A 72,089-nucleotide genomic window follows, 5' to 3' on the forward strand; every position below is an offset into this window, starting at 1 on the left:
AAATAATTAATATATTGAAAAAGAATCCTAACAAATTAGGTGAAAAGCCACTGCCAAGATCAGTATATATGATATATAATAATTAACCAAGAAGTTGGGGGTATTTGCTAAGCGATTGTCTCTTATGAATACTATATATATAATGCTTATATATATAAGGCCAAAGAAGACCAGGTTCCAATGGTACTCTTGTGGCAGCAATAGTTGATCATGACTACAACTTCTTCACCAGAAATGAAGGAGAATTCTTTGGTTTTTGTCTTCCTCTTATGAAAGAAAACTCCTGATTTTGTGTTAACCAAAAAACAATCCCTTCCTTTTAGTAAGAGCGCAGGCAACAAGAAAGGAATTAGAAAGAACCAAAGGAGTATTACTAGATGTTGGCTCAGTGTATATTACTAGGATTGATCATATATATCCTCAGATTTGATGTATTAAAATTCTTATTCATTAAATTGTGAAATATTAAATTGGTTGGTACTTCCAGTTTTACCTTGCTAAGCTGTATCTATGCCTATTGCTACTGCTATATCCTTAGTGGTTAAGTCATTGACAAGTGTTTTTTTCAGGACCCTGAATTCTATGAGTTTTTGAGAAGAGCATGACAAGGAACTTCTACAATTTAATGATGAGGATATTGACTAGAGTTCAATAAATATCTTGGAACTTGTAATACTCTAAGTGGGTTATCTTAATAAAATGGCTCGGTAAAACCTATTCCAATTTCGTGCAGGCTGCCGATACTGACGTGGAAGATGTAGACATACAAATCGATGGTTTTTGGCAAGCATGATATTTCAAAAAAAGATGAGAAACCTTCAGAACATGTGATAACTAGTTCAATGGTTTAAATAATGATCAGTTTAAAAAATTCCTAGTTTTTAAACAATTTTATATGCACATTCAAACAAAGCAACAGAATTCACAGAAATCAGTTAAGTACATATTAGAAGGTACCAAAATTTGCCAAAAACGCTACAAGCAATAAGACTCTATTTCAGAATTTCTGTATCACCCACAAATTTTGCCAACTGCTACTTATTACACAGCCTAGACCACCACAAACAGACAATGCGCAGATATACAAAAATTAGTTGTATATGGAAGAACATGGGAATTAGATTGACAGTGTAAAAAAAATATTGTACAAGCAAAAATAAAACCTCAAGGAAGAACATGGGAATGAAGCCCAAAAATATATGCATTCGCTGGAATGTAATAGACAAATTAGACAAGAAAATATACCTGAAAGGGAATATATTCCCTGAAAAGTAGACTCAATCCACTGGAGAATGAATCCCAAAAACTTAGCTCCAAGCCGAATATGGAGGCACTGTGCGGCGACTTTCTGGGGGCAGGAAATGACTCGAACTAGGGGGAGAAGGGTGTGGGAAGAAGGGACTCCGAAGCTGAACGGTGTAGTTACCGAAGTAAAGCCTTAAAGTCACCTTCCGTCCGTCCAAAAATGCGGTGACCGTCGGCAATGGCTAGTGGGGAAATGGATTTTTTGGTTTTGGTCTGGGTTTCGTCGAAGAGGAGAAGCAAGGTGGGGGAAAAAAGATTGGGGGGAAATTTTGATTCCGTTTTGTGTTTTGGCACCCGCACATAGTGTTACGACGCAAATTACATCGTTGCAACAGAATAAAAAATATACCGGCGAAAAATATTGACGTTATTACATACATAATCGCTGCAAAAAACGGAATAAATAAGTCAGCTTGTAGAATTCGGCACAGGTGTTAAAAACTTGCGGCGATTCCAAACTTGCTGCGAAAAAGTAACATTAGCGGCGATTTTTTTTGTAGCGATTATAAAATCGCCGGTAAAAAGGACTTTTCTTGTTTCCAATATTCACTTGGAGAGATGTGTGGTCTAGATGATGCCACATTATGTGTACAAAATGAATGCTCCTAATAATGACTTCTATTTATATTTATTCTAAATTAAAACTTACCACACTTGCCACATAGAATTTGTTGTCCTTTTTGCAGGATTTATTGGGTTTAGAAAACATGGGTTTGGGAGAACAAAAAGTCAAATGCTTCATAACCTAGTGTTATTCAATCTAAATTATTTTCTCTCGAAATTCTTTTTCTCACTTTGTTTCAATCCGATGAATCAAGTCAAGCTTTCGAAATGGATTTGGCATTTTTCAAACTTTTGGTTCTAGTCTGATGAACCAAGTCACACAGTCCATTCTTCTTTCTGGCTTTCAGTCCTTTCTTCATTCATTTTGAGTTTCAGTCCGATGTACAATATCACACAATCTTTCTTTCTTCTTTTTGGATTTCAGTTCTTCTTCCTTCCTTCTGAATTCCAGTCCGATGGTCTTCTCGGTTTCTCGATTTTCATTTCATTCTATCGATATTCTCGCCAATTTGTGCTTTTAATTTTATATGATTTTAAAAGAAATCAAACCTACTTTCGGTATGTATTCTAGGTAAAGACTAGGATTTTCATGATAAAATGGGGAATGTTACACAAGATATTTTGAATTTTACCTTTTATTCGAACGACTTCCCTTCTTACCGCCGTACGTTGATCATGAGTTGGGTTTACAGTTTAGACGCATTAAAAGTGGATTTCTTGCCACTCTCCGGCATGTTTTTCAGAAAGAAATCCAACTCCTTGACGAATATTTCCATTGCTGGGGCGGGCAAGCAAACTCCCACGGCTACCCCTTCCTCTCCCTTACTGTTCTTACAAGGAATATAGAAGCTTCCCGTTCTAGGAATACTTCTTACAAAACATTCGGCTGGTCCACCATAAGCTGCTTTGCCCCACCCAAAGTCTACCTTTCCAAACCCGGCACGTGTCACATCCGACACAAGGAATGATCCCACCACCGTTAGGACTGGCCTGCCTCTGATCACCATTAGATCTGCCACCGACCGCATATACTCCTCGTTCACTTCTTTTTTTGCCTTCCTCACCAAATCCAAAGCATAACCCAAATTAGTGTTCTCGCAGAGCTTTCCGGCAGTCGTGACTGCTGCTGGGTACGCAAAAACGTTGCCGTAGTAACCGCTCGGTAACGGAGGATTGAACTTGCCACGCGCGTTGACGAGGGACATCATGCGCACCTCGTTGTTGCGGTCGAACTGGAGTGCGATGGTGCGGCATCGCCAAAGGCATGCCATGATCACCTCAAAGGTGGTGGACTGGCTCAGGTGATGCGGCACAAACCTACGGATGGCAGATACCTCGGTACGGCCGAAAAAGAAGGAGCGGCAAGCCATGTCCTCGAGCGGGGTGATGGTGCCAGTACCCTTGGTGTCGATCACCTCGTCGTACTCGCGGTGCGTGCATGTCAAGCATGTTGGGTCCCTCGCATTTAAGAGATGTCTCTGCCATACGGGTAAGACGGAAGGGGCGCGCTGTCCTCGCGCCACCTCGCCCACGGCTGTCATGAACTGGACCAGACCAGCGGCATCGCTCATCGTGTGGTTGAGGCGTAGTGCGAAGATGAACCCGCCGCATTTGAGCCGCGTCACCTGCTAGCAAGTCATGAAGATGCCAAGACATGATCAACTTTAGGGGGGGAAAACTAAAAAAATTCACGAGTTCCTTAGCAGAATCCCTACCTGAATAAGCAGTAATGGGCAATGAAGAACCCCTCCAGAGCCTGGAAGGTCAAAAAGAAGCTCCTCCAAGCACGGGAATGGAGGTCGAAGAGCATCACCAAACTGCTCAAGTGTAAAATCGGCATCTGCCTCGATGAATACGACACCCTCACTAGTGCATTCTACTACAAGTTTCCTTCCAGGCCATTCTCTAAGCCTACCTGCAAATGGGTAGTAAAACACAAGTGCTTGAGCAAGTGCCTCTCTGATGACTTTCACAGGGTCTCTCCCTTGCATCGAGGGATCGTGTCTATAAAATTGTATCACCGGGACATGAAATCGTAAAGACTCTTGATCGTCGATATCAGAAAGTTGTTTGAACTCGTGGGGTGTGGGCTTAGCTGGAGCAATTAACTCGGGCTTGCTTCTACGTACTGTGAATACCAGAGACTGAGTTGGTGCGGCCATGGCAAGAAAATGGTTCTTAGAGAGTTAGGGAAAGTTTGGTTTTTTAAGACATGACTGTAATATGTGCACTGATCCGTGCCATAAATCGTTCTTCGAAGTTGCTATTTATTTAGAAGAGGTGAAAGCTTGGCCGTGCAACTTGTCGGCAATTGTGTATCACGTGTTTCGTCTCAAAGATAATCCGCGTGACGTTCATGAACTGCCAACCATTTTTAACCACGAAAAAACAAACGTGCATGATATTGTCATGAAAACATAATACTCACCGACTTAACATCAGTACGTACTATATATAATTATTTTTATTTTATTTTATTTTTATCTTACCAAATATGTAATATATAAATAATAAGTAAAAGAATTTAATTAATTTTAAAAAAATAAAACCAAAAAAATTACAAAAATTAAAAAAAAAATTACAAAAATTAAAAATAACTGTGACGTGTGTTGTGTGAGGATGATGAGTATCAATACTCATATTTCATCTGAACGATAATTTACTCCGACTTTGTCAGAGGTCGAATCTGACCTCCTAATCTAACTTATCGGAGCAGAGTCGTTGTATTTTAGACTTTTTTTTAGGTTTTATTTTAATTTCATATTTAGCTCACTTTTTAAAAAAGAATTTTTGTGTTGACTTTCAAATTTTATTTTTTTTCAAAAATTACAATAAAATAAATAATTCAATAATTAGTAATTCATATATAATATATACTGCCGCTATAAAAAAAATTACAATCTAAAAATAAATAATATCCATCATCTATACCCAAAATCATCCACATCCAAATCGTCCATCATTAACGCCCAAAATCAACCATATCCAAAAACATCCACACCCATCCTAATAATATTTCTTTTCAAGTACAATTACAATAGACATTTTCTAAATTTCAATTCGACAGAAAAAAAAATCACAACATCAACAAAACAAATTTTTTTGCCAACCAAATTAAAAGTTTCAAACAACAACAAATGTTTCCAACAAATAAACGAAAATAAATTAAATATTTCTTCCAACAATCAAGTTGTACCTAAAAGGAAAGAACACAAGATTACCAATTAAAAATAATAATAAATTTTAATAAATCTAATTAAATGATTGAAATATGAGTAGTACTAACTTGAAGAGAAAAGATCAGAAATATAGGCATATGAGTAAATGATAGAAAGTATAATAATCATCTGTGGGACCAAACTCTCGATCAATTACTTTCAAGAAGCAGCACCTTGAAAACGTGGAAATTAAAGCTGGGCCTTGGAGGTCCTAGCTAGAGATCTATCTAAACCATGCATGATGCACCAGCACAAATTATTAACGTCCTTTTATACTGCACGTGTCATAGTTCTTGCCACTATCACGTTGATCATAATTTAAAAGTGGTAAATATGAAGAAAATTAGGAGAATATATCATGATAAGCGTCAATTAATGACCACATACATTACATGACGTGATCTTTATACTCATTCATATTAATACATGCCAAAAGCTCAAATAATAAATATTAGCTCAAATAGAAGCTGGACCTACATGCCAAATCCGAAAATGTAGTGAAATCTACTAAGATTAATTTTAACTAAAATAGCTAGGCAGCTTATAATTAATACGCAAAACATCTCTACTAATAATCCATATGATTTTCCAGATCATACTTTCTTAGTATAACATATCACAACCATATCACAAAAAATATATCACAACTAAACACACAAAAACCACGATAAGAATCTACCCATTTTCAATATTGACAAAGCATCTAGCCCAGTCTACACAGATTCACAAAGCATCTGCCCATCTACACAAATTCACAATATTTCAAAAAATTCACCCTGGTACCGTGATGGCACACCACGAAATTATCAACACAAGACTTAGTTCTTATAGCTTCGTTGAATAGTTAGCATCAAGACTCTGTAAAAGTTTATGTGCAAATCAAAAATCAAAAGAAAAAAGAGATAGAGAGATACAACACGACGGGATCACGGGAGAAGACATATAGACAACGAAGGCAGAAGAGAGAGATAGGGCCATAGGGGCTTTCCAAAAGAGAGAGAGAGAGGTTGTGCGGTGGGACTCTGAGAGAGAGACCGTACGGTCGCTGGTGGGATTTTGAGAGAGAGGCCGTGTGCAAAGGGGTGGGAAGCCGTGCTTATGGTTAGAATTGAAAAGTGAAGAAGAAGTGATGAAAGGTTTCGGGGAAGGGGTGAATACAAAAGCCTTAGGGCTTTAAGTTAGATGTAAAATGACACCGTTTTTTTTCCTAAACCCTAAGGGCTTGATCTAAACCCTAAATCAATTTTAATCTATGTTTTAACCCTAAATGTTTTATTTATAGCTTTTATAATTCTTTTATCACTTAATTTTAATTGTTAGTATTTATTATTAAAAATTATTATTTAACTAGTGTCAAATTACAATATTATTATACTATAGTACTACATGTGATTAACTCAATGTAATATTTTATACTAATTTCTTACGTATAAGTTATTCTTATTGTATTTAATATGCAATTAGTATTATATGCTCATATTATAGTATTTAATTACATGTTGTTCTACTAAAGTATTACATATTATTGTATTAGTTTCTAACTTAATTATATACTAGACTTAGTATTCTATGTTTAATGTTATTATGCTAGTGATTATGCATTAGTATACATGTTATTATACACTAGTTATTATATATTAGTATTACATGTTATTATATATTGGATCATTAGTTATTATACGTTATTATTACATGTTATTATACATTAGTATTACATGTTATCATATTTATACATTAGTAATTTAGTGTTACATAGTAGTAATATTGTAATAGTATGATGTTTACATACACTAAACTATTATTAGTCAATTTAGTATATATATTATACTATAAATATATTATTTTATAATAATTAGTTCATGCTAGTATATTTTTTATTTTAACTAACTATATAAGATATAGTTATATAAAATTTATATGATTAATATAAAGAGAAACAAATATATTTTTATAAAATATGTACAATATCGAAGGTGGAGTCGGAGGAAGTCGGATTGGAGCGGAGTCGGTCCACCTACACCTACACCGTCGACTCCGACTTCCTAGGGGAAAAAAATTCGATTTCGACTCCGACTTGTCGGAGTCAGATTTTCAAATTTTTGCTCAGCTCTATACACATGTATGTTTTTTCCTTAATTTAAATAGATCCTCATGTGGTTGCTATAGCCTCTACGTAGCATGCAGTAGTGAACTGTGAACAAGCCGGCTTGAGGGTAGGGGTAACAAACTAATATTATAGAGGTTGCAATGTAGAACATAACCTATTAATCCAATACAAACACGACACGAAATTATTGAGCTTGAGTTTAATGAAATGGGTTCGTGTAAAAACGAGCTTAGCTATTAATACACGATTTATAAACGGGTTACTAACGGGCCAACCCACTTAACCCGTTAAGATTTTTACTAAAATTTACATTAAATCCTCTTTAAAACCTAAAAACCAAAATACCCTAACCCTAACTGTAATATTGGATTTTAATTTGAATTTGTGTTTTTATTGTTTGGATTGTAATATTGATTTTATTATATTTTAAAACGTGAAAAATATTGTTATTTTTCATTATTACTTAGTTTTTTATTGTGGGAGATATTGTGATTTTACTTTTTATGTAAAATTATTTTATTCATGTCAAATGGATTATTCGGGTCATTCAACCCATTTACATAAAACGACTTGAAATGGGTCGAGTCGGGTCGACCTAGTTCTAAGTAATTAATAATGAGTCAAAACCGACTATGTCATGTCAATTCGTTATTTTAATGGGTCGTGTTGGGGTTTAAAAGAAAATGTTTTATCTTTGAAGATTTTGAGTGTCTTGTTAGGAACAAATCGACCATAAGAATCATGGATAACTTAAGGGGATAAAATTTCCCAAGCCTAGATAACAAGCCTAGCCCATCAAAAGGTCCCCACTAGAAGACAAGAGAAGGAGAGATGAATGAGAGGCAAGGAGGGGACAAAGGAAGAGAATGTGTCAGTAGGAAAGTAAGGAAGAGACAGAAAGGAAAAAGGAAAAAATGGAAAAAAGAGAGGATGTCAGATACACAAGGGAAAATGCGGTCGTTTCTCACCACTACTGAGGGGCAAGCAGAAAGAGGGGTCAGATAAAAGGAAATAGGCAGACGACTCTAGGAGGACTTCAACTTCTTCTTCGGCTTCTTCAACATGAGGAGAAGAATAACAATGACGACATTTTTTACACCAGAAGACAGAGCTTCGATCTCCATTATACAGTGAGGATGAGAGACTATGAGTGATTGTAAAACAAGTATATTATAGTAGACCTCCCTTCACCAAATGCCCATGAACATAGGGAATATACCGAACCATGTAAATATGAGTGCCTCCCTCTCTTTTTCTTCATTTTCATTTATCTTCCATCCACAACCATGGATGTACACCGTATAGCCACACCGGACCACTATCAAGGGCTCCACACCACACAAATTGAAATTCGAGTCGTTCTAGCAGGTCGGGAATGACTCTTTCTCCCCTTCCGATCTATTGTGCAATTTTTTATATATTAACAAAGTCATTGTTGTAATACCTAAATCCTACTATGTAGGTCTTTACGTCATTCATTAATACTTTAAGTTAAATATTTTGAAACAAAGAATTTCATTATGTTATTATTTATTTTAAGATGGGTGTGTCTTTATTTTTTAAAGTGGGTTGTTTTAAGACCTTATAATATTCTCTTTAAGTCATCTACTTTTTATCCAATTAAAAAGTGACCCAAACCTTCTCAACCATAGGATGGGTAGGTGAGAAAATATCCTTCTATGCTTGAATCCCACCGTCCATCCTTTGGCTTGTAAGACAAGCTTTGACTAATCAATTAACTTTTCCCTAAGTGAAACCGTCGGCTTCTTCAACAGGTCACTTGACTCTCATTTCCTCCTATTAGACGTCGGTCCCCAAAGCAATTAAAGGAAATAATTTCCGTAAGCCTTCTTCCTGCGTACGAAAGGTTCTCGGTTTCCACTCACCCGTGCGATCCCTCTCATTCCTTCAAGCTGATCCCTTTCAGTTTGTGAACCCAAGCTTTCCATCAAAGATGCTCAAGGAAATCCACCTCGGAAGTGGATTTTATGCCTTTAAATTCTGGATTTGAAATCTTGGATTTTGGGTTTAACCTAGGGTTCTTTTCTTCGGAAATTTTTGTTGTGTTCCAGCCCCAAATATTTTGGATTCTCTTTCTCTACTCGTTGCCGTGCGTTTCCGTGGCTTCTAAAAGGACCCCAACAGGTATTATAATCCTTCCATGAGTTTCTTGCAAATTGGGAGTTTTCGGATTTTGTGTTAGCCGAGTACTATGTGGTAGTTTCTAGAGACATTCCTCATTTGTTTTCTCATTTGGCTGCTCAACTTGGTAGTAAACAAAAACCTAAATTTTCTGGTTTAAAACCGAGCACCTTGAGTTTGTCTTGCCGTGGGTCATGCCCTGTTTTGGTGAATTCGAGTTGTGTGTATGTCTATGCTCTGTTTTATGGACCCAGCCATGAGTGTGTTCTGTTTCATGGGTCTAGTTGTGCGTGTGTGTGTGTTCTGTTTCTTGGATCTAGCTGTGATTGTGCGTGTATTATGTTTTATGGTCCTAAGCCGTGTGTGTGTATGCCCTGTCGTGGTATGTATTACAACTGAGTGTTCCAAGGCAAATATTGTACCCCTTTTCTTATGTTTTCCTGAGTCCAAGTCATGCTTTACTTTTGTTAAACTCATGTCTTTAATTGTTAATTAATAGAGTTAAAGTTTATGATTTTCAAACATTTTTTTCTCAAGTTATGGCCTAAGTAAGCCATTAAGAGTTTTAAACCTAAACTAGTAAGCTTATTTAGAAACTTTTAAGCTGCCAAGAGTTGTATCTTTTATTAGTATTGGGTTTAGAAATATGTGAGGTTCTTAAATATTAGAAGGAGGATACTAAGGATTGACTTATGCCATGTAAGTAGTTAACGAGTAAGGAAGACGCCTTAATTCCATTTTTGGAATTTAAGGGAGCACGTATGGGTATTGGGTAGCAAAGTTTTTAGTGAAATGAATTTTAATATGTTATTTCCTTTCATTGAATAGGAGTGTAATTTCAAGATTTAAGGACTCTACTTATAAAGCCTCGAGGTAAATAGCTATGACCATGCTCCTTACACACAAAGCTCTCTTATGAAAGAATATCTCTCTCTTTGTACATGTTCTCTTATAAAAGAATAAATGTATATATATATTATGTACAAGCCTTTCTTAGTAGGCCCTGTTAAGTATCCTATTGATTACAATTGTGTGTATGTAAGGTAATGCACCATGAAACTTTTATGCATGCTCTCCCTTAAATAGCTATGCCTTACCTATACGTAACATGACATGAAACACTTTTTAAATAAAAAGCATTCGCATTTGGACTAAAGGAAGATAATGAAAATGTTTAACTAAAAAGAAAGAAAAGAAAAGAACTAAAAGCATGAACGTACGTAATGGCCATATGAATGAAAGGTTACCAAAGAATGGGCAGATGGCAATGCCAGGTAAGTGGTATTGGTAGTGCACACAGTGCTACCCCCCATAAAAGGGGTTCCAACCTGTGGCCGCGGGTAGAATCCGGGTCCAAAAGACCGCTAACCCCAACACACGGGGCGTAATAGTGTGTATTGGCCCAAGAAAGTGAAATATAAAGTAAAGTCATTTCTTAGGAATGTTTAAGCATGAAAAGTACAGTTTATGCATGAAAAGTACTGTTAAGCATGAAACGTACAGTTAAGCATGAAAAGTACAGTTTATGCATGAAAAGTACTGTTAAGTATGAAAGGTACAGTTAAGCATGAAAGTAAAGTTCTACATGAACGGTACGGCTAAGCATGAAGTACAATGATGCATGAAAGTGTAGTTATTCTTTAATTGTTTATGCATGAAAGCATTGTCAAGAATTAGCAAACGTTTATGTATGCATGTTTTCAAAAAGAAAGGATTATGTGATTATTAAGTTAACGGCATGGTGTACTGCTTACTGAGTATTAGACTCAGTTTGTGTTTATATTTTAAACGTCCAGGTATGAACGATAAGGCTGTGGAGCCGGGTACTGCTGAGGAGGGAGGGGCTGATGTTTAGGGTTCCTGGTTGGTTTGACTTTTGAGGACAATTGTTATGTTTTCTGTATGTTTTTATGTGGGGTCCCATGTTGGGACGTTTTGTTCGTTTGACTTTGAAACAATATGCCTTTGGGCAACAGTGTAAATACTATGGTGGGGTGATGGTAACGGCGTAATTTCTATGGTGGGGTGATGGTAACCCCACATAGGAAGGTTAAATGCATTTTTGTATGTGTTATGGGGACTGAGTCCCCTCTTAATTAGAACTAGTATGTTTTGATGATTGGATGATGGACTCTGAGAGTCCTTTACTTAGAATCTTGAACAAATCGTTTATCAAGTGCTTACTCTTAAACTGGAAACGCAGTGTACATGTATGACATGTTCACGTCCATCCCTTTTACCCTAGTAGAAAAAAAATGCATAGTAAAATAGTACTATTAATGATAAGGAAAGAACAGGGAAATTGTCGTGACCACGTCCCGGTCATAGGATTGGGGCGGGGTTATGACATGGAGAGACCACGTGAATTGAGGCAACACACACATTGAATGACGTGGGAAGGTTGCCTCGAGAAGCCCAATCAGTGCAAGACTGCACAGACATGGGTGATCATGCTGGCTACGTAAAGAGCACTGGTCAATGAACGGCTCGAGATGTGGGGAGATGCGCCCCACCCAATCCAACCGTTGGAGATGTGGGAACAACAAAAATTGAGGTGACGCCCCCATTGAATGATGTGCGTATGTGACCTCGAGAAGATCTCGGTGAAGGGCTGCGCAAGCATGGGAAGCCACATCAGGCACGTGTGGAATGTGGGCCAGTGCACGGCCCGAGACGAGGAAGACACCTCCCGAATTCAATAGAAGCCTAAGTGCCCTCACGCATTCATGATGCGAAAAGACAAGGATGTTTTAAATACCCACCACACAAGTGTACTAGGAACTCGCGGGATACTGTGAGGGGAGTATTTCCCAGGGTCAAGCCTTAGAGTAGGACCGACCCACAAGGTCTGAGGTTAAGGCCTGGGCTGGGCCAAATCAGCCCAAAAGGCCTAAGAAGAGGAGCGATTGAGCAAAGCATGCTGACAAAAGGACGGGAGGCAGGACAGTCTGACACCACTACTGGCCAACATTCAAGGACATCCCCTGTCCCTAAACCTTGGCATCCGGATAGGATAGGGGGATGGATAATATGAACCCCAAGGAATGGAATCTCTTGAACCTACAATCAATTTGAAAACTCACCCAAGAAAGCTAAAATCAAGCCAATGGAAAATTTAGATCCGTTGAAGAACTTGTCTCAAGAACCTAAATTATAAGGAAGAACGCCACAAAGGTTGTGATTTCCCTTTTATAAGTTCAAAAGTTTATTCAAGAACAAGAGGAGATGAGGGAAGGAAAGCATTTGGAACTAATAGATCCTCCTCTTTCGTGGAAAGGTGGAGTTTTCTCTCTACTGTTCTCTGAACGTAGAGGCCCCCTCTTGGACTTTGTCTGAAGAGAGTTTCGGTCGTGGGATCCCTTGAAGTAAAGCATAGTGTTACGGTATGGCTGAAGATTTGTCTAACCTTTACAAAGGTTTGAGACTTACTGAAGAAGAGAAGGAGGAAGTCATCATTCCAAATGAGGAAGTTCTTAACTCTATAGCAAAAAGTAGGAATTATCTGGCTGCTCTCATTGTTGCAGAGAAGGAAATGAATAGAGGAGCGTTTCGAAATACCATGAGTAAAGCTTGGAAAGTAGAAGGTCAGGTTTCCTTCAAACATCTTGGAACCAACAGGTTTTTGATCGAGCTCCAGAATCACATGGAAAAGGAACGTATACTTTCGGGAAGACCTTGGTCGTTTGACAGGGCCTTGGTTTGCTTGTTTGATTGTGAAGGCTGTGTGGCTCCAAAGGACATAGAGTTTAAGGAGGAACCATTCTGGATTCAGCTTCACGACCTGCCTTTTGCAGGAATGAACAAAACCATGGGTGAAAAGGTTGGTACAGCGGTTGGAACTGTTTTATCAGTTGATGTGGATGCTAGTGGTATGGCCTGGGGCCATTTTCTTAGAGTTAGAGTCTTACTCGATATTTGTAAGCCTCTCACTCGGGGCAAGTTCATTAACATGGGAGGAAAACGATTTTGGATTCCATTTAAGTATGAGAGACTCCCATTATTCTGCTTTCAGTGTGGTGCCATTAAACATACGGGTTTGTCTTGTCCTAATCCTTCTCGGGGGGATATTGCTAGTGAAGGCTCAATACCTCAGTTTGGCTCTTGGTTGCGAGCTAGCACACAGCTGAGGAACTCTCCAATACTCAGTAAGAGAGATGGTGAATGTGAAAACACAGGGAGTTGGCGCCAAAACAAGAGTGAAGGCAGCAGATATGAAGATGATGGGATGGGTCAAAACGTCACTAGCAGTCCCAAAGTAGGCACTGACCAAGCTGACCTTGGGAGCTCTAACAACCACCAACCTTTGGGACCTCTACACGAAAAGGGCAACTGGGACAATACAAAAGTCCATTTTGTCCCTTCTATCCAGGTAAACTCTGATAGCTTTGAGAACTCCCACTTGGCTAGTATGCTTCCTAAGGACACTTTGGCCTTAAAAGGTGTCATACCCATCCTGGATCCCTCCCTATATCACACTGATCTAGATACATCGTTCCCTACTAGAGACTTGACTCAGGGTAGCTCACATTCTCAGAACTCTACTGTTAAAACTGCTACTGCTATTGGTATTAAAAGAAAGTGGAAAAGGAGGAGAGAGATGAGACCTAGAGGTAACCAAAGCCTAATTGATACGGTTATGGGTGAATCTAGTGACCCTATAGTAAGGAAAAGGCTTGATGCAGGAACTCAGGGGATTATCATGACAAGAAAGAGAGCTAAACAAGCTCAGTTGGCAGTGGCTGGCTTCTAGCCCTGCCAAGCCCCATGAAACACTTAGCATGGAACTGCCGAGGGCATGGAAACCCTCGGACAGTTCGTGAGCTCCACCTCATGGTGAAGGAAAAGTGCCCGGATGTTGTATTCCTATGTGAAACAAAATGTAGAAGAAAAAAAATAGAACTTATCCGAGACAGACTTAGATTCGACCATTGCTTTTCTGTTGACAGTATTGGAAGGAGTGGGGGTATTGCCATTTTTTGGAGAGGAGATATTGAAGCTGAACTATATACATATTCTCATCATCATATCTCCATCTCTTCATCTTCTAACATCCCAAGCAAGAAGTGGACTGTAACAGGCTTTTATGGACATCCTTCTGTTGCTAAAAGAAGTTTTAGTTGGGATCTTCTTAGGCTGATCCATTCCAGAATTCATAACCCCTGGTTATGTATGGGGGACTTTAACGAGGTTATGTTCCAAGAGGAGTACTTTGGCTCCAACATACACCCCTTTAAGCAAATGCAAGATTTTAGACTGGCCTTATCAGACTGTGGACTTATGGATATTGGTTTTGAAGGATCAAAATTTACTTGGTGCAATAAAAGGGAGGGGATTGAATTCACTAAATGTCGATTGGATAGAGCCCTAGCCAATGTTGAATGGCTTAACCTCTTTTACTCTAATCAGGTCCTAGTTCTTCCAGTACAATGCTCTGACCACAACCCCTTGTTTATTCATTGCTTAAACTTTGCTCAAGATGAATCCTCTAATCACAGAATATTTAGATATGAAGTGGCATGGGGTAAAAGAGAATGGTGCACTGAACTTATTAAAGCTACCTGGATACAGAAACCACATCAGGCTTCCAAGCTTGATGTTACTCGAGGTGGATTGAAGGCATGCAGGGATAAGCTCAAGATTTGGAGCAAGGAGGCATTTAGACAGCAGAAGAGGCTTCTAAACTACAAGAGAGAACAGTTGAGAATTTTACAAGAGTCCAATTCTGGCCAGTTTAATAGCCAAATCAATGTTCTTCAGAATGAGATAGATGGGTACCTCGAAGAAGAAGATCTGAAATGGAGGCAAAGAGCTAAACAAAGGTGGCTTAAGGATGGAGACAGGAACACTAAATACTTCCATAAGTGTGCATCTCAAAGGAAACAGGTGAACAGAATCAAACATATCAAAAATGGTAATGGAAGTGTGACCTTCAATAAGGAAGAGATTGCAAGGACCTTTCAAGAATATTACCAAAGCCTTTTCTCTTCCTCTAAACCAAGCAACATCGAGGCAGCCTTGAATAATTTCCCTCCCTCAGTCACTACAAAAATGAATTGCTCCCTTGCTAGCCCTTTCTCTGAACAGGAAGTGGAATTTGCAATTAAGAACATGAATCCCCTCGGATCACCTGGTCCAGATGGATTTTCAGCTGCTTTTTACCATCAACACTGGTCCTCAATAGGCAAGGAAGTGACAGCTGCATTCTTAGAAGTGCTACAAACCAGACAGGGCTTTAAAGATATTAATCAAACCTTTATATCCTTGATCCCCAAGAAGAAGTGCCTACAATCTGCTTTAGATTACAGACCAATCAGTCTCTGCAATGTCTTCTACAAAATCATCTCTAAAGTAATAGCAAACAGACTCAAACTTATTTTACCTAATCTCATTTCACTCACCCAAAGTGCATTTGTGTCAGAAAGATTGATCTCAGATAATGTAATTGTTGCATATGAGCTGCTGCATTCCATGCAATCAAGGCTAAAAGGGAAGCATAATGGCTATATGGCCCTTAAGCTCGATATGAGCAAAGCATATGATCGAGTGGAATGAGACTTTTTGAGTAAAATTATGAGGAAAATGGGCTTTGAGAGTGAATAGGTAGACTTGGTGATGCAGTGTGTTAACACTGTCAACTACTCTATCCTTGTTAATGGTGTACCCCAAGCAAAATTTACTCCTTCCAGAGGCATTAGGTAGGGAGATCCTCTATCTCCCTACCTATTCATCATCTGTTCTGAGTTCCTCAACCATAGCTTAAATCAAGCTGAGATGCAGGGAATTATCTCTGGGATTCCAGCTGCTCGAGGATCCTTTCATGTGAACCACCTTTTCTTTGCAGATAACAGCATGGTATTTTGCAGATCTAATCCAGATGAATGGTGTAGACTACAACAGGTATTAAGCAGCTATGAAAAAGTTTCGGGTCAGAGACTTAACCTTGAAAAAACCTCCATCTTTTTCAGCAGGAACACCAAAGTTGAGGTCCAACAAGCCATTCTTCAACAGTCAAGAATCAAAGCTTCAGGATCCTTTGATAAATATTTGGGGTTACCATCATATGTGGGAAGGAACAGAACAAAGGCCTTTCATTCAATACTTGACAGGGTCAAAGCCAAGATGACTAATTGGAAGAGCAACCTGCTGTCCCAAGCTGGGAAGGAGACCCTCCTTAAATCTGTGCTGCAATCAATCCCAACATATAGTATGGGGATCTTCAAACTTCCTAAAACAATTCTTAGAAGACTCAATCAGCTCCTACAATCCTTCTGGTGGGGTCAAAGCAACCATAGGTCCAAAATACATTGGTTGAGCTGACAGAAACTAGGGAAATCCAAGCAGAAGGGGGGTTTGGGATTTAGGGACTTTGAACATTTTAATTTAGCTTTACTGGCAAAACAAGGTTGGAGGATCATTCAGAACCCTCAATCCCTTGCAGCTCAGGTTCTCAAAGCTAAATACTTCCCTACCTCGGATTTTCTATTGGCCAAATCAAGACCTCAAGATTCCTATGTGTGGAAGAGCTTCCTTCTAGCCAGACCAGTAATTAAGGCAGGTTTGATTTGGAAAGTTGGTGATGGAAGAAAAAATCAAAATTTGGCAGGATCAATGGCTGCCATGCCCATCTAGTTTTAAAGTGCAATCTCTTGTCCATATTCTAGAGGCTGAAGCCCAAGTTGCTGAGCTCATTAACCCAGTTACCATGCAATGGGATCTATCTCTCATTTATAACATATTCTCTGTCTCTGAAGCAAAACTAATTAGCCAGATCCCTATTAGCCCTTGCAGGAGTCAAGATATGCTGACATGGAGGTGCTCGAGCAATGGGAAATTTTCTGTAAGGAGTGCTTATCACCTTCAAGGCTCTTTGATAGAAGACAAAGTGGGGCAATCTTCAACTCAAAGTTCAAGCTCGAGATTTTGGAACAAAGTTTGGGGTATCCAAGCACCTCAAGCAATAAAATCCTTCCTCCGGAGAGCTGCTTGTGAGTCCCTTCCCACTAAGCTGAATTTGCATAAAAGAAAGATAGTAGATTCACCTCTCTGTCCAATCTGCTCTTTGAACCCAGAATCAGTCTCTCATGCTATTTGGTCTTGCAGTGCTTCAATGGATGTATGGTCTATGAGCTCAAAAAGAATTCAGAAATCAAGCCTGCATGAAGGATCCTTTAAAGATATTCTAACATTTTTAATGGATCACTTTTCTCCATTGAAAATCATAGAATTTGCTATTACTGCAAAAACCATTTGGAGTAGGAGGAATAATTGGCTCTTTGAACAGCAATTCCAATCCCCTTATCAGGTGTCAAAACTTATTCAAACAGAACTGAGTTCTATTAAATTGTGGATTGAGAATGGTACTAAACAGAAAGTAACCCAAGCTGCTAGAGTTAACAGATGGATTGCTCCCCCATTAGATATGTTCAAAGCCAACTGGGATGCTGCCATTGATAAAATCAATTCCAGGGTGGGGATTGGTGTAATTGTTAGGAACTCAGAAGGAGCTGTTATGGCATCCTTATGTTCTTCGATGGACCTGATCCCGGATCCACTTCTTGGTGAGGCCATAGCAGCTCGAAGAGCCTCTTCCTTCTGTGCAGATCTGGGTTTTCAGCATGTAATACTCGAAGGTGACTCCTTGTTGGTGGTGAAGGCAATCCAAAACAAAGAAGATAGTTGGAGTGATTCTGGCCTTGTTATTAGAGATATTAAGATTTTGCTTTCTAAGTTCCTCTCTTGGTCTGTCTTACATGTCCATAGGAAAGTTAATGTAATTGCACATCACTTGGCAAAATTTGCTCTTAGCTACCAAGAGGATTGCATAATGATTGAGAACTGTCCCCCCTATATCAAGCAACTACTATGATGAATGAAATAGTTTACTTTCAAAAAAAAAAAAGAACAAGAGGAGATAAACTCAACTCACAATGAATAAATTTATCAAATTTCATAAACTCCTAAAAATGAGGCTACCAAGAGTATGTAAACCAAAACCTAATTGAAACCCTAGCCAAAATAAATCTCTATCTTCCAAAAATTGAGTGAATAGTACCACAACTATAATACTCGGCTATAGTAACTTACATATCTCAATCCTCCAAAAACCCTAAGTTAACATAAAATCTTTTCACAAAATACCCTTTGGCGAAATATAGGGCCTTCCCAAAAGAAACCCTAGCTGAAATTAAAACAACCCCTAAACTACCCTTAAAAACTTCTCTTGAAACCTTAGTTCATAAAACATAAAACATATGTGAGCCAAACATCCTCAAGCCCCATTATTCTAGACTAATTCCTATAACTAATAAAATAAGCCGTTTTAATAAATTAAATAAGGTCCAAATAATAACTCTAGCTCATGTCTTCCGTAGCTTGTATTCGGTAAATCAAAACTGGATCTTCTTCTCCGAAGCCTAGCTTAAGTGTTGGAGTCTTGCTAGCTTCATCCCAAATGGATTGCACCAATTCTTGCATTGCCTCCTTAATCTTCTTGGCTCTTGACCTTGTAATTGGCTCATCTAGAACTTACAAAGGATATTTAAGACTAGGTCCATCTTGGTGCTCATCAATGGATGTACTTGCCCTACACCATGCCGCATTAATGAAACGGAGGCGAGCACGCCATGACAGGTAGCCACGCTGCATTTAATGCATCTTAGGGCTCGGCATGCCACGACATGCCTCCTTGGGTGTCAGTGATAGTTGTAATCAAGTCTGACAAGTCTGTAGCATAACAGGAAAGTGGCAGGGACACCCAACTCCCATAGTAGACTGCACAACCACAACCTCCACCTTGGGGACCAATCCAGCAAAGTATAAATACCCGTTCCCTCTGCCAGGGAAGGGGTTCACACTCTTTAATACTTCAACTCTTATTCTCCTTGACTGAATATTTCTCTCCTTTCCAACCACTAACTTAAGCATCAGAGGTATAATGGCCCCCGAGCCCCTCATTCCCTATCTCAACAGGAACCAAGTCCCGATCTCAATAGCGCGGAGTTACCGAGGCCGCGAAACACGACATCAACAACATGTTTGCCTAGTTGAGTGAAACAGATCATTATACAAAGATAATTTGGGTTTTTTTTACAAAAAAATTGTTCAACGAATAAGTTCATGCCTAGAAACAAAAAAAAAAATGGCAAATATATTTGGATAATGATAGGTTACTGAAGTATAATATTTACATGTTTGGATACATTAGAAAATAAAAATATTAGTTCAAAATACACTATAGTTTAATACAAGTTGTGGAGTAGAGTAACATAGACAAATTAAAGTCCTGGTTTTTTTTTTTTTCAAAAGTAGAATACATAATGCAAATGTTTTTTAGTACATGAAAATACTGGTTGGCTGGTTTGTGGGATAATTGATCATTTTGTGTCATCTTGTTTGGGATCAATTGAGAGGACATTGAAATTTTTGTGCCGCTATTGCTTGAGTCAATCAGGGCCTACACCAAGTTAAATCATCTATTGTTTTTGTGAAGTCTGTGCTGCAATGTTCTCCAAATATGGTAAATGTTCCTGCATGATAGGAATTTGACAGTTCTGTATGATTAATAGAAAAGTAAAGAATCTATATGGAAAAAATTCAAAGTATTGTAAATTAATACAAATTTTGTAATGCAATGCTTGTAGTTTGATTATTATGCATGTTGTATATGAAAATAGCATTTCTTCAAGAGAAAGTGATCAAGAAGAGAGTGATTAAATAGACTGTTTTTGCTAAAAAAAATTCTTATAAAAGGAAGAGATTGTATGATTCGAATGAGATTGAAATTCTTATCTCAATCCTGCGATCAATATTAAAAAAATACAACTGAAGTGGTGATTCAATACATATACTAAAATGCCACAACAAACAAAAGGTCCAACGTCAGTTTTGAAACATTGACTCTACGTCGTGAGCAATGATCTGTAGCGGATTCGATCTTTTACCTCTTGAAAATATTAATGTCTAAAGGGAAAAAAATATAACAAAAAAAATTAAAGAATCACCTGAATTAGGTCATTTAGAGCCAAAAATAGGGCAACAAATAATGGTTTCTTGTAAGATTTTCGTTATGAAATTAAGAATATCATTAGTTACACACACACATGTATTATCTCCAAGTTTATAATTTTTTTAAATTTTCACACAAAATAAAATAAATAATTCAACTTTTTTAAATTTCAAAACAAAAATAATATTAAATAAATATTCTTACAATATTTTATTCAACTTTTAACTTTAATCTCAACTCATCTCATCTCATCTGCATCTGCAAAAACAAACAAGGGTTCACTGCAGAGTTCTTGTATATTTTTTGTGGGTTTTAAGACCAATTCCTTGTACTGAATCTTTTTCAATTTTTATTATAAGAAGGGTTCACTGCAGAGCAACAATCGACGTTCATGGATGTGATACGGAAACATTTCAAGCAACATAAGAGGGTTTTATGTCTCTAGTTAACAAAAAATGGCCATTGAAGCCACAAATTGCGCAACAAAATATAAAGCATAGCAGCAAGCATAATAGAATCCACAAACTTGAGAAGCCGAATGTCTTCAAAATCCACCAATCCAACAACGTGAAAAAACTCAGAGAAATTAATCAGCACACTTTCGGATGTAAATATAACTTCAAAGAAAAATTCTAAAAGTAACGCTCAGATCCACAACCAACAAATTGCAACAAAATATAAAGCATACCACCAAGAAGATGAAAACCCAGAAACGCGAGACGCCGAATGTGATCTTCAACTAGCAAAACCTAAAAGCAACAACCCGAAAAATTCAGAAAAAATAATCACTTAACAAAAGGATGAAATACACGATAAACACTTAACAAAAGGATAAAAGCGGCATAACAAAAAAACGTATGAACAAAAATTACTGTTCATCATTGTTGATAAGCGATAGACGCTTTTTATCATAGAATAGATATATATATATATATATACACACACACATATAAGAAATAGAGAGTCATTGCTTTTGGATTGTATACTATAAACATAGGAGTACGACTATGCAACAACCCTACACTGCACTCTTATCAATTTTTCTTTTCTTCGGTCATTTTCCCATTTCTCAAGAATTCCGTTTCTCCATCCACGTCTATTTCTCCTAGAAAGGTCCCCACTCTCTTAGCCTCTCTCCTTGAGATTCAGGTTGGGAGAAGTTTTTTTTCCATAGACAAAGGAGAATGGCAAGAAGAAAGTTGGGAGCTGCAAATCGTGTTGTGACGCCCAAACCGGATTCACCACGTCATAGTGTACGGTGTAGAAACGTTAGACCAACTGATGAATATAATTTTTCATTAACACAAACAATGAACAATAATTATGTTTTGTAGTTTTTTCTCTTGTACTATTCTCGCGAGTTTAGCATTACCTCTTTTGATTGAAGTTCATTAGTATCCAATTTCAAAAGAAAAATTATATTGATAAGTTTATGTTTATAACATATTTAGTAAGAGAAAAGATATTTGCAGTGGTATGTAAGTCCGGCGGACTTTTAACGAAAAAGCAAGTAAATTTGAGACCTATATAAAAAAAGTTAGTTTTTACTAATAGATTGTACTCTTTTTTTCAAAAAGAGTACGCGAAACTGTCACACTCTAAAACTATATCTAACATTATTCCCATAAATACTTATATGCATAATTTAATTTTTGAAAAATAAAAAATAAAATTTTAAAAATCAATTGTTATCTGAATTTGAGTTCACATGATAGAAAATAGAATGACTGATACAAAAAATAAGAGAAATTATATTTGCAATTAGAGAATACATATGTGTCGCGTAATCTTTTGAGAAAATATAAATAAAGATAAAATTTACATTAAAAATAATTTTTTAACTATAGATGTTACTTTTTTCTCGAAAGATACACGTTTCACAACTCATAACTATATTAGTGTTACTAAAAGAAATAGGAAAATTCTATTTATTATTCATATATCATATACTATACATAATTTTTATTTTTATTTTTTAATAATTATGTGGTGTAGGAATGATGAATAGAAATATGTATTAACTTAATAAAAATAAAATAAAATAAAAATAAGTATAATATATAATGCGTGGATGATGAACAAGAAAGTAATAATGAAATGCAAATGCGTAGGCTGATTCATAACCACTACACCATGATTGATGGAACATCAGAAAAGTAGGTGTGTGGCTTACAACAAGGGACAAAATACTAAAGGACCACCTACATGATGACTTCACAAATGATTCGACAATTTGGGATAGAAAAAAGCAAACCACCAAGAAGATGAAAACCCAGAAACACGAGACGTTGAATGTCTTCAACCAGCAAAACCTAAAAGCAACGACCCAAAAAATTCAAAAAAAACAAAACGATAAAATACAAGATAGATAGTTAACAAAAGGATAAAAGTTTCATAACAAAAAAAAAGAAGAAGAAAAAATGGATGAACAAAAATTATTGTTCATAATTGTTGATACGCGATAGACGCTTTTTATCATAGAATATATATATATAAATATATTTATAAGAAATAAAGAGTTATTGTTTATGCATTGTATACTATAAACACATGAGTACGGCTATGCATGAGCCCTTCACCGCACTCCTTTCAGTTTTTCTTTTCTTAGGTCATTTTGCCATTTCTCCATCCACATCCACATTTATTCTTAATCTCTCTCTCTCTCTCTCTCTCTCTCTCTCTCTCTCTCTCCCCTTGAGATTCAAGTTGGGTGAAGTGTGAGTCCGGTCTAGTCCAGACCGAAACTTCTTCACTTCGAAGTGTGAGTTCTACTTTTTTTTTTTTCATAGAACTAAATATTTAAAAACAAAATCTCCATTAATTCTAAGGGTGCAATACTCATTGGTAAAGCATTTTTTTGTAAGTGCACCTCAAGGAATTTAACAGAAATTTCTCTTATCTGATGACTCCTATAAATTATTTGCAATTAAAATAATTCAAATCATATACCTAAAATGAGCATACTATCAAGATAAAAAAATTCCTACTAGTTAAGCCAACTCCTAAGGATTAAAAAGTGTGAGTAGTACTTTACAATAATATATTTTTGCTGCATAGTTTATATATTTTGAAAAATAGTTGAATCAATTTATTTATTGGCTTTTTTCAACAGTTTATTTGGACTCACCATGTAAAGAGCCGTGAATTAAACATATAATAGTGCACAAAACGAAACAAAAAGAAATAGAGAGTTATATAATTCTGCATATACATATGTCCATAAACAATAAAAAGCTCAAATTACCTAGAAACACAGAATGCATGCATTGTAATCTTGAGAGAGGGATAAATTTAATCTTGCGTTGTCCAGAGACTCTAAACAGCATATTGAAAGACTCTAAAGCTTTTCTGATGGACATTCAGCCTTAGAAGATGGGCACAGAAAGCTAATGACACAACACACTGTTAATACTAAATACTAAATAGCAAGCATAAATTACTTCAACAACTTTAGTGGTAGGGAAAATGTTGCAAAAGTTCACTATTAAAAAACCTCATGTACAACTTTGCACTTTCTTCAATCTCATAAAGATTTTTTTGATGATATGAAACCTCACCAAGGCAGAGCCTTCGGACTCACTCTTAGGTAGTGAAGCTCGAATACACGGCCCCGCCCTAAAAAATCATATATCAATTGCTTCATAACCCCTACAGGAAGAACGAAGAGAGAAGACCAGTAAACTTGAATATTAAATAGGATAGAGTTTACTAGTTGAAGCCTGCCATAATAGGAATTAAGGGCTTTACAAGTCCAACTCTCGACTCTTCCAATAATCTTATCAACTAAGATAGCGTAACTCAATTTAAGAGTAGCTCAATTTGAATCAAAGAATAATGTGCAAATTCCATCAAAGTCCTTTAGATGTTTAAAGGCTCAATAAGCATCGACCAATATTGGAGCACATTAATTTCTTTTAATTAACAATAAGTTTGGAGATTAGAAGATGATACCCTTGTTTTAAACAGGACGTAAGCAATACCCTTTCCCAAACTCAAATGAGAATGTTTAATGATCCTAACTGCTTCAATGTTGGATCCCAGATTGTCAATGCCAAAAAACCAATTGATAAAATTGTTCATCTCGCAAAATGAGAAAAAAGGGGAAATAAATCCAAATTCAGTGACAGTACATTTAGAATTTGCAGTGCATGAACACAAAAATCAATGTGAAGAAGTTACCTTTACATAATATGGAGGGTTGCCCATGAAAACAATTCTTCTGATATAAAAAAATTATTAATTTTTGTAAAATAATAGGTAGAAGTGTTTGGTTGTTTAGGTAGTCAGGAGAATCGCCGTACATGGGATGATGGAGCAAATGCTTCTAGAGAATAACTTCACAATGGAGTCTCTGTTGTTTTTCAAATAACAGAAACCAATCATAGTGGGCCACATGGGATACATATATTCTCATTAGTAAGATGCGCTGCAGAGGAAAAAAAAAAGGTCATTGCTCTGTCGAAATCCACCCCATTCTCCATCCTCTCTCTCTCTCTCTTGATTCTATCGAACCCCACTACTCTCTTTGTCTCTTTAATTTACTTCTTCAATTCATTTTTTTTATGGGTTTACTTCTTCAATTCACTAACTAAAAACTTGTTTGATTTGTATTTCAAGGAAGCAAATGTGAGCTGAACAAAGGCATCGCTTCCCACCCAAAAATTTCCAAATTCTGTCTCTCTCTCTCTCTCTCTCTCCCCTTCCCAGCAAAACATTTATAGAATTCTCTCTCTCTCTCTCTCTCTCTCTCTCCTTTCCACTAAAAAATTCCCATAATTTTTTTTTTATTTGAAAACAAACATGACGACAATTGTACTGCATATGCATAACCCACTATCAAGAGTTGCTGTTTCGGGGAATGAAAAACTTTGGTCGCAAGGACTTTTTTTCTTGCAAGCGATACTTGTATCATTAACTTCCATATGCACCGATGAAAAAACTGAAATCTATAAGTTTCTGTGACAATGCTTCAAATTTATATAAGATTGTGTGGTTGATTAAAATTTTTGCTTTTGTCCAAATCATGCGGCTGGGTTTATGTAAAGGGGAAGAGATGAATTTGTGAGGGTAAAGTACTGTTGTGAGGATAACGTTGCAAGTCTTGAGGTCCTCAAAGGGTAAAGTTGCATGAAAAGCAATGAGAGAGACAAGAAAAACCAAAATTTTCGCTTAAGGGGTGGTTGAGCTGAAATCAGTGGCTGGTGGTGGTAGTTCTCAGCATTGGGGTTGTTCTGGTGGTGAGGCTCACGATGGCGTTGCCATGAGAACTGCGACAGGGTTGGGTGTGAGTTTTGATGAAGGAACTGAAGGACTGTTTTCGGCTTGGTGGTGCAAGTCACCGTGCGACAATCATGCTTTGGTCGGCGTGACAAAGGCAAGGGTCTTGCGCCACCAAGGTGGTGATGAGGGGTTGCGGTGGTCGTGCATGACTCGATGAAGCAAAACAAAACAAAAGTGCAAACGAAAATGGGGGAGAGTGGAGGGTAAGAAGACGACGGGGAGAGAAGTGGGGAGAGAGAGGAGAGAGATCTATCCCTATCTAGGGGTGATAATATGTGACACGACTTGCTAACTCAACGCGAATATGACACAATAAAAACTTATTTGAGTTTGGCCTTAACGAGTTCGAGTCAAAACGAGTTGACCCGTTAAGACATGATTGCTTAACGGGTCACTAACAAATCAACCCGTTATAGCCCATTATGTCCAGTTAAAAAATTTAAATTTACATTTATACCCTTAGACCTAAGATTTTAACATTAATATTTTACAATGTGTGTTTATCATATTTGGGACTGTAATTTTAATATTATTACAATGTGTGTTTATCATATTTACGTAATTGTATGTTTATCATATGAGTTTTGTTGTGTACAAGTAAGTTTGCGTACCAATCTACATACTAATATTGTTGCCTTCATATTCTAAATTCAAATTAACACTGTTTTCAATAAAATTTAATTTCTGACCAATTATATTGAATGGATGCGCGTATTAGTACACATAATCACTTACAATTAGATTTTTCCTTATCATATTTGGTACTGTTGGGATTTTAATGTCGGTATTTTTATTGTTTGGATTGTAATTTTGTATTTGTAGTTAGTTTTTTATTTTTTATAGATATTGTTTATATTTTAATATTTATATAAAATCAATCAAGTCAAACGAGTTGAAACAGGTCGGGTCATGTCGTATCGTGTCAATCTATTTCGTATTTAGTAACGGGTCAAAATGAATTGTGTCGTGTCAACCCATTATCTTAATAGGTCGTGTTAGCATTTGACTCTTGGATACAAAATCCTAAACGAGTCATGTTCAAGTTGATCTGTTAAGTATGATATACATATTTTGACACGACACGAACATGACCCGTTAACACGATTTGACACCCGGCCCTACCGTAGTTGGACAGCAGCGCGAGTTGGAGGGGAGATGTGGGGCGACATCTTGGATCTAGAGAGAGAGGGAGATGAAAGAGAGAAAAGAGTGAGGATTTGAGTTGAGAGAGAGAACAAGGGAATAAAGCAAAGGATTTGTATGTGTGGTCTGAAATTTACTAAGGGATAACGTTTATCCAGACGAACTGACACAAACTCAAGCCATCTATTTGCCAACACTCAATGCACTGACACAAATAAATCCATTAGCCAATTCCTTTTCCCAAGATTCAAACAAAAAAGACTATTATGTACTTATAATACATGGATGAATTACACGATAGGCACTTAAGAAAAAGATAAAAGCGACATAACAAAAAAAAAAAGAAAAAATGGATGAACAAAAATGACTGTTCATCAATGTTGATAAGCGATAGACGCTTGTTATTATACAATATATATATATATAAAAGAAATAGAGAGTTATTGTTTATGTATTGTACACTATAAACATAGGAGTACTGCTATGCAAAAGCCCTACACTGTACTCTTATTAGTTTTTCTTTTCTTCGGTCATTTTCCCATTTCTCAATAATCCAATTTCTCCATCCATGTCTCTCTCTCCTCGAAAGCTTTCCACTCTCTCTCTCTCTCTCTCTCTCTCTCTCTCTCTCTCTCTCTCCCCTCCCCCAAGAGATTTAGATCGGGTGAAGTTTTTTTTTTCCAAAGAGAGAGGAGCACAACCAGAAGAAAGCTGGGGGCTGCGAATCGTGATGTGGTGCCCAAACCGAATTCGCCACGTCATAGTGTACGGTGTAGAAAAATTAGACCTACTGCTTAATATAATTTCTCATTAACACAAATAGTGAACATTAATTATGTTTTGTAGTTTTTTTTCTTGTACTATTCTCTTGAGTTTAGCATTACAGCTTTGGATTGAAAGTTCATTAGTACCCAATTTCAAAACAAAAACTCTATTGATAAGTTCACGCTGATAACATATTTAATAAGAGAAATGATGATATTTGCAATAGTATGTAAGTCTGCACACTTTAAAAAGATTTAATAATAGAAATGATGATATTAAATAAGTCTGCACATATTTAATAATAGATTTCATTTTTTTTTTCAAAAAGAGTATACGAAACTGTCATACTCTAAGACTATATCTAACATTACTCCCATAAATACTTATATGCATAATTTAATTTTAAAAACATGAAAAATAAAATCTTAAAAATCAATTGTTATCTGAATTTGAGTTCATGTGATAGAAAATAGAATGACTGATATAAAAAAATAAGAGATTATATTTGCAATTATAGAATACATAAGTGTCACATATTCTTTTTAAAAAATATAAATAAAGATAGAATTTACAATAAAAAATTAATTTTTTAACTATAGACGTTACTCTTTTTCTCAAAAGATATATGTTTTCACAACCCACAACTATATTAGCGTTACTCTTTTAATTTTTAATAATTATATACTGTAGGAATAGTGAATAAAAAATTTAATTAGTTTAGTAAAATTAAAAATAAAATATAAAATAAAAATAAAAATAAGTATAATATATAATACATGGGATGATGAACAAGAAAGAAATAATGAATTGCTCATGCATATGCTGATTCATAACCATTACAATATGATTGATGGGACTTCCATCAAAAAGTAGGTGTATGGCTTAATGAAAGTGGACGAAATACCAAAGGACCACCTACCTAATTACTTGACAAATGACTCAACAATTTAGCATAGAAAAAACCTTTATTCAATGAATCAACTGGTCTATGCAACCACATGGTAATCTTTATATTATTTAAATAAAGAAAATTGATAGATGCAGTTGTGAGTGTGCAAGTACCGCATAATTATTTGGAAAAAATAAATAAATACGGGATCTAGATTAAAAAATAAGAATTTTTTAATAATAGAACATACTTCTTTTCAAAACGACTAAACAACACTTGCACATTTCATGTAGCTTTACTCTTAAATAAAATGATATGTTTTAATTGAAGCTTACAACAGATGATGAGATGAGGCACACAATGTTCTTTTTCTTTAATTAAACGTTATGTTTCATTTAGTCTCATTTGGATAGTGAGATAACATGAGATGATTTTAAATAAAAGTTATAAGTTGAATAAAATATTATTAGAATATTATTTTTTAATATTATTATTGTTTTGAAATTTTAAAAAAAATGAAGAGATGTGAAAAAGTTGAATTATTTATTTTATTTTGTGTGAGAATTTAAAAAAATTATAATGATGATATGAGATGAGTTAAATAGTCTCTCAATCCAAACGAGAAAGTTAAAAGACACTGTTTTTATTCTCCTTTCATCCGATGGTCTTCTCCCTTTTCCATCCATGTTTTTTTTCCTGTCCTCATTTCTCAAACATTTTCCTTTATGTGCGTCCCCGTCTTTCAAAAATTAAACCTTACCACACAGAATTTGTGTGCGTTTTTTTCTATATTGAATTTTGGCCATAATTCTTTCCTCTACTTTCTCATTGACATTCTCACTGGTATTTCTCAATCTTAATTAAGAAATGCAAAAATATATGGATGTCTTTGTAGATAAATATAAACTACTCAGAAATGCAAAGAAGTGAAGGTAAAACACCAAAATGATATCTATCACTCAAAAATTAAGCCTTACCACACATAATTTGTTGTCCTTTTCCCAGGATTTATCGGGTTTACAGTTTAGACGCATTAAAAGTGGATTTCTTGCCACTCTCCGGCATGTTTTTCAGAAAGAAATCCAACTCCTTGACGAATATTTCCATTGCTGGGGCTGGCAAGCAAACTCCAATGGCTATCCCTTCCTCTCCCTTACTGTCCTTACAAGGAATACAGAAGCTCCCCGTTCTAGGAATAATTCTCACAAAACATTCAGCTGGCCCAGCATAAGATGGCTTGCCCCACCCAAAGTCCACCTTTCCAAGTCCGGCACGTGTCACATCCGACACAAGGAATGAGCCCACCACCGTTAGGAATGGCCTGCCTCTGATCACCATTAGATCTGCCACAGACCGCATATACTCCTCGTTCACTTCTTTTTTTGCCTTCCTCACCAATTCCAAAGCATAACCCAAATTAGTGTTCTCGCAGAGCTTTCCGGCAGTCGTGACTGCTGCTGGGCACGCAAAAACGTTGCCGTAGTAACCGCTCGGTAACGGAGGATTGAACTTGCCACGCGCGCTGACGATTGACATCATTCGCACCTCCTCGTTGCGGTCGAACTGGAGTGCGATGGTGCGGCATCGCCAAAGGCATGCCATGATCACCTCAAAGGTGGTGGACTGGCTCAGGTGATGCGGCACAAACCTACGGATGGCAGACACCTCGGTACGGCCGAAAAAGAAGGAGCGGTAAGCCATGTCCTCGAGCGGGGTGATGGTGCCAGTACCCTTGGTGTCGATCACCTCGTCGTACTCGCGGTGCGTGCATGTCAAGCGTGTTGGGTCCCTCGCATTTAAGAGATGTCTCTGCCATACGGGTAAGACGGAAGGGGCGCGCGCCCCCCTCGCCACCTCGCCCACGGCTGTCATGAACTGGACCAGACCAGCGGCATCGCTCATCGTGTGGTTGAGGCGTAGTGCGAAGATGAACCCGCCGCATTTAAGCCGCGTCACCTGCAAGCAAGTCATGGAGATGCCAAGACGTGATCAACTTTAGGGGGAGAAAACTAAAAAAATTCACGAGTTCCTTAGCAGAATTTGTACCTGAATAAGCAGTAATGGGCAATGAAGAACCCCTCCAGAGCCTGGAAGGTCAAAAAGAAGCTCCTCCAAGCACGGGAATGGAGGTCGAAGAGCATCACCAAACTGCTCAAGTGTGACATCGGCATCTGCCTCGATGAATACGACACCCTCACTAGTGCATTCTACTACAAGTTTCCTTCCAGGCCCTTCTCTAAGCCTACCTGCAAATGGGTAGTAAAACACAAGTGTTTGAGCAAGTGCCTCTCTGATGACTTTCACTGGGTCTCTCCCTTGCATCGAGGGATCGTGTCTATAAAATTGTATCACCGGGACTTGAAATCGTGAAGCCTCTTGATCGTCGATATCAGAAAGTTGTTTGAACTCGTGGGGTGTGGGCTTAGATGGAGCAATTAACTCGGGCTTGCACCTTCGTACTGTGAATACCAGAGACTGAGTTGGTGCTGCCATGGCAAGAAAATGGTTCTTAGAAAGTTAAGGAAAGTTTGGTCTTTTAAGACTCTGTTATATGTGCACTGATCCGCGCCATAAATCGTTCTTCGAAGTTGCTATTTATATAGAAGATGTGAAAGGGCCGTACAACTTGTGCGCAATTGTGTATTGAAAATGCTTGTTGCAAGCGTCTAGTGCAAACGGCGTGCAAACGTGGAGATACTTGATGAGAGAGAAATTGAGCTGCTGGAGCTGATGAGAGAGAAAGACTGAGCTAATGAGAGAAGAAGAATTTATTTTAAATCTGACGTGGTATGGACGACTGCATACCGGTTGTATCTAACGACTATATATAAAAAAACTCTTGTGTATCACGTGTTTGGTCTGAAAGATAATCCACGGGATGACCACCAAGTAATTCGTTAGATGTTCATGAACTGAAAACTATTTTCAACCACGAAAAAACAAACGTGCATGATATTGTGCTTGATAAAAAATTATACTCATCCACCTCACATCACATACTATATATAATTTTTTTTACTTTTATTTTTTTTTTGTTACCAAGTATGTAATATATAGATGATGAGTAGAAAAACCTAATTAGTTTTAGAAGAATAAAACCAAAAACAATTACAAAAAAAAATTACAAAAATTAAAAATAAGTGTATCGTGTGTTGTGTGAGGCTAATGAGTATCAATGCTCGTGTTTCATATGAAAGATAATCCACATGACCACCACCTAGGGCTAAGCGACTCCAACTCAAACTTTGTCGAAGGTCGAATCTGACCTCCAAATCTGACTTGTCGGAATAGTGTTGAATTTTAGACTCTTTTTGGACTTTTTTTAATTTCATATTTGCCCACTTTTTAAAAATGAAATTTTGTGTTGACTTTTAAATTTCAATTTTTTCAAAAATTAAAATTAAAAAATACTTAATTCAATAATTAGTAATTCATATATAAGATATACTGCATGCATTCTAGTTGTCAAAAAAATTACAATCTAAAAATAAATAATATCTATCATCTACACCCAAAATCATCCACATCTAAATCGTCCATCATTAACGTCCAAAATCAACCATATCCAAAATTATCCACACCCATCATAATAATATTTCTTTTGAACTATTATAGTAAATATTTTTTAAGTTCCAATTCGACAAGAAAAAAACTCCAATAACAACAACAAAACAAATGTTTCCAACAAATGAATGAAAATAAATTAAATATTTCAAGTGTCATTTCAACAATCAAGTTGTTCCTAAAAAAAAAAAAATGACAAGATTACCAGTTAAAAATAATATTAAATTTTAATAAATATAATTAAATGATAGAAATATGAATAGTACCAACTTGAAGAGAAAAGAGAAAGTATAATAGTCATCTGTGGGACCAACCTCTCAATATTTAGTACTTTCAAGGAGCAGCACGTTGAAAAACGTGGAAATTAAACCATGCATGCACCAGCACAAATTATTAACGTCCTTTTATAGTACTGTGGGACAGTTCTTGCAAGTATCACGTTGATCATAATTTAAAAGTGGTAAATATGAAGAAAATTAGGAGAATATATCATGATAAGCGTCAATTAATGACCACATGATACATTTCATGACGTACGTGATCTTTATACTCATTCATGAAATTTTGATTTGTAATGAGTACGTAATCGCAATTCATTAAAAAACAAAAAGGATAATACCCAAATGTATAAAGAGTATTTAACTATGCAATGAACTCTTAGAGTTTGTTTGGATAGAAAAACAATTTTATCTCATGCATTACAAGAAAATTATTTATTTGTGACCATTTAATTTCAACGAAATGACTATTTATAACTAAAATAAATCTATTTTTATCACAAGTAGTCTTTTCACAGTAATTAAATGGTCATAAAAGCCTATTTTTCTTGTAGTGGATCATTTTACTATTTAAATGAGGTCTTAAAATTAACTTCATTGAATACAAATACAAATTAAATAACTTCTGATAGTTGGTTCAAATGAGCAAATAAATATTTGATCAATATATATGCACAGCCAGCAGCATCCATACATAAGTATATAGGTAATGATCAACAAAAATTGCTCAGTACATTGAAACAGTTGCAGCTAATACACAATCTCTTAATAACGTCAGGTTATAATAACGTGTGAATAAATCTCTTAAGATAATAATGTGGGAAACAATTGCAGCTACAACAGGTTATAATAACGTCATATCTCTAGTTAAGATAAATACACAATCTCAGTCCACAAGAAGGAACAAAAAAAGGAAAGTAATGTTAAGGACAAATAAAGAAAAGCTTAAACCTGATCAAAATCAAATGTCAAAGGATATTACAATCATCAAGAACATTATTCTTCATACACAGGAATAGTTACAAAATTTAACAGCAACAAGCCAACAACCATATTAATAAATGGAACAACTAGGTACAAAAATTTACCCTCAATGACCAACTAGGTATAGAAATTATTGCCACAAGTCAAGCATTAGCCGAGTAGTAGTTCCACCATCCTGAATGAACATAGGAATACTTGTGCCTTTTATATTCATGATTTAAGAATTAGAACACAACACAAACAAAATTGTAAAAAATATTAACTCAACTTGGGGCTGTTTTAACAATCACTAAAACAGCCTCACATGTTTAGGTTAGTCATTCAAAACATCCCCATTAAAACAGTCTAAAAAACACAACACATATACATTAACTAAAATCGGACGACTTTACGTTATAAAATTATAATACCCACAATTGAGGCTGTTTTAGTGATTTAATTTCAGTTTAATATATAAATTCAAAATCGGCCCAACTTTTGCATCATATTAATATATAAATAGCCCCTAACCACACAACACAAACAAAAATAGCTCCAAAAACAAGTATAATCACAATTTTTCTTTTTAAATCGAAGAGCTAGTAGCTACCCTCATAGCGACCCCGTCCCAAGTTTATTAAGTAGCCTTCACTTACGGCGGATGAATATCGTGATTACAACCAAACATCTGGGAGTTTACAAATAGGAAAATTGTGACGCCCCGACACCCACATACGGAAATGCGGGAATCGTGACGTCGGGATGATGACAACACGATCACGCATCCCAATGATAAGTGCCAAGTGTGGGTACATACAATAGTATACAATGAACAAAGCAACGAATAATTTAAGTCGATTAAGTACTAGAATTGTTTAATACAAATTTACTTAAATAAAACGTTTAAAAAGAGTTATACAGTTGTCCCAAAAAATATAATACAAAGACCGAACACATGAACGAGTGATCCCATATCACTCCTCTGGCGGAGCCGAATCCTCGGGCTCAACATCAGCATCATCTGCATCAAAATCTGCGGTAACATAAAACGGTACTGCAGGTAAGTAATAATCCAAACAACCCATGAGATAAAAATGCATTAATGCAACCAACAATTATGCAGATGAAATGTGCATTAGACCCAAAAAATCATTTTTCCTAAAAAAGATTATTTTCCAACACACGCCATGAATAAAATATGCCATTTTCCTAGAAAATGACCCAACACAATCATTTATTGGACACTGTAGGCAGGAATCACATACGGGACTCTACCACCATCCTTGCTTACCACCATCCCTACCGCATGCACCGTAGGCCGGAATCACAGGAAGAACTATACCACCATCCCTACCGCGTGCAGCGTAGGCAAGAATCACAGGCGGGACTCTACTACCATCCCTGCTTACCACCATTCCTACAGTTCTTTTTCACACAAGAGGTACCTATCAGAGCATTAGAGAGAGAAATCACAGGCGGGACTATACCACTATCCCTGCTTACCACCATCCCTACAGTTCCTTTTAACACAAGAGGTACCTATCAGAGCACTGTAGGCGGGAATCACAAACGAGACTCTACCACCATCCCTGCCGCATGCACCGTAGGCGAGAATCACAAGCGAGACTATACAACCATCCCTACTTACCACCATCCCTACCGCGTGCACCGAAGGCGGGAATCACAGGAGGGGCTATACCACCATCCCTATAGTTCCTTTTCACATAAGAGGCACCTATTAGAGCACTGTAGGCAGGAATCACAAGCAGGACTATACCACCATCACTGCTTACCAACATCCCTACAGTTCCTTTTCACACAAGAGGTACCTATCCGAGCATTGTAGGTGGGAATCACAGGCGGGACTCTACCACCGTCCCTGCTTACCACCATCTCTACCGCATGCACCATAGGAGGGAATCACAAGCAGGACTATACCACCATCCCTACAGTCTCTTTTACTTTCTCTCAAACCGATCAATCCAATCACTTCAAACATATTCAAAATCATCTCTCACATGAAAGCTTAGTTTTTCAAATATACCCATGAACATGTTGCAATTATGCCAAAACCCAGTTTTAATTTACAAACATGAACATGCATGCAATTATGCAATGTATATGACCCGACACAATATCCAACAGCCAAAAAATCCCAACTGCATAATCCAATCACACAGCAACTCCATCCTCCAATCCAACCGACCCCCTTACTCCTCGGACTCAATCCAGCACAACTAAACCAGTTCACAATAAATATGAGTTAGCGCAAAAATACATTTAAATCTCAAAAGTTCTTTGGAAATATACTTACAGTGCTATAATATAATTTTCGAAGAATCACCGAGGTGCTAGAAGTGGCGGCACAACAATGTAACAGTGCAAAAAGGACAAAGGTCGTGGGTCTCAAAAACCCAATTTCGAATGGGGACAAACTAAGACTTGGGATGGCTAGGGAATGGCTTAGGGGTGTTGATGAAGCTACTGGTGGTGGTGGTTGGCCATGGGTGGCGGCATGGGCGGCGGTTGGAGGACAAAATACCCAAATCAGAAACTGGGATGGATTGGCTTCATCCCTATTTCTGATTTGGGTAGCTGGGATGCCGCCGGTGCTGTGGTGAAAAAATGGCGGCAAAGGTGGCACCACGACAGCGCTGGAGCACCAAAAGCCGTGCGGCTAGAAGCCGTGCTGGAGGAGATTGGCGACGCAGGAGGGGCTGAAAACAGGGGGTGGTCGCCAGCCAGTGGGGAAGAGATTGGGAGGGGCGGTGATAGACACGGACAGCACACGGTGGCGCTAGGGCAGAGGAAACAAACGGACGAGAGAGAGGGAGGAGAAAGTCGCATACGGGAAGAAGAAAAAGCAGGGGAAAAAGAAGAGAAGAAGGAAAAGAAAAAGAGGGAAAAAGAAAAAGTGAAGGAAAGAAATGAGGTCCAGTCCTCACAACTTCAGTTGCAAAAATGATCCGATGAAAAGAATTTCAAAACAATGAGTTAAATAAAATAATTTAAACGTAGTGACTAAATAAAAATAACATAATTAAATCCAACAATAGACTAATTTAAAATAAAGAGAAATTTAAATAATGAACAATAATTAATAACGAGAAAACACATTGAATTAACATTTAAAAATCTTAAAATAATGCCACGTAAATCATCTAAAATTTAAAACAAGAAAGCCCATAATCTTAAGAAATGCAATAATTACTTAGTCAAAATACACATAAATACGGGGTATCACAAAAATAAAAAACCTCTGAAACACAAAACAACCAAAAAGCAAAACCAGAAAGCAAAAGCAAACTAAACAGGCCTAATAGACAGGCCTAGAGAAAAACCATCTAAACAAGCCTTAAAAGAAATAAATAAAACGATCCTTAGGTACGTATAGAAGGCGGCCTTGCCTTGTCTATCCGAATAACACCCTTTAAGAACCTCAGCAAGTGCTGGAGATCTCCATAAACTACATTATTTCGTAACTCGCCTTGTTTAGCCAAAAAATCAGCCGCTTGATTCCCTTCACGGAACTGATGGGTGACACGGGTATGCATTCCTTGCAATTCATGACTAAAGCTCATTCCAATAGTCCCATAAATACCAAAGAGTGCATTTCCCTGTTTGGAACCAGTCCACAATCAACTTGGAATCACTTTCAATAATTACCTTGAAAAAAGATAGACTTTTACAAAGCCGAATCCCTTCCAACTAGCACTCAATTCAGCAAGGCAGCTTTAAGATTTCCATCCATGTCCTGCAAGATACCCCCACCTCCCCAAGACCCTGGATTTTCACGACAACTCCCAACGCAATTAATCTTGATCCATCCCGACGAAGGCTTAGACCATTTAACAAGCAGACATTTCCAAGTAACAAGTCTCGACATCTCCAAATTTAAATCATTTAACAAATTAAGATCCTGCTTGTTGAGTTGCCTATGCACTTTCATTTCAGCCGCCATCTTTTTGAGCCACATTTTAACTAAAGTCCACACTAGCATCGCACTAATTTTCAGCCCCTCCATACATACTTTACATCTTCTAGTCCATAAACACCAAGTGATAAAAGAAGGTAGCATACCAATAAGATTACCCACAAAAGAGGACTTTTTATCACAAATCATCTAAGCCAATATTCTTGCTTTCTAGGTATTGAACATCAAACACGGCACCTTTAAAAGCCTACTAGCAAATTCCCAAACTCGAGGGGCTATCTGACTTGTGGCTAAAACATGATCAATGCTCTCCCTAACTTGCTGCATACAACAATCACACGCTGACGCAAAAGAGATACTCTTATTTTGAACCCTCTCATCTGTTGCCAGACTTTGAAACAAAGCTCTCCAGTTGCAGATGGAGAATTTTTTTGACAAACATCTATTCTAAAACCACTCATGCCACGACATTTGGTTCCCTTTTTCCCGAGTTGCATCCCAAGCGGTAGCAGTAGTGAATTTTCCATCCAAAGTTAGTTTCCACAGACAAATATCCAACCTAATGCGCCCAGAAATTTTGGTCCGCACAATTTCTTCCGTGAATGCCTCTCCCACTAGCTCCTTCAAGAGTTCAACATTCCATGCCTGATCCATCCAACAATCTCTGATATGAAGTCGCTTATTATTAATATCTAGAATTCTGTTTGATAAAGGACCCGAAGCTAACCATCTATCAAACCAAAAAAATGAATTTCCATTATGCAACAGAATCTGGACGTTGTCTATAACTTCCGGAACATGCTTCAATATCAATCTCCACATTCTTGAATCCGTAGCTTTGAGAGCACAGGACAAAGGATGACCATCCCTTAAATATTTAGCATGAAAAAAATCAGCCCACAAACCTTCAGACGCCAATACACGATAGGTAAACTTCATGTGTAGAGACTTCTGAACCTCGTGTAAATCCCTCAGCCCCAAACCACCATCGTTAGTAGGTTTGCAAATTTTAGACCATGATCTCCAATGCAATTTCCTCCTTCACTCCACATCGCCCTAAACGAAGTTGGCTAATATAGAGTTTATCCGATCAAGAGTCACCTTCAGAACATTAATCACCGAGAGGATATGTATAAGTAAACTAGATAGCACATGTCTCAATAAAATTAAGCGACCACCTTGTGAAAGCAACTAGAATTTCCAACCCGCCACTTTTTTCCTTATTTTCTAAACTAGTAGCTCAATGATGCAAGAAGTAAGTCTACCTGTAGCAAGAGGTGCACCCAAATAGGTCACAGGAAAATGACCATCCTTAAATCATGCTTCCGAGACAGATTTATAAATTTGTGCGAAAAATCACCGATTTCTCACGACTTATCTTTTGACCGGACCATCTTTCATAAATAGTAAGAATCTCAACAAGCCTCTTAATAGATTTTTTCCCCCGATTAGAGAAAATCAACAGATCATCAGCATACAACAAATGAGAAACTAAAAGAGCCCCCACTGGGTGAGAAAATCTCCCAATCCAACCATTCTCAAATTTTTTTCTAAGCAACCATGTTAACACCTCCTCCATGATAATAAATAGATATGGGGATAAAGGATTCCCTTGTCGAAGCCCCCAAGCAAATTGAAAAAAATCTTTAACGGTTATATTCATCATCACAGAAAACCAAGGAGACCTTATACATTCACCAATCAAATTACAGAAAGTATTGGAGAAGCCAAAGGACTTAAGGAGCTCCAAGAGAAAGCTCCAATCCACCCGATCATAAGCCTTAGCCATATCTATCTTTAACATGACATTACCACCCAAAATTTTCCTATGAAGGGAGTGCACCATCTCTTGGGCAAGCGTGATGTTTTAAAAAACGATGCGTCCCGGAACAAAAGCACCTTGTTAATGAGAAACCAACTTCTGAATAATCCGAGTCAAATGAGCCACAATAATTTTTGAAAAAACTTTATAGGCCACTGAACACAAACTAATAGGTCGAAATTTATCAAAACTGGACGGATCAGGCATTTTCGGAATCAAAACAATAAAGGTTGATGTAAAGAACCTGGTTAAAGGGCCACTCTTGAAGAACTTCCTAGAGCTTCAATAAGGTCATCTTTAATAATCTCCCAACACCTTATGTAGAAACTAGACCTGAACCCATCTGGCCCCAGATTGCTTTGCTGAGGAATTGAAAAAACAGCTTCTTTCACTTCCATCTCTATCGATTCAGCACACAACATATTATTTTCCACATTTGAAATAATTGGATCAATCAAGCTAGATAATTCAGCTTGCACCACGTCACAAGACGTGGAAAGAAAGTCCCAACAATATTGTGTAGCGCCCAAGTGGACAAACTCGACGTTATCCAATGTTGTGCCATCCGAGAAATTTGAGCCTTTTTATGCCTTTGATTAATCACAGAGTGAACAAATTTTGTGTTCTGATCCCTTTCCACCAACCACTTCTTTTTAGTAATTTGTCCCAATTAGACTGCCTCTCTTTTTTCCCAAGTAGCAAGCTCCAAGTTAGTCACAAGATAGTCTGTTTCCACATCTCCTGCCTCTCCTCAAGAGTTTTTAAATTCACATCAACCCTGCCAAAAACATGCTTATTCCAAGCTCGTAATGCAATTTTAGTACGCTTGAGTCTAGTAGCCAATTTTTCCAAGCCAGAACCGAAGTCATGTCTTCCCAAAGCTTCCTTCACACAATCTAAAAAGGTCTCATGTAAGCACCACATATTTTGAAAATAGAAAGGAACCAGACCATATAAAGAAAAACGCCTTTCCAAGTGAACCACTATAGGACAATGATCCGAGGTTTTCCGCTTCAAATAAACGAACTGAGCCGAAGCATACTAATCAGAGAAGGTGTAATTACTGACCACTCTATCTAACTTCGCCCAACTTCTGTTTACCCCAAAATGGGTATTACACCAAGACATAGTGCGGCCATTACTATGAATGTTGAACAAATAGCATTTATCTAAACATTCATTAAACTCTACATAGAAATTAATGGCCAAGGATGACCTCCAATTCCTTCAAAATCTATGTCAATAGCATTGAAATCACCTATCACCATCCAAGGCATATTATTCAACTGACGATTCTCTAACTCTTCCCATAAGCCTCTTCTTTCTGTATAAGAGCATTTTGCATAAACAAAGGTTATAAACAACCTTTGATTCGCCAAAGACAACCATCCAAATATCCTTTGAGAAGTACGAAAAACCATCTGAAACTCATTCGACTCTATCCAAAAAATCCACAATTTGCCACTCGCGGACACATTAGAACAAAAATAATTAAGAGTAAAAAAAGAACCCGTAGCAGCCATCCGATTGTCACCAATAAAAGGTTCTGCAATCGCACAGATATTAATGTCTTTTTTGATAATTAATGACTTTAATCTCCTCTTCGAACTCCCCAACCCTCTAACATTCCAATATAAACTGTTTACAATCATAAATTCAGCTTCTGTGATCGGGTGTGAACTCGCTGGGACTTCTTCACCGTCTTGTCTGAAATAATTTGTAATTGTACTGCATTCGATTGATAAGCTCCCTCAGAATCATAGGCCTTCTCTTTACCCCTTGATCCTGTTAATTCTCCTTTTTCCTAGTTTGAAAAATATCCCATAGCTAATTCCCCTTGCATTCTATTTTCAGCTAGCACATTTTTCGTCTCATCAACCAGGGTCTTTGGCACGTTAGAAAACTCATTACCTTTCAACTGCATGGTCTCCGAAGCCACTTCACTCTCTTTATCACACCAAACCTCTTCACAATCTTCATAGCTAACATCCTTTTGATTTTCCATTATTTTCACTAAATCCTAGAGAGGGTCATTCTCCCCAACCCTGCAGACCACAGTTGTATGATCCTGTCGATAGCATTTCATACAATAGTAATCCTATTTTTCATATCTTGCCTCTTGCCAAATACTTTGTAGCCAAGACTACAATAGGAAAACCTTTCACTAGTTCCACAGTCAAATCCACCTCCACACAAATTCTAGCATCTGTGGCTCTTGATCGGTTCAAAGTCGCATTATCCATCCTTAGATAACGACCAAAACGTGTTGCAAAAATTTGAAGACAATCACGATGATAAAGATGCATAGGCAATCCGGGTAGGAAAATCCATTGAGGGGCCAATGGAGATTCCTTACGTAAATCAAAGTCTTTTGTCCATCTAAACAGCAAAAACGAATTTCCTTTCCATCACTCTTCCTTCTCAAGCCCATCCATGCACAAAATCACGTTCATTCTTCATCTGAATTAAAACATGATAGTCATCCATAAAACTAATCGTTAGAATCTCTACTGAACCCCACTTCTTCACCATGTTCAGTCTGATCACATCAATAGAAAGCTGAACTCGCAAGAATTTCATAACAATCGCAAACTTGTACTCTTCCGCTGCTTTCATCATCTCTGTTTTCATAAAAACAAAGCCTAGTTCGCCATTTATTTCCACAGGAAACCGCAAAGGGATTTTGAAGGAAGGATTATCTGCCGGTTTTGAGACTGCAGAGCATACGATCTCGCTACAACATCTCCAGAGCCAGCGTTCCCCGCCGATGGCAAGGCCATCAGAGGGTTGAAACACTGAAGAACGGCCAACCCTAGCCTTCTATCCGCTAGAAGCCACCCCAGAAAAGAAAGCCCAAGAAAGCCACACCTTCCAAAATAGAAAGATTTTAGAGGAGGAAAAAATTGCAACAATCGTCTCTCCCTAAAAAATTGCCCCAATTGCCCCAACTGCCCCAATCGCCTCTCCCTAAAAGTTAATACCCAGAAGCTCCTCTAAGTATAATCACAGTTTAATCATTCAATACATGCCAAACAAAAACAACTCCAAAAGCTCAAATAGTAAATATTAGCTCAAATAGAAGCTGGACCTACATGCCAAATACGAGAAAGTGGTGAAATCTACTAAGATTAATTTTAGCTAAAATAGCTAGGCAGCTTATAATTAATGCACAAAAACATCCCCATTAATAATCCATATGATTTTCCAAGATTAAGATTAAGATAGAGCTTCTAGAGAGAGAACCTCTGACCTCTCTCTAGAAAACTCACCAAAAAACCGAAACACCTCTGGGGGGGTGGGAGCTTCGGCTCCTCCCCCCTCCCTCTTCCCTTCTCCTCCTCTCAGCCTAGTACTTTTTTTATGTTCTCTGTTTTTTTTTTTTTTTTTTGAGTTTTTTCAGCCCAAATAAAGGAGTGCCGATTGGAGACTTTCTGGTAGTTGAAGGACACCATGTGCCCCACAGGGGGATTTATAGGCTACCAATCTATCAGCCTACCGAACACGGCATCCAAAGGAGCGGTGCGTCTCCTACATGCGTCGATTGAAGTATGCGCGTGGCTGCCACGCACCACTGTGAAGATTCTGTTTCTGACGTCACATGTGGTGCTACTAGATCTAGTGCCTCCGGCACCTCCACGATCATCTACCCGGCTTCTTCCTCGACTGGCGTGTGTCCTGCACGCGCCCTTGCAACCTCTTTGTGCAATGTAGCTCCTTTTTTGCAGTGTTTTCTTAGTGTTTGTAATGTTGTTTCTGTGTTTATGTTTATTAATAAAAGAAATAGGCTATTGGACTTATGTCCATAGCAGGGGAACCCTTCCTCTTTTGGAGGATGGGGTGGTTTTCTCCTCCTCCTCCTTTGGAGGTGGGGGATGGTTTTTAATATCTGTTTTTTACAGAGAGTGATACTTTCTTATGAGAGTTTCTAGAAGTTAAGACAATGCTTGTCGCAAAGAAATTTGTGTGCTGGGAGGCGTATAACAGATGTGTAGTTTGGCTTGTATTCGGAGTTTTTCTTTATATTGACTAGTCACAGCTGTAACTTTCTTTGTGGATGAAATGAAGTTTATTTCCTATAAAAAAAAATCCATATGATTTTTCAGATCATACTTACTTAGTATGAGATATCACAACCATATCACTAAAAATATATCACAACAAAATTCACAAAAACCACGATAAGAATCTACCAATTTTCAAGATTCACAAAGCATATACCCATCTAGATTCTATAAAGATTCACAAAGCACCACGAAATAGATCAATTTCTCGTTTCATTTGCACTTTAATATCAAATCCGTACACAGATTCACAACATTTTAGAAAACTCACCCTGATACCTAATGCCACTCCATGGAATTATCACCACAAGACTTAGTTCTTACAGCTTCGTTGAATCGTGAGCCTTGAGACCCTGTAAAATTTTATGAGCAAATCAAAAGAAAAGAGAGATAGAACACATTGGGGTCATAGGAGAAGAGATATAGACAACGAAAGGATAAGACAGAGATAGGGCCATAGGGCCTTACCAGAAGAGAGAGAGAGGTCCTGCGGTCACCGGTGGGATTTTCAGAGAGGGGCCATGCCAGGGGGGGGGACCGTGCCTAGGGTTTGAATTGAAGATTGAAGAAGATGTGATGAAATGTTTCGGGGAAGGGGGTGAATATGAATGCCTTAGGACTTTAAGAGAGATCATGTAAAACAGTGTCATTTTACAATATAAAAACAACGCCATTTTACGTAGATTGTGGGCTAGGCTGACATTTTGGCCTTTTGGGCTGGGTGGGCTTTTTTTTCTTTTCTTTTTTTTTTTTCTTTCTAAACCCTAACTCAAACCCTAAGGGCCTAATCTAAACCCTAAATCAATTTTAATCTATGTTTTAACCCTAAGTTTTTTATTTATAGATTTTATAATTCTTTTATCACTTAATTTTAATTGTTAGTATTTATTATTAACAATTATTATTTAATTAGTGTCAAATTACAATGTTATTATACTATAGTATTAAATGTTATGAACTCAATATAATATTTTATACTAATTTCTAACTTATAAGTTATTCCTATAGTATTTAATAAGCAATTGGTATTATAGACTTATACCATAGTATTTAATTACATGTTGTTCTACTAAAGTATTACATATTATTATATTAGTTTCTAACTTCATTATATACTAGACTTAGTATTCTATGTTTAATGTTATCATACTAGTGATTATACATTAGTAATATAGTATACATGTTATTATACACTAGTTATTATATATTAGTATTACATGTTATTATATATTGGATCATTGGTTATTATCCACTACTATTATATGTTATTATACTTTAGTTATTATACATTACTATTACATGTTATTATACATTAGTATTACATGTTATTATATTTATACATTAGTAATTTAGTGTTACATGGTTGTAATATTGTAATAGTATGATGTTTACATACACTAAACTATTATTAGTCAATTTAGTCTATATATTATACTATAAATATATTATTTTATAATAATTAGTTCGTACTAGAATATTATTGAGTTTAACTAACTATATAAGATATAGTTATATCAAATTTATACGATTAATATATAGAAAAACACATATATTTTTATAAATTATGTACAATATCGGATGCAGAGTCGGAGTGTCGGAGTTGAATCGAAGTGGAGTCGAAGTCAGTCCACCTAGACCTCCGACTCCAACTTGTTAGAGTCAGAGCGGAGTCGAAGTTAGAGTCAGATTTTTAGATTTTTGCTCAGCTCTACGTAGCATGCGGTAGTGAACAGGCCAACTTAAGGGTAGGGGTAGAAAACTAACATTATAGAAGTTGCAATGTGTGACACAACCCCTGAATCAATACAAACACTACACAAAATTAACGAGCTTGACTTTGATGTAATGGGTTTGGGTAAGAATGGGCTGACCTATTAATACAGGATTTATAAACAGGTTACTAATAGGCCAACCCGCTTAACCCGTTAATGACCCGTTAAGATTTTTACTAAAGTTTACATTTAAATCCTTTTTAAAACCTAAGATTTTTACCCGTTAACCCTAACTGTAATATTGGATTTGAATTTGAATTTGTGTTTTTATTATTTGGATTGTAATAATGATTTTACTATATTTTAAAATCTTAAAAATATTGATATTTTTCATTATTAGTTAGTTTTATATAAAAGAATATAAAACTAAATATGGAAAAACTAGCAGCAGAAATGAAATAGCGCGTACCTCCTGCTATGGTGATTCAAGAATGAGCAAGAGCCTAAAAGAAAACCCACTTAAGAGAAATAAATATTTGAGTAGGAAGAGAATCTTCTAGCCTATGCCTTTTGATTGTCGTACTGATGGTATACACAAGCCCTTTATTTATAGGCTAGATTTGGGACCCTCTAACTGAGTTGGACTTGAACTATTCCTCCCATCAAGGAATAGGATAGGGCTTATCCATTACTAGTTGTTCAAAATGAAACTCTTCACACCCAAGTTTAAATTAAATTAAATTAAACTTCTTAATAGATAAGATCTTAACAAACTTGATAGGCAAAAAGGTCACTCTAAATAGAACTCTAACATTCTCCCACTTGACCCTCGTGTCACACAAGTTTCCATATAGGATGATAGAAAAATAAATATGGCCAAACATTGTTTATTTCAACTAGTTATAGAACACTCTCACTCAGATAAAGAATATCATACACGAATCATGGCAGTAAAGCCTTTATAAAGTCAAGGCATCCCTTCCCATGTATCACATGTACAATACCCTTAAATAAGTACCATATGAGCAAATAGCTTTATGAATGAACTTCCAATAAGTCATTCGGGTCCTACTTTACATTATCCCCATGGATAAAAAATAATATGCGCAAAATTACTTTATTCTCCAAAATAAATATTGTATGTCTATAGACCAAATAAAGAGAAACTAAACATAAAATAAGTTGACAAGTCCCATTTTGTCCACATGACCCTTGAACTGCAGTACCAATAAGCCTTTGGTCATGGAATCTATAATCATTAACTCAATACTTATGTGCTCAATAAACACCTCATTCCTCTTAATGCTCTCTCTAACACTGGGATACTTGATATCGATATGCTTACTTCTACTACTGCTTTTATTGTTCTTGGAGAAGAAAACTGCAACAGTACTATCACAGAAGATCTTTAGTGGCCTCTCTACTAAATTAACAATCTTAAGACTACTGAGGAAATTCCTCAACCATAATGCATGTGTAGTAGTTTCATAGCATGCTATAAACTCTGCCTCCATAGTAGACGTAGCAACAATAGTTTGCTTACAACTCCTCCAGGATATAGCACCCTCAGCAAGTAGAAAAATATATCCCGAAGTAGATTTTTTGGTGTCTACACATCCGGCAAAATCTGAGTCTGGATAACCAACAACAAATAACCGGTCGGTGTGTCTATAGGTCAATCTGTAATCCTTGGTTCCTTGGTTCCTTGTAAATACCATAGAACTTTCTTTGTAGCTTTCCAATGACCCAATCCTGGGTTACTTTGATATCGACTCAATAATCCCACTGCGAAGCCAATGTCAGGTCTAGTGCAGACCTGTGCATACATTAGGCTTCCTACTGTAGATGCATACAATATCCCTTTCCTCTGCTCCTGCTCTAATGCATTTTGAGGGCATTGGATTTTACTAAATGCATCACATTTGACAATAGGTGCCACCAAAGCTTTGCAGGTCTTCATGTTGAATCTTTTCAAAACCCTTTCAATGTAGGCCCTTTGAGACAGTCCCAAAATTCTTTGTTCTCTGTCTCTGTGAATCTCTATGCCAATAACATAAGAGACTTAACCTAAATCCTTCATTTCAAAGTTTGAGAAAGGAACTGCTTGGTGTTGTAAAGCAAGCCTAAATCACTGCTTGCAAGCAAAATATCATCTACATATAGAACTAAGAAAATGAATTTACTCCCACTGACCTTAAGGTATATGCACTGATCAACAAGGTTCTCAATAAATCCAAATGAGTTAATAATCTTGTGAAACTTTATATACCACTGGTGGGAGGCATGTTTAAGTCCATATATGGGTTTCTTTAATTTGCAAACTCTTTGACTTTTTTCTTTAAAACCCTCAAGTTGTAACATATATACCTCATCTTCAAGATCCCCATTTAAGAATGTCATTTTCACATTCATCTAATGTAACTCTAGATCAAAATGAGCTACTAATGCCATGATTATTCTGAATGAATGCTTCTTAGAAACTGGAGAGAAGGTTTATGGTAGTCAATGTCTTACTTTTGAGTAAATCATTTAGCTACAAGTCTAGCTATACGTCGTTCAACATTACCAGAAGCATCCTTTTTGGTTTTATAAACTCATTTGCAGTCAATGGCTGCTACTCCATTAGGTAAGTCGACGAGATCCTAGACTTGATTTTTAGCCATGGATTTCATCTCATCTTTCATGGCATCATACCAAGATGAGGAATATTCTCCATTCATGGTCTCTGAAAACGAGCTTGGATCTTCCTTAGGTCCAACATCAAAGTCAGATTCTTGAAGGTAAATCATATAGTCATTAGAAATTGTTGGTCCCTTACTCTTAAGGATCTCCTTAATACTACCTGCTCTGTAGTCTGTGAACTAGAAGTAGGTTATGCTTGAACCTGTTCTTCATGTGTAGACTGTTCTGGAAATGACTTTTGTTCAAAGTAATCAATTTGATCTTCTTTTAGCATAATCATATGTCCTTCATATGAAGGAGTTTTAGTCTGCTCTTGTGCTTCCTCAAATTTTAACTTACGAGGATAAGCATTCCCGCTAAGATATCCTCAAGGAATTTGGCATTTCTGCTCTCAACAATTCTAAGACTATTTGAAGGACAATAAAACTTGAAACCTTTGGAGTTTACTGGATAGCCAATGAAAAAACCACTCATTGTTCTTGGGTCCAATTTCTATATGTGAGGATTATCAATCCTCACTTCAATAGGACAACCCTATACATGTAAATGACTCAAACTTGGTTTTCGTCCAATCCATATCTCAAAAGCTGTCTTAGAGACAGCCTTGGACGAAACTCTATTCAAGATATACATAGCGGTTTTCAAGACTTCACTCCACAAGAATAATGACAATTCAAAATTACTAATCATGCTTCTTACCATGTCCATAAGCATGCAATTCCTCCTTTCAGCTACACCATTTTGTTGTAGTGTGCCATACATTGTGTATTGAGCAATAATGCCCTCTTCTTCGAGGAATTTCGCAAATAGATCCATCATTTGTCCATTTTCTATGTACCTACCATAATACTCTCCTCCCATATCAGATCTTACGATCATGATTTTCTTTTCATTTTCTTTCTCTACTTCAGCTTTATAGGTTTTGAAAGTATCTAATGTGAAGTGAGAAAAGTTAAAGCTGCAATAACCAAGAAACACTTTAATGCTATGAATGTGATAACCAATGTCAATTTAACCAATACTAAATTTTAACCAACTATAAATTGAGGTTGCATCACACATAAATTTACTAAATATCTAAATAAAAAGACTAGAATAATTCAATGCTAATGAATAAATTCCCCATACCTTTGGGCCTAGGAAAATCTACCACCAACACTAAACCATCTATCTTATTCTAATTAAACCACAAAATAATAACCTCCCTTTGGGGCCAGGTCACTAAAATAATGATTTAATCACAACACAGATGCTAATATATCTTTATGAAGTTGAAACTTTATATGATTATCATTATAAATTAGGATGCTTTGACTACTCCCAAAATATTCCGATAATCAAATTTATATGATTATTTTTTCAATAAATAATGATGCTTTCGCTACTCCCAAAATATTTGAAATAATCATAACCTCTAGCATCTTACCATAGGAAAAACAATATATATTGATCCACCAAAAATTAATACAAAGACCAAACAATCCAAAAACAAGCACAGGAATAAAATCCTTTTTTGTTTTCAAAATAATAAAATATTATTTAAAAAATTATTATTTTATTCCTACAATTGGGCTGGTCAAAATTGTTTTGTGTGGATCAATACTTACTGAGCACATAGCCCATTCCGAAAGCTGGCCTTTATAGGGTGCATTTTAATTGAGAAGAAAAAAATGTTAAGATCAAAAGGTCTTACCAAGGGCAAATCTGTTAAAAGCCGAAGGCCTAATAAGGCCAAGAAAGTTTAAAAGGCCGAAAGGCCTAAAACTCGTTAGAGGCTAAAGAGGCCTAAAGGCCTAATGATAACAAGGCCAATAAATCATAACTTCAAAATTGGCCCATAGCCCTAATCAGCATCTGTAAATGCCTTGATGAATTTAATAGTAGAAATGAATAGTACTACTAAGTAAGTTCTTAGGAAAGATTTTATTTTCCTAGACAAAACTTCAAGGTTCCTAAGAAAGATTGGAGGGATCACACTGGTCTCGCTTAAAACTCAATCTCCTGGATAGAACCTCCTTAGATTGTACATATGTATCCACACTCCCATGGCAAAAGGCCATAAAATTCTTCATATCAAACCAAATGTGATCTCACAAAGGAAACCCAATAATATTGGATTTTCATGCACAAACGAAAAATATAAATGTCTCAAAGATCTGAATTAACTGGCATGAAGGTGGTTCTGATACCACATGAAAGAATATAAAATTGAATATGGAAATGAAATAGCACGTACCTCCTGCCATGGGGATTCAAGAACGAGCAAGAGTTTAAAAGAAAACCCACTTAAGAGAAAGAAATCTTTGAGTAGGAAGAGATTCTCCTGACCTATGCCTTTTGATTGTCGTACTGATGGTGTACACATGCCCTTTATTTATAGGTTGGGCTAGGGACCCTCTAACAGAGTTAAATTTGAACTATTCCTCCCATCAAGGAATAAGATAGGCTTATCCATTACTAGTTGTTCAAAATGAAACTCTTAACGCCCAAGTTTAAATTAAATTAAACTTCTTAAAAGATAAAATCTTAAAAAATTTGATAGGCAAGAGGGTGAGGGTCACTCTAAATAAAACTCTAACATTATATTTTTGGGAGATATTGTGATTTTAAATTTGAAATTATGTTAATCAGGTCAAATGGGTTATTTGGGTCAGTTCAACCAATTTACATAAAAGGGTTCAGATGTGTCGAGTTCGGTCAGCCTAGTTCTAAGTAATTAATATTGGGTCAAAAGGGTCGTGTTGTGTCAATTTGTTATTTTAATAGGTCGTATTAGGGTTTAAAAAATAATTTTTTATCTTCGAAGATTTTCAATCCTTTTTTCAGAACAAATTGACCTTAAGAATCGCGGACAACTGAAGGAGATAAAAAATATCCCAAGCCCAAATAACCAGACCCAGTTCATCAAAGGGTCCCTACTAGAATACAAGAGAAGGAGAAAAGAATGAGAGACAAGGAGGGGACAAGGGAAGTGAATGTGTCAGAGGAAAGTAAGGAAGAGACGAAATGGAAAAAAGAAAAAGTGGAAAGAATAGAGGATGTCAGACACACAAAGGAAAAATCGACTGTTCCTCACCATTACCGAGGGGCACGTGGAAAGAGGGGTCAAATAAAAGGAAACAACCAAGTGACTCCAATAGGATATCAACTTCTTCTTCGGCTTCTTCAACATGAGGAAAAGGATAACAGTGACGACATTTTTTACACCAGAAGATAGTGTACAGTGAAGATGCTTGTTGGGGGCTCCAAACCACACCGATCGAAACCCAAGTCGTTCCAACAGGTTGGAAATGACTCTTTCTCTCATTCCGGTCTATTGTGTGATTTTTCCGGCATTAACAAAGCCATTGTTGTATTACAATAAGGATACATTGCTGGCCAATGGTGACCACCCTTTGTTGTTGTGAGTATAGTTATGAATTATGTTCTATTTCAATCGGAATGATCAGAATTTTTTGTTTCTATATAGTATTTGATACATCCTCATTCCATTTCGTTATTTATTCTGGCTTGTTTTGGCCAATTTTGAACTACATTCTGTCCCAAATTGTTTTAATGAAAATTTGTAATTTTTTTGAGTTTGGATTACATTTTTGTATATATCAAATCTAGGTGGCATTCATTTAATTTTAAAATCTAAAAGCTATTTATATAAGTTTAAATATTTTTATAACTTTAAATATGTCCCCTCATTCTTTTTTTTAAATGTCGTTATTTTTAATAAATTCTCGACTCTTTTTTTTTTCTTTGTTTTTTTTTTTTGTGTGTCAAATCAATTTTTGATTTTTTTTAATATTATCTTTCAACTCTATTATCTTACTTTTTTCTTATTGTTTTCAACATATATTCATTATATATATATATATATGTATGTATGTATACACGCACAAATACATACATGATATATATTTACAAGTACATGAATTTATTTTATTTATTATCGATTTATATCATGTATCATGAATGTGTATGTGTGTGTGTGTATAGTTAATTCCGAAATCGTACATCGAAACGTATCAATATCGAAATATTTTGTTCCAACGCTTAAACTGGAATGATCACCAAAATGGAATTTAAAACATGAGAAATGATATTTACAGTCATAAAGTGCGCAAGCGCTGCATACTCCTTTTGAAAAAAGTGAGTAAATATGTGATCCATATGAAAAAATTAATTTTTTAAGTGAAATGATATTTGCAATCATAGAGTGCGTAAGCGGCGTGCACTCATTTTAAAAAAAGTGAGTAAATACGAGACCCACAATATGAAAAACAAATTAATTTTTTAATAATGGATCTCACTCTTTTTCAAAAAAAATACGTAGCGCTTGCACAACCTATAACTATATATAACATTATTACTTAAATATTGGTTGGAGTGAATATATATATACTAGGTCGGAAGCAACATGCAAAGCATGTTTGCCTAGTTGAGTGAAACAAATCATTATCCAAAAGATAATATGGTTTTTTTTACAAAAAATTGATAAATGAATTATTTCATGCATAGATTAAAAAAAACAAATTTTAGCGAATATTTTTGGATAATGAGAGATCACTTAAGTATAATAATTACATGTTTCGATACATTAGAAAACAAAAAGATCAATTCACATCATAGTTTAATTCGAGTTTGTGGAGTAGAGTAACATAAACAAATTAAAGTCCTAGTTTTTTTCCAAAAGTAGAATACATAATGCAAATGTTTTTTTAGTACATGAAAATAATGGTTGGCTGGTTTGTGGGATAATTGGTCATTTTGTGTCCTCTTGTATGGAATCAATTGAGAGGACATCAAAGATTTTGTGCCACTGTTGCTTGAGTCGATCAGGTTCTGTACCAAGTTGAATCATCAATTCTTTTTGTGAAGTCTGTACTGCAATGTTTTCCAAATATAGTAAATTTTCCTACATGATAGGAATTTAACAGTTCTGTATGATCAATAAAAAAGTAAAGAATCTATATGGAAAAAAGTCAAAGTATTGTAAATTAATACAAATGTTGTAATGGAATGCTTGTAGTTAGATTATTATGTATGTTGTAGATAAAAATAACATTTCTTCCTGGGAAAGTGATCAAGAAGAGAGTGATTAAATAATAGAGGATTTCGATTAAATGATTTTCACTTTTAGACGTCACATATTTTTTTCTTAAAAAATTTAATACTTTAGCTTTAAATCCCACTATTTGCATAAACTAAACATATAACAATCAAGTACTTTCTACAAAAAGTGTTCCAAGAAATAACAAAAAATAAATAAAAATCTAAAAGCCATCTATTTTTTTAGAAATCTGAAAATCAAAACATTGACATCACAATACCCAAAATAAAAAAGTAGGACCTAACATATTAAGGTCCCATTTGGATGTTGAAACATATTGAGATCAATTTAGTTCAGTTTAATTTTAAGTTGAGTCTAACATTTAAACATCCAACTCTCAAATCACTAAACATCACTCAATTCAAAACCACTTTACATAGACCATTTTCAACTTTCTATAAATACATTTAAATTCATCTTAACATCCAAACACATCTAAACTCATCTTCGGTGGACCATACAAAACTCATTTCATCATCTCAACCTATTATTATTCATAAAGAATTTAACTTATTTCAATTCAACTCAACGTCAAAACGGGACCTAAGGCACATGCAAAATCACAATAATAGAGAAGACAAACCAAACAATGAAACCGGATTGACTAATCCTACAAAAAGAAAAAATGAGATAAATACAAATCTCAAAGCAGCAAAAAGTCGGTTTCACTTTTAAAAAAATTAATTATTTTAAATGATTTTCACTTTCAGACGCACATTTTTTTGCAAAAAAATTTACTACTTTAGCTTTTCATCCCATTATTTGGATAAACCAAACATATAACAATCAAATACTTTATCCAAAATCTATTTTATGTTTTACATCAAAATGATATATTGATCTTTAAAAATGAAAAAAATTGGGACTTTCTGTATTAATTTGTGCTCAACAAACATAAATCATCAAAGCTACAGACTACAAAAAATGGAAAGCATACCAGGAAGCAAATGAGAGCTTAGAAAACTGAGAGACCAAATTCAAGCAACTGATATATAGAATTAACCAACTAACCGGACAAAAATCAACAACAAAAATCAAACAACTTGGATTTTTGTTTAATTGTTACTAAACAAAGAACCACTACAAAATCAACAACGCCATCATCATGAGTGTCCATATCCATGTTAGATTATAATGTACCAATTAAAAAAAAAAAAAAAAAAAAAAAAAAGAAACCCTGATTCTTGCTTTTATATGTTCTTGGCCATACATCAGTTTAAATTTTAATTGATCAATACATGATCTTAACCCTTTTCGTTTTGTTTTGAATTTAAGGGTACTATATATGCTTTGATTTGGATATTGTGTTAAATAATTATTATTAATTTATTTTCAGTCTTGAGGTGGATCTAAATTATTTCATAATTTAAACATATTTCTACGTATCAATATCAACCTGTTATTTTCTCCTCTCGTATGGTACGTACGGTGGTACTAATTATATTCTTAACATGAGGGAGAATGACAAATAAAGTAATTCATTAACAAAAAACAAAAGAAATAAAAAATATTCACGAGCCTTCTAATTAACATATAAATAAATTAATATTAATAAATCTCTCAATCCTATGATCAATAATAAAAAAAAATACAGCTGAAGTGGTGATTCAATACATATATTGAAACGCCATAAGGCCCCGGGCCAACAAACAAACTAAAAGGTCAAACGTCAGTTTGGAAATACCATGTCAACTACACAACAAGGCTTAATATTTGAGAGAATACCTCATTATTATTTATTATTTCATCATTATTTTTTTATTACTATTCACATAATACTTAAGAATACTTCACTATCCAAACGCGATACTAACAGCCCAAGAAAAGACTCCCGGCCGATCTACAAACACATACTAAAATACTATTATTGACTAAAATATATGTGTAGTACAGCAAAAAAAATTGCATAGAAAAAAAACATAGAAGAAATTTTTCAGCACCACAAAAAGCAGCAGAAGAAGAAAAAAAAAACACACACACACACAAGCGAGTTTGCACCCTGAAAGGATCGAACAGAACATTCGAACCAATGACTCTACCTCGTGAGCAATTTGTAGCGGATTCTTTTTACCTTTTGGAAATATTATTGTCTAAAGCGAAGAAAAATATAATGAAAAAAATAATAATAATAAAGAATCACCTGAATTAGGTCACATAGTCACTTAGAGCCTATATTAGGGCAACAAATAATGGTTTCTTGTAAGATTTTCGTTTATGAAATTAAGAATATCACTTACACACATATTATATCCAAGTTTTTCTACTCAAAGTGATTAATAGTCGTGGATAACGTATATTTTTGGTGGGTTTTAAGACCAAGTCCTTGTTCTGAATATTTTTTAATTTTTATTATGAAAAATGCTAGATTGCACGCCAGCCCTGAGAGGAGGGCACGAAATGCACACCCACCATGTCATCAATATTGAAATGTCCATATTGCCCTTATTTATTTGAATCCTTGGTTTTCTTGCTCCATTGTTCTCTTTCCTTCCGTGCATTTCATTCCTTCTCCATTTTTCCATGGCAGAGCAGCGCGATACCCAACCATGTAGGAGGAAGCTTAAACGTGTTCGACGAAAACCGTTCTTGAAAAAAAACTGCTCCATAGAAAACTCCAAGAGGTGCTCCATAACGTCTCGACGCATTTTAACTTCTCCAAAACTACTTGTTGGGTCTTCTTCAATACCAAAAAATGCCATGAAGATATAGATTGAAGCTTTTTTCTTTGTTTTTCTTTATGATATTGTGAATTTTCTCTGAATCACATGGAAAAACTTTAAAAATATTATGGTTGCAATAGGCGTTTCGTCGTTTGTCGAGGACTCATGCGATATTCATTATTCAACCATTGAAAACAAGTTGGAGGTTTGTATGGAGATCTTTACGAGGTAGATCAAAATTCACAATTAGACACATGAGAGATTAGTCATTCCCTTTGAGGATTTCAAAGTCCTTCTAAAAGTCCCAAAACAGTCTGTCTTCGAGTTCTTCCAAAAAGTTTTATGTTTTATAGTTTTCTAAGTATCTTTCGATGTCAATTTCTTGAACTTACTTAGCTTAGGGAATCTATAACACTCACCCACCAACCTATTCTATAACTAGTGTTTTCTCAATGAGGCACTTGTTCCTACTTTCGTTGGGGAGGAGGGCAGCGGGAATGCAGAAAAAAATTTAGAAAGCTTCGTTGGGAGGATAATGACTATGGGAATGCAGTGGAAAAAAGAGCTTTTGTGTTTTACAATTTTAACCCCACTTATCCATGTGTGATTTCGTGCATTTTGTGAGCCTCAAGCGCTTCCTTCTAGCACAACTCTTTTATTATATGAAGGGTTCACTGCAGAGCAACAATCAATGTTCGTGGATGTGATACGGAAAGCATTTCAAGCCACATATAAGAGGGTTTTATGCCTCTAGTTACCAAAAAGTGGCTATTGACGCCTCAAATTGTGCAACAAAATATAAAGCATACCGACAAGCAGATGGGAATCCACAAACCTGAGAAGCCGAATGTCTTCATAATCCAACGATCCAACAACCTGAAAAAACTCAGAAAATATAATCAGCACACTTTCGGATGTAAAAATAACAACAACAAAATTCTGAAAGTAACGCTGATCATATCCACAACCCACAGACAACAACAAAATATAAAGCATACCACCAAGAAGATGAAAATCCTGAAACATGAGATGCCGAAAGTCTTTAACCAGCAAAACCTAAAAGCAATAACCTGAAAACCAAAAATAAAAAATAAAAAATTAGCAACACAGTTTCGAATGTAAAAATAACAGTAAATAAAAAAAATCTTGAAAGCAAGACTCAGATCCACAACCCACAAAGAGCAACAAAATGTAAAGCATATCACCAAGTAGATCAATGCTCAGAAACATGAGACGCCGAATGTCTTCAACTAGGAAAACTAATGGATTTGAGAAAAATCAACAATCAAAATCAAACAACCCGAAGAAACCCAGGAAAAAATCAGCACACTTTCGGATGTAAAAATAACAGTAAATAAAAAAAAATCCTCAAAGCAACGCTCAGATCCACAACCCACAGAAGGAACAGAAAATAGATCAACAAGCACCATACCCACAACGCACCGAGACGGAGACCGAATATGTGGAATTTACAAATAGAGAGAATAAATCTAACAGGAAAGAAAATGAATCTGAAAGTGATGCTCAGATTCACAACCCATAGACTAAACAGAAGCCGATCTATGTTACACACTGTCAAATGGAAAAATCCTCATATAAAACCAAACACGAACAAAGCATTTTAGAAGAACAAAGCATTTAAGAGAGAGAGAAACTTCGGTGAGAGAATGAAAAATAGCACAACCCAATGCTTTACCTATTAGATGATACACTACAGGTCGTTTAGTTTCAATATGTAAAGTTATCGTTTTCCTTTTTATACATTTCTTTTCTATTTTATTTCAGATGTACATATGTCATTATATTATTAGCTTGGTTTGTTAGTCAGTTAAGATATTTTTGGTGTATATAATTGCACCAGGTCATTGTATTGAGGATATTCTAGAAAAGGAAAATTTCTTCTTCTTCACCATCGACTCTGCCTCTTTTTCTTCTTGTCTCATTGTGCACTATTTTGATCATTTATTGTTGTGCAAAACACTCTGATTCTTTTTCTTACATGGTATCACAAGCAAGTGGGAGGTAATTTTGATGACAGAGGTCAACTCCAACCTTCACACTCCACCCATTTCGCCTCGCCCTAACCCTCCACCAAATTCGCCTAAACCCAACCACAATGACACCCTTTCCATGTCTTCCTACCTCAACCTCTCTGACCCCTCCAACCCTTTTCGTTTAGACCATGGAGCAGTCCAGCCATTACTCTTGTTCCCGAGCTTCTCACTTCCAATAATTACACCACATGGTCTCGTGCCATGCGTCGTGCTCTCCGTGCCAAGAACAAGCTTGGTTTCATCACTAGTTTTTTGCAGCAACCTACCGATCTCTTGGACCCCTTACTAGATCTATGGGATCGGTGTAATGATATGGTGGTCTCATGGATTCAAAATTCCATCAGTCCATCTATTAAGACCAGTGTGTTGTTTGTCGATGATGCTCAAGCCATCTGGAAGGACCTGGAGGAACGCTTCTCACAACAGAACGGCCCACGCATTTTTTCAACTCAAGAAGGCACTCTCCAGTCTTCTTCAAGAGCACGACTCTGTAAGTACCTACTATGGCAAGCTTAAGACACTTTGGGATGAACTTTCTCTTTATGATCCCTTACTTGCCTGTACTTGTGGAAACATGAAAACCCTTTTAGACCGATACTAGAGGGATTGTGTCCTACAATTTTTAATGGGACTCCATGACTCATATTCCCCCATTCATGACCAGATTTTGTTATTGGACACTATCCCATCTATTACCAAAGTTTTCTCACTGATACAGCAACAAGAAATGCATCATCAGATGCAATCCAATGTACCCTCCCCTGAAACAATGGCCATGGCGATTAAGAAACCCTATTTCCCTCCCAAATAGACCACCAAATTCAACCGATCCTCCAAGAAGGACTGACCATATTGCAGCCACTGCAAGATCTCTGGTCATTCCTTGGAAAACGGTTTCAAACTTGGCAATGTCATTGCCCCAACTTGTTCACATTGTCATTTAGCTGGTCATTCAGTTGACAAGTGTTACAAGTTGGTTGGCTATCCCCTGGTCACAAATTTCATTCCAAACAGCAGTCCCCTTCTGGAATGAGTGCACATATGGCTTCTTATTCATTGGCTCTTGATTCTCAAGTTGCTAGTGAAAACATGATTGGTTTGACCAAGCTTCAATATCAGCAGCTACTGTCCTTGATCCAGCCACAAGATCCTTCAACTGCGACTGTTATCAACCACTTGTTTCCTCTCAACCCTCTTCTTCTTCCATTCATACATAAAAAATGTCTGGTATACACACTTGTCTTTCTACACACACACACAGCACCTCACATCATGTCCCTTCTAGTTGGATACTCGACACAAGGGCTACAGACCATATGGTCTGTAATCCCTCATTTGTTACATCAATTAAATTCATTGTTGCTTATTCTGTTAAACTTCCTATTGGGAATTCTGCTCCTATTACTCACATTGGTGACATTCAATTAACTAATACACTCATCTTACGTGATGTTCTTTGTGTCCCTTCATTTTGTTTCAACTTAATTTCGGCAGCTAAGTTGACTCATTCTCTAACTTGCTGCATTTTATTTTTTTCTCATAACTGTTTCATTCAGGACCTGCTTTCTTGGAAGCCGATTGGGAAGGGTAAGCTCAAGCATGGATTATACCACTTGGTTTGCTCAGAAATTTCACCATCAGCCCTTGCACAGTCTTTGTTAGATCATACATCTCATGCTTTCAAAATTTCCAATACCTTTTCTCATATTGTTAGCATAGTTATTCACCATGATCTATGGCACTATCGCCTAGGTCACTTATCTGTTCCTAGGCTTAGAATGACTAAAGATCCCATTGTAAGAAAACAAATATATTCAATTAATGAAAATCCTTGCAGTGTTTTTCCATTAGCCAAATTCCATAGATTCCTTTTAATGACAGCACTCATATTTCCTCAAGAATCATTGAACTTATTCATTGTGACTTATGGGGTTCTAGCCCTAACATTGCACATGATGGGTCAAGATATTTCTTGACCATAGTGGACGATTTTTCTCAATCCACTTGGCTCTATTTGTTGGCACATAAGTCTGAAACTAGAACCTGCATGGAATCATTTCACAATTTGGTAATTTGGACTCAAGATAAAAATCCTAAGAAGTGATAATGGTGCTGAATTTTCTATGATCGAATTTTTCAATAATAAGGGCATCATCCACCATAGAAGTTGTGTGCAAACCCCTAAACAAAATGGCATTGCTGAGAGGAAGCACCAACATATACTCAATATAGCTCAAGCTTTTCGATTCCAATCCAATTTACCTTTGACATATTGGAGTGACTGTGTACTCACAGCCACTTACATAATGAATAGGCTGCCCACACAGCTTTTACAAAATAAATCTCTACATGAGATTGTTTTTAAAATACCACCTTCTTATGCCCATATGAGAGTTTTTGGCTCTCTATGTTTTGCAGTCACCTTGTCACATCCTAGACAAAAATTTGATCCTAGGGTTCGAAGATGTGTGTTCCTTGGATATCCCTTTGGGATCAAAGGCTACAAACTTTTAGATCTCACCACTAACACCATTTTTATTTTCTGAGATGTTATTTTTCGTGAGTCCATTTTTCCTTTCCATCAATCCACATCTTCTCCACCTTCCTCCACAGAATCTCCACTACAAGTTTTTTCATCCACTCCTATTTCCAACTTTGAATCATTTCCTTCAACTGATTCCGCACCACATAATCCCAATCTTGAGCTGACCATTGGCAGCACTTCTTCTCCCTCAGTGCCTACAATTTCTAGACCATCCTCTCCACGTCTTCTCACTCATCATCAACCCCTTAAAAGGTCCACTAAACTCAGAAAAGCTCCAGAATACCTCAAAGATTTTCATTGTCACCATGCTTTGCTGCTTCCCCTTGAACAGTCAGCATCCAAGGATGCACCTGTTTTAAATGGTAAGTTTTTCCCTCTAAGTCATTATTTAGCTTATAGAAAATTTAATCCCTCATTTCAAGCCTTCACATCCTCCATTTCTCTCTACACCGAGCCTACATCTTACAAACAGGCTTTCAAGGATCCTGGTTGGTGTCAAGCAATGGAGGCTGAACTTGAGACTTTGGAACACAATCAAACCTGGACACTCACAGACTTACCTCAGGGCAAAGAAGCTATTGCTTGTAAGTATGTTTACAAAACTAAATTTAAGTCTGATGGAACTATGGAAAGACTTAAAACTAGATCAGTAGCCAAGGGCTACACACAATAAGAAGGCATAGATTTTCATGAGACCTTTTCCCCTGTTACTAAACTTGTTACTGTCAGATGCCTTCTTGTTGTTGCTGCCACTAAAGGCTGGTTTTTATATCATTTTGATGTAAATAATGCCTCTTTAAATGGTGATTTGAATGAAGAAATTTACAGGAGAAAACCACCTGATTACACTAAAGGTCAGCCTCACCAAGTTTGCAAGCTGCTCAAGAGCATTTATGGGCTTAAACAAGCCTCAAGACAATGGAATTTCAAGCTTACTTCATCCTTGCTAGAGTTTGGTTTTATTCAGTCCAAATCTGACTATAGCTTATTTACTAAGTATGATGGACACTCATTTCTTGATTTATTAATCTATGTTCATGATATCCTTGTAGCTAGCAATTCTCAAGCCTTAGTTGATTCCACTCGGTCCTTTCTTCATTGTAAATTCAAAATTAAGGATCTTGGCTGCCTACGTTATTTTTTAGGCTTAGAAATTGCTAGATCGTCTAAGGGAATTCATATTTCCCAAAGGAAATATGCCTTTGATATATTGGCTGATGCCGACATGTTGAGTTGTAAACCCCTCAAACTCCCTCTTGATCAGAATTTTAAAATTAGCAAGGATGAAGGGACTCCTATTTATGATCCCAATATTTATAGAAGACTTATTGGGAGGCTCTTGTACCTTACTATCTCTCGGCCAAATCTCTGTTTTTCTGCACAATTACTAAGTCAGTTCATGGCCAGTCCATCCTCTTCTCACCTGGCAGCCACATACAGACTTCTAAGGTATATCAAAGCAGCTCCAGGTCAAGGAATTCTCCTCCCTTCTTCGTCTACATTCTAACTCAAAACCTATTGTGATTCAGATTGGGCCTCTTGCCCAGATTCTCGTCGCTCAACTACAGGATATTGTATATTTCTTGGTAATTCCTTGGTATCTTGGAAATCTAAGAAATAAACCGTTGTTTCTTGCTCCTCAGTTGAAGCTAAGTATAGAAGTATAGCTACCACATGCACAGAATTAACTTGGCTTCGTTATCTTCTTCAAGATCTTGGCATTTCCTGTAAACAAACTGTCTTTCTCTTCTGTGACAATCAGGCAGCACTTCATATTGCTGCAAATCCAGCTTTTCACGAGAGGACGAAGCATATTGAGCTCGACTGCCTCTTGATTAGAGACCAAATTCAAGCTGAACAAATTACTACTGCACATGTCTCCACCAACAACCAATTGGATGACATTTTTACTAAAGTCTTGCCCTCTTATCTTCTTCACTCACATCTCTCCAAGATGGGAATAGTAAATTACTATTCTCTATCTTGCGGGGGGGTGTTAGATGATACAGGACAAAATAAACTACAGGTCGTTTAGTTTCCATATGTAAAGCTGTCATTTTCCTTTTTATACATTTCTTTTCTGTTTATTTCAAACGTACATATGTCATTATATTATTAGCTTGATTTGTTATTCAGTTAGGATATTTTTGGTGTATATAATCGCACCAAGTGACTGTATTGAGGATATTCCAGAAAAGGGAAATTTCTTCTTCTTCATCGTCGACTCTGCCTCTTTTTCTTCTTGTCTCATTGTGCTCTGTTTTGATCATTTGTTGCTGTGCAAAGCACTCTAATTCTTTTTCTTACAGTTCACCCTCACATCAACAAAGAAAAAATCCCCTCACCCTGATAACGTCTCATCCGACATTGTAGATGAAACCAGCAAAAAAAGAAACAAATCCAGTTCTCCAAGAACCTAATATACAACCCAAATGAATGACAAACACAAATATTTAATTCAATTCCAGAGGTGTAACTGTACAATTAGAAGCCAAAATTCAATTCCATCCACAAGAGACCAAGTGAGAAGGAAAAGAAGAAAGATCTACAAAAAAGACTTGGTTCAAATGACTATGAAAGTATGAATGTATTTAATCTATATGGTGCAAAAATATAGGGACAACACAGACTGCTAACACACTATTATCAAGACAATACTTATTTTATAGGTGATTAATCAACACAAAATACCTATGAATTCCACGACTAGAACATGAAGTCTCAAAATAACTAAAGTTGGACACCTAATTCTCGCTGCCTTGAGCCTGCAGATCACAATGACAATATTAAATACTATATGACAGGACAAAATCTCAAACAGTTGAAACAACTTCAAAATATGCTCATAAGATCTCCTTTAGCAGAATTTCAGAACATGCTCAATAGTTCAAAATGTCTTAGCCGTAAAACTTGTAACTTTTTTTTTCTGCAACAGGTTACCCAAAAAAATAAAAGGCAAAATCCATACATTTTTTTAAAAAATATATGCAAAAAAAAAAAAAAAAAAACATGCACAAAAAATATTAGGGATAACACAAACTGCTAACACAACTATTATCAAGACGATACTTATTTTATTGTAGATTAATCAACACACAATACCTATGAATTCCATGACCAGAACATGAAGTCTCAAAACAACTGGAGTTGGACACCTAATTCTCGTTGCCTTTAGTCTACAGATCACAACGACAATATTAAATACTATATGACAAGGACCAAATCTCAAATAGTTGAAACAACTTCAGAATATGCTCATAAGATCTCCTTCAGCAGAGTTTCAAAATATGCTCAATAGTTCAAGATGTCTCTGCTTGTAAAACTTGTAACTTTTTTTTCTGCAATAGGCTACCCAAAAAACTAAAAGGCGAAATCCATACATTTTTTTTTCAAAAAATAAACATAAAAAAAAATGAAAGGAAAAAAATGCACAAAAAATACAGGGCAACACAGACTGCTAAAACATCATTATCAAGACAATACTTATTTTATTGGTGATTAATCAACACACAATACCTATGAATTCCATGATCGGAACATGAAGTCTCAAATGAACTAGAGTTGGACACTTAATTCCCATTACCTTTAGCCTGCAAATCACAATGAAAACATTAAATACTATATGACAGGACCAAATCTCAAATAGTTGAAACAACTTTAGAATATGCTCATAAGATCTCCTTCAGCAGAACTTCAGAATATGTTCAATAGTTCAAGATGTCTCAGTTCATAAAACTTATAAATTTGTTTTTGCAACAGGCTACCCAAAAAAATTAAAGGCAAAATCCATTTTTTTTTTCTTTTCATAAAACAAACATTCACAAAAACAAAGGGACAACCTAGACTGCTAACACATGTAATATCAAGACAATATTTATTTTGTTGGTGATTAATCAACACACAATACCTATAAATTCTAAGACCAGAACATGAAGTCTCAAAAGAACTAGAGTTAGACACCTAATTCCCGTTGCCTTTAGTCAGTAGATCACAATGACAATATTAAATACTACATGACAGGACAAAATCTCAAACAACTTAAACAACTTTAGAATATGCTCATAAGATCTCCTTTAGTAGAACTTCAGAATATGCTCAAAAGTTCAAGATGTCTCGGCCCGTAAAACTTGTAACTTTTTTTCTGCAACAGGCTACCCAAAAAAATAAAATGTGAAATCCATACATTTTTTTCAGAAAACAAACATGCAAAAAAATAAGAAAGAAAGAAAACAAACATTCACTTAAAAAAAAAAAAGGGACAACACAGATTGCTAACACATCTAATATCAAGAACATACTTATTTTATTGGTGATTAATCAACACACAATACCTATGAATTTTAAGACCAGAACATGAAGTCTCAAAAGAACTAAAGTTGGAGACCTAATTTCCGTTGCCTTTAGCTTGCAGATCACAATGACAATATTAAATACTATATAACAGGACCAAATCTCAAACAGTTGAAACAACTTCAGAATATGCTCATAAGATCTCTTTCACCAAAACTTCAGAATATGCTCAATAGTTCAAGATGTCTCAGCCCATAAAACTTGTAACTTTTTTCTGATCCAAGCTACCCAAAAAAATAAAAAAATAAATCCATACATTTGTTTTCAGAAAACAAACTTGCAAAGAAGAAATAAAAGAAAACAAACATTCACAAAGAAACAACACAAATTGCTAACACATCTATTACCAAGACAATACTTATTTTATTGGTGATTAATCAATACACAATGCTTATGAATTCCATGACCAGAACATGAAGCCTCAAAAGAATAGGAGTTGGACACCTAATTTTTGCTACCTTTAGCCTGCAGATCACAATGACAATATTAAATACTATATGAAAGGAAAAAATCTCAAACAGTTGAAACAACTTCAGAATATGCTCATAAGATCTCCTTCAGAAGAACTTCAGAATATGCTCAATAGTTCAAGATGTCTCAGCTGGTGCAGGTCACCATGCGACAGTCGTGCTTTTGTTTGCGTGACGGTGGTGAGGGTCTGGCGCCGCCAAGGTGTTGATGGGGCTTGTGGTGGTCGTGCACAGCGCGATGGAGCAAAACAAAACAAAAGGGCAAATGACGATGGGGAGAATGGAGGGTAAGAAGATGGCGAGGAGAGGAGGGGGAGATAGATTTACCCCTACTAGAGCTCGACGACGACGCGAGTTGGAAGGGACATGTGGGGCAAAATTTTGGGGAAAGAGAGAGAGAAAGAGAGAGGGTTTGGGTTCAGAGAGAGAACAAGGGAATAAAACAAAGGATTTGTGTGTGTGGTCTGAAATTTACCAAGGGAGAAAGTTTATCCAATCAGACTGACACAAACTCAAACCATCCATTTGCCAATTCCTTTTCCCAAGATTCAAATAAAAAAGACCATTATGTCCCTATAATACACAGATGAAATACACGATAGACACTTAGCAAAAGGATAAAAGTGGCATAACAAAAAAATAAAGAAAAAACGGTTGAACAAAAATTACTGTTCATCATTGTTGATAAGTGATAGAGGCTTTTTATAATAGAGATTTATTGTTTATGCATTGTACACTATAAACACAGAAGTACTGCTATGCAGGCCCCCAAAACTGCACTCTTATCAGTTTTTCTTTTCTTCGGTCATTTTCCCATTTCTCTAGAATTCCATTTCTCTATCGACGTCTCTCCCTCCTCCAAAGCTCTCCACTCTCTTAATCTCTCTCTCTCTCTCTCTCTCTCTCTCTCCCCCCCTCTCCTCAAGATTCAGGTCAGGAGAAGTTTTTTTCCATGGAGAGAGGAGCATGGGTAGAAGAAGGCTCAGGGCTGCGAATTGTAATGTTACACCCAAACTGAACTGGCCACATCATAGTGTGAGGTGTACAAAAATTAGACCAATTTCTGATATAATTTCTCACAATGAACAATAATTGTGTATTGTAGTTTTTTTTCTTATACTATTCTCGTGAGTTTAGCATTACAGCTTTGGATTGAAGTCCATTAGTACCCAATTTCAGAAGAAAAATTCTATTAATAAGTTTATGTTGATAACTGTAAATGAAGTGTTCCACACCACCAACTGCTCGAATGACCTACAATAGATAAAAGGGCGGCACTGGTTGCCTAGGGGAGTTTTAATGCTTAAGTTAGAGAAACGTGTTTTCAATATGCGTGTATAAGCCAAAGTTAGAGTTTAGTGTTACCTTTAGGTGTTATTTATAGAAGTGTTGAAGATATAGATAAGGACTAGTTATCCCATAATATGCGGATGAGATAACCATCCTGACCTATCGGCGTTTTCATATCACACGGTTCAGCCAATGGGTCACATGGGCTATTGGACAATGCGTTCCCCAATCTCGGACCCATAGGCTGACCTGTCCATTAGTCGTGGGCTTATAACCACGGGACCTAAATATCCCTTCCAGTTACCACGCTAATTTTCTATGTGCTTGCATAAAGAGAATTAATTTATTTCATATCCTTTTAATTTGCGTGAAGGCACCTTACCCCGCTGGCTTGGGTTATGGAGGCACCTTACCCCACTGGCTTGGGTTAAGTAGGCGGCCCATCAAATTTCCTTTCTTTCTACCTCGTTGAGGATCCACATTAACTAAGGTGTGGGTCCAAACTTGTCGCCATACCCCAAAAATGTGGCCACATAACTGTTTGTGCGCTTTTATTATTTCCCATTGAAAAGAATGGTTACCATTGAAAAGAGTGGTAATCGTCGGCATTGTCACCTAGTTGGCTTCCCAAGAACCTCGTCATCATTATCGTTTCTTTCATTTTCTTGATTCATTTCATCTCTCCCATCTGTGTCGTATCTCTTCTTGCTCTTTCACATTCTCTCTCATTTTCCTTCTCACATCCACTCTTATGGCAAACCGTGGCTTCTCAGGTACCCCTAATCGACCTTTGACCCAGACTCTAGCGAGGGCCAATTCTCATGCCGCAGCGGAGTCTTCTAACGACCAAGCCCCTCCATTCTTCAAAGGATTCACTTGGCGTTCTACCCTAACTGAGTGGGACCTAACAAAGTTGAGGTCCACCTATCGTATCTACCCTTCTGTTGAGCTCTTTATTCCAGAGGAAGGATGTGTCGACAAGGAAGTGTACACGGGCTCTGTTGCCCTCCCAGTTTGTGCCCTAGTGCATGGCTTTCAATTCCCCTTTATTCAGCCCGTCTACAATGTCTTGGACTTTCTAGGGTCGGTTCCTGCTCAACTTCATTCACATGCGTGGTGTGTTCTACTGTGTTCATGCTTGGTCTTCTGTATGACCTTGGAGCCCTTGGGGGAGACATACTCGGACTTGATCGCCAAGGAATTCCTATCTTTTCATTCCATCAAGGGATTAACAAGTAACATCTGTAGTTTTCGCGTTCATTCACAACGTTGGTGGCGTTTGAGCCCCACCACTCTAATGCCAAACAATGACAAAGAAAATTCTTTTTTTATTTATGGTGGCGGTTGGGAATTTCCCACCTCCGAAAGGCACATTTAAGATTTTATCGTTCTTGCAAATTAGGGTAAAGTCCCTGAAAACAAAAGCCACTTGCTGGAGCTAACTAATAAAGAACACTATCACGTTGATATAGTCCTCAACTAGGCTAAAGAAAATTATGGTGGTCTGGGGATAAAGCAACTTCTGACCGCTGCCAACATTGATAGGTTCCTCGTGGTGCCTGATCGCACCCAGGTCAGGTGGCGTAAACTCAAGGTCGTGACACCTCCGGCGGAGAGGCATGCTCCTTTGTATGCTGGGCATCCCCAAAAATGCCCTCATCGTAGTGAAGGGGCAAGGGTAAAACTATAGAGCCAGCCATGGAGGTGGAAGTGGAATCAGAAGGGGTTGTGGCTTCTGGTTTTAATGCTGTTGGGAGTGAAGCGCCTGAAGCCGTTCCTATGAGGGTGTCGCCTCCCACATCACCAGGTCTTGATGACCTCAATGGGCTCATGGAGCAAGCCCTTGTTGACCTGGTGACGGCCTTCGATTTTGACTTGCTTTCAAATGAGTCTAGTTCAATGGGTACTCCCCCTTTCGAGTTCCCTTCCCTTCTCTCCCCAACTTCGATTTCTAGTGTCGAAGAGATTTCTACAAATATATATGATGCACATTTTCTATGCACGTGTCTGGGGAGGCCACGCCTGGAGCTATTGCCCCTCAAGTTGGGGGCATCTAGACCGACGTCGAAGGCGACAACAGTGTCGAAACCCGTGGTGGGCAAGATTCTATGCCTAGTTCCCTACCAGCAACCATCTCGGGAGGTGAGCCCCTCCCATAGATCAAGAGAGGGTTTCTATTCTCCCCTTCCCCCACTTCTTTTGGCAGTGATAGGGACTCCTCAACTCCCCAAGAGAGGGGCAACTCATCCTAGGAAAAGGAGAGAGGCGAGAGAGACGGGGCCGGCCCAGATAGAGTTGGTGGCAGGAGCCCTGGTGACCATGGCAAAGGGGACCAAGGTGAAGATTGGGGTGTGTTTGTGTCTGAGCCAAAAGTTCCAGCAGCCCCTCTCGTTCCTTTAGCATATTCCTTCTTAGGGGAAACTCAAGCGGCGGCTGAAGTAAGTGGGGTCGAGGGGGCAGAGCCTAGTTGTCCTCCTCCTCCCTCCAAGCCCATGTCAGAGATGTCTCAACGCTTGAAAGATTTCTTGTCCCCAATATCGTCTTGCTTTGCACATGTGCGGGGGGTGGACGACCTGGCGGCTTGGATTGTGAATGACCATGCCCACTTGGAAGACATGGTGTGGGAGAGGCGAATTCAAGGGTTCTTTGCTAAGAAGCAGAGGGAGCGTCTTTTGGCCGAGAAGACTAAGGTTGAGTGCTATCTGGAACAAGCTGATTGGCACATTCGTGCCTTAGAAGCTGACCTGGAGTCTCTCCGTGAAGAGTCCTGTGAGCTACGGGGTGAATTGCTTCATGCCCAGTCCCTCCAAGCCCACGATAGTTTTGCTCTGTAGCTGGCAGAATCAGAATGGGCGTCCGCCAGAGCCCAAGTACCCCGCCTAAGTGAAGTTCTAGCCTCCTCTCAAAAGTCGCAGGCGGAGGTTGAGCAGCGCTCCGGGGAGTCTACAAGCACTATCTTCCTCTAAGTAGGAGCACAAAAATCTCCCCAATGAGTTGTTAGAGGTGCAAATGTCCCATTTAGAGGAGCGTAGGCATCTCAACCTTCAATTGTCCAAGGCAAAGGGGAACTACGCAGGGTAGAGCTGTGAGGACTCTGACGCCCACTTGGATAAGACTGCCAAAACCATGGTGCCATTGGACTCCACAAACAAACAGCAGAAAACAAATATAAATGAGTTGGAGTCTCAATTGGCTTGTGCCAATTGCGAGTTGTTCGTCTGCATCCTCAGGTGGTCGCTGCCAAGGCCATCAAAGATCGGGCCTTCGGATTGGCTACGGGGCTGAGTTGGCTCGCTTACAAGCCCATTTGTTGGCAAACGTTGAGGCCAACCTAGAGAGGCTGGACCTGAACGCTTTCCAACTTGGCGTGGCGTCCTTCCAATTTGTGGACACTTTAGGGCGCAATACCATGCCCTATGCCTTTCTTGGCTCGCCCTCTTCTTCTAGGCCAAGTGGGACACTTCCATCGCATAAATAGCGTCTGCTTACTTACATTTAGCTTGATAATGTTGGCCCTTGGTTTGGCCCTTTCTATAAATATAACTTTGGCCTTTGGTTTTGTAAATAGAACGTTCAATGTGTTTTGTAAATGCAATGTTGATATGTCTCTTTTTGTAGATTATTTCGGCTTGCAACCATGCTAATGTATCCATTTTTTATGTAAGTTATTTGTACTCGACAAAGGTCATGGCCAAGTGAAGGGGTCGTGGGGTTTTGTGCCCTCTACTGTCCTTCTTGCTCGTTGATTGCACCGCGAGGCTTTGGACTCAAAAATGGTGGCTAACTGCTGGGGTTTTGACCTCCACGCCCGTTGATTTGCACCACAAGTATGGACTCAACACTGGTAGCCAACTTTTGGTTTGCAACGCGAGTATTGACTCCCTTTGGAATAGAGAGCTATACAGAATGGGGGATACGATAAGTGGACCTCAACTAAGTAGGTCACACTCAATTGGAGAGGAACGCCAAGTGAATCCTTCGAAGAATGGAGGGGCTAGGCCGTTGGAAGACTTCTTGGTAGCGTGGGAAGGGGCCCTCACTGGAGTTTGGGTCAAAGGTTGGTTAAGGGTACGTGAGGAGCAGTGGTTAGCCATGAGAGAGGATGTGAGAAGGAAAAGGAAAGAGGATGTGAAAAGGAAAATGAGAGAGAGTATGAGAAGGAAAATGAGGGAGAATGTGAAAAAGTAAGAAGAGATATAGCACGAATGGGGGAGATGAAATGAATCAAGAATATGAAAGAAAGCGTAATGATGAGGAGGTTCTTGAAAAGCCAAACGAGTGACAATGCCGATGATTACCATTCTTTTCAATGGGAAAGCATAAAAGCACGCGAACAGTTATGTGGCCACATTTTTGGGGTACGACGACAAGTTTGGACCCACACCTTAGTTAATGTGGATCCTCAACGGAGTAGAAGGAAAGGAAGTTTGATGGGCTGCCTACCTATGGGCCATCTACTTAACCCAAGCCAACGGGGTAAGGTGCCTCCATAACCCAAGCCAGCAGGGTAAGGTGCCTTCACGCGAATTAAAAGGATACGAGATCAATTAATTCCCTTTGTGCTAGCACATAGAAAATTAGCGGGGTAACTGAAAGGGATATTTAGGTCCCCTAGTTATAAGCCCACAACTAGTGGACAGGTTCAGCCTATGGGCCCGAGACTGAGGGATGCACTGTCCAAGAGCCCATGTGACCTACGGGCCTAACCGTGTGATATGATAACGCCGATAGGTCAGGATAGTTATCTCGTCCGCTATTACTGGGTAACTAGTCCTTATCTATGTCTTCAACACCTCTATAAATAACACCTAAAGGTAACACTAAAGTCTAACTTTGGCTTATACATGGATATTGAAATCACGTTTCTCTAACTTAGGCATCGAAGCTCCCCTGGGCTATATGTGCCACCCTCTCATCTGTTGCAGGTCATCCAAGCAATTGGTGGTGTGAAACACGTCATTTATAATAAATAACATATTTAATAAGAGAAATTATATTTGCAGTGATATGTAAGTCCAGCGCACTTTTAAAAAAAAAATAAGTAAATTTGAGACCTATATGAAAAAATTAATTTTTAATAATAGATTCCACATCTTTTATAGTATATGATGTGTGGATGATGAAACAAGAATGAAAGAATAATAATATGGATACTACTCTATTACTATCTATTTACAACTCTTTTTATATTTGATTTTTTTAAAATTGTTTATATTATTTAATGATTAAGGAAATAACTGTTAGTAAAATTATATATTCTTTTAATTTTTTCTTAATGATTAAGGATGTTAAAAAAATACTTAAAAAAATAGAAAAAAATAAAAAAAAATTAAATTTACTATAAATAGTAAATGGATAGTAATAGAGTAATAACACTATCACTCTCCATAATGAAATGCAAATGCATAGGCCGATTTTTAACCACTACACCATGATTAATGGGACATCAGAAAAGTAAGTGTATGGCTTATAAGTTATAAGAATGGACAAAATACCAAAGGACCACCTACGTAATGACTCAACGATTTTGGATAGAAAAAGCTTTCTGCAACAGGCTCATGCAACCGATTGATAATTTCCACATTACTTAAAATAGTGTGTAGGCTTCGTTTGGATAAAACACAAAAATTTAAAAATTAATCTAAGTTTTCATACGGTAAGATTCTTTTTGAAAACAAACACATCATATTTTAATCTCAGATCATCTTCAATGGATTAACAAAGCTAAATGAAAATTTTGATGACTGTAAGATAAATTTAATTTTTAGCTATTTCATTCACATAAGTTTCCATATTTGAATAACTATTTTTTCATTATATATCAATAAAATAATATAAGATGAATTTGGCTTTGGTTATTCATATCAAATCTCCACATTGAATTATTTATTTATTCATTATATAATAATTAATAATTAATAATATTTTAATTAATTTTATCATATTTGACGATAAGAGATTAAGGGGAGGTTTGGGGGATGAGAAGAGAATTTTGTGTTTTGTTTTGAAGTTTAAATATTATGTTTTAATATTATTATTGTTTTGGGATTTGAAAAAGGTGTATTGAAATTTGAAAAAGTTAAATTGTTTATTATATTTTGTATGAGGATTTGAAAAATGTGTAATGATGAGATGAGATGAGATGAGAATTTTGTGTTTTGTCTTGTGCCCCAAACCTGCCCTAA

At 36.9% G+C, this 72,089-nt stretch overlaps 2 protein-coding genes across 2 annotated transcripts; both read right to left on the reverse strand.

Annotated features, from left to right (window-relative positions):
• Positions 1–2,437: 2,437 nt before the first annotated feature.
• LOC108980636 (benzyl alcohol O-benzoyltransferase-like) lies at positions 2,438–4,103 on the reverse strand. The gene is made up of 2 exons (XM_018951629.2): positions 3,585–4,103; positions 2,438–3,494 (listed from the first exon to the last, which is right to left on the reverse strand). The coding sequence occupies exons 1-2, from the start codon at positions 4,029–4,031 to the stop codon at positions 2,556–2,558; spliced, it is 1,386 nt and encodes a 461-aa protein (XP_018807174.1). The 5' UTR covers positions 4,032–4,103; the 3' UTR covers positions 2,438–2,555.
• Positions 2,438–31,153, reverse strand: LOC109007491 (benzyl alcohol O-benzoyltransferase-like). The gene is made up of 3 exons (XM_035686443.1): positions 30,465–31,153; positions 29,434–30,374; positions 2,438–2,553 (listed from the first exon to the last, which is right to left on the reverse strand). Exons 1-2 carry the CDS (start codon positions 30,909–30,911, stop codon positions 29,436–29,438), a joined length of 1,386 nt encoding a protein of 461 aa, XP_035542336.1. The 5' UTR covers positions 30,912–31,153; the 3' UTR covers positions 2,438–2,553; positions 29,434–29,435.
• Between the last annotated feature and the right edge of the window lie 40,936 nt (positions 31,154–72,089).

Source organism: Juglans regia, chromosome 16 (genome assembly GCF_001411555.2).
Source record: "Juglans regia cultivar Chandler chromosome 16, Walnut 2.0, whole genome shotgun sequence".
Taxonomy (NCBI): Eukaryota; Viridiplantae; Streptophyta; class Magnoliopsida; order Fagales; family Juglandaceae; genus Juglans; species Juglans regia.

Excerpts from the sequence above, each read along its gene's own strand:
- LOC108980636 (XM_018951629.2), bottom strand. The coding sequence starts at position 4,031 with ATGGCCGCACCAACTCAGTCTCTGGTATTCACAGTACGTAGAAGCAAG. Across the intron at positions 3,495-3,584 it reads GCCCATTACTGCTTATTCAG|GTGACGCGGCTCAAATGCGG; the intron begins GTAGGGATTCTG and ends ACTTGCTAGCAG.
- LOC109007491 (XM_035686443.1), bottom strand. The coding sequence starts at position 30,911 with ATGGCAGCACCAACTCAGTCTCTGGTATTCACAGTACGAAGGTGCAAG. Across the intron at positions 30,375-30,464 it reads GCCCATTACTGCTTATTCAG|GTGACGCGGCTTAAATGCGG; the intron begins GTACAAATTCTG and ends ACTTGCTTGCAG.